We start from the raw sequence: 50,921 nt of genomic DNA on the forward strand, positions 1-50,921 counted from the left end.
TCCGGCGGGGCGGGGTGAGGGCGTGGCCAATGCCTCCGGCCCGCTGAGCGCGGAATGCCCGCCAGCGTCTCCGAGCGCCTCGGTGAGCTGGGCGCCGGGGAGTCCAGCCCGAGGGCCCCTGGAGCTCTGCTCCCTTATTCCCAAATCCCTCCGGTTTCCCCAGCGCCGGCTCCAGGCCGTCCAGGAACGGCACTGAGCGAGACTGACCGGATCCTCGCTCTCAGGTCTCTAGCCAAGGCCCGAGCCTAGAGCAGAGCTACGGGAGGGAGGGACCCCGGAGGCGGCGTCTGCCAGGAGCCCCACGTGGAAGTGGGGAGGCGAATTGGCCCTGCTGCCCAAGTCCAGGTTAAAGATGAGATGAGGATGTCAGCACTGTCGGTGGAAAGATGACAACTGGAGAGTGGATTTAGAAGTAGAGCTCATGGGGTGCCTGGGGGGCGCAATCGGTTGGGTGCCCGACTCTTGGTTTGGGCTCAGGCCGTGATCTCAGGTTGTGATCTCGGGTGGGATCAATCCCTTTGTGGGACTCTGCGCTCAGCGGGGAGTCTGCTTGGGACTTTCCTCTCCCTCTGCCCCTCCCGTTCGTGCTCTCTCTCAATAAATACATAAATCTTAAAAAAAAAAAAAAGTATAGCTCATGCACTTGATTGGCTGAAGGTGAGATGACAGGCGAAGAAAGAGTGTGGCTTCTATAGATTTTTTTGCCTAATCAGTGGGGTGCCATGAACGGGCAGTGAGTGGGGTAGTGACAGTGCATCGGCTGTGAGAGTCAGTGGCGCTTGGGCTGTGGTTTGTGATGCCCATCAGACGTCGGAGTGGAGATACTAAGCAAACAGGAGAGTATAGGGGCCCACAAGGATGGAGATGGGCTTTGGATCAAGGGCGCACGATGGGACAAAACAAATGGACCGAGTGGGGTCTGGGCAGGGTGACAGGGAAGGACACAGAGCCTCAAGTGTGCATCTAGGAGAGGCGAATCTAGCAAAGGAGATTGGGATGGCCAGTGACAACCCAGGACACTGGGTGTTTTAGAGTTCGAGAGAAGAGAGAGTTTCAGGAGGGAGGGGCTGATAACCCAGGAGTGCTTCACTGGCAGAAGGTTGAGCAAGAAACTTAAGACAGGACCGCTGGACTTGGCAACTTGGCAGTCACTTGGAGATTTTGACCAGGGCAGGGTCACTGGAGGGAGGGAACAATGGCCTGACTGGAAAGGCATGAAGGGAGGTGAGAGGTGCGCAAGTGGAGACAGCTCGTGTAAACGGCGCTTTTACGCTTTGACGGAATGTTGCTTTCGAGCAGAGCAATGAGGCAGAGGCTAATAGGGTACGGCAAAGTCCAAGGAGGTCTTATCTCCGCTTTCTCCAGAAGGAGACATTTCAGCTTCTTTGCAGAATGAGGCAGAGGGAGGAGAGGATTAGTGATGCAGCAGAGTCACTGAGAGGTCGAGGGGACCAAATCCGATGCCTGCGTGGAAGGCTGGCACCATACTGCATCATGATGGAAGGCAGGATGCCTGGGCAGAGGCCCACGTGGATGGTTGGCAGATTAGTGGTCCCCCAGAGATGTCCACATCATCATTCCTGGAACTTGTGAGTGTGTTACCTTACATGAGTCCCGCAAAAGAGGTTTTGCAGATCTGATTGAGGATTAAGGGCCTGGGGACAGGGAGATTATCCTGGATTATCCAGGTGGGCCCAGTCTCATCATGAGGGTCCTTAAAAGTAGAAGGAAGAGGGAGGCACAAGGGTCAGAAGGAGATGTGACTATGGAAGAAGGGTGTGATAGATGCATTGTTGCTGGCTTCGAAGGTGGAGGAAGGGGGCCACCAGCCAAAGAATGTGGGTGACCTCTGAAGCAGGAAAAGGAAAGGAAATGAATTCACTCTCAAGCCTCCATGAAGGAATGTAGCTGTTCTGAAAGCTCTAGGTTCTTGTTTAGCCTAGTGAATCCTGTGTCAGACTTCTACAGAAATGCAAGATAATAATGTTACTTTAAGCCACCAAGTTTGTGGCGATTTATGGTAGCCACAGAAGACTAATACAGTGGGCCAGGGACTTGAAGTGGGAGGAGGCTCATCTCAGGGAATGACGAAGCAATGCTACCAAAGTCAAGAGCAAGGCCTGTGAGGGAGCCTTGGGGGTTTCCGAGAGGGGAGGTGGTATGAAATAGTTGTCTGGCAGAGTGGGAAATTTGCAAAGAGCTTTTGAAGGAATGAAGGCAGGAAGCTGGTGGTCCAGGCTCCAAGAGGCGAGAGCAGCTCTCACTCACAGAGGCTGACTGTGGTCGCCACTCTGGGGACCACTTACATGTCTGGTAAAGAGGCTGCTCCTGAGGCACACCGTACAAACTGGCTGAATCAGAGGTGGCAGGAGCGTAGGACCACTGCTTTGGCTTTAGTGGCTTCTGACCTGAGGCGGGTCCTGGTCCCAGCGACACCCTTCCCCCCAGGTCAGCCTCCTGCACCTTGCATCCCGAGTCCTGGGTCCCCTTGGCCCTCTTCCAGGGTCTCTGGGAGAATGTGACAAAGTGTGGGCATGAGAGGAAGGAGTTGATGCTTCAAAACAGTCCCTGGCAGATGCCCCCCAAATGGCTTTGGGACTCATCACAGTGGCCTTTGGGTGCTGTCGGAAGCCACAGGCAACTGAGACCTGCATGGGCACCTGTGCTCCATCCGTGTCCCCATGGACACATCCTACATCAGTCTGTCTGGGGCAGCTAAAATAATCCCAGGAATAACGTTTCCATCCCTCTTGAGCCCTCCCTTGTGGAGCTGCCTCTTCCACCCCGTCCCAACCTCTCCCCAGTCGCTAAAAATAAATTGCATCTGGTTAGAGCCTAGTGGCTGAGGTCTGAGACTGAACCACAGGGGGCCAATGTGAAACACCCCTGGTGGCCAGGACCCGCCGGGAGGCTTTTGTCAAAGGGCTGCTGGGAAAGATGTTCTTGAAGCCAAGGCGCCCAACCAGAGAAGAGATCCACGTGTCAATCCTGAGTTGTCACACCGCAGCCCCAGTCTGGGCACTGGCAACTCAAGTTGCTTTGGGGTCCTGGAGTAGGAGTGACCGGGCCGGGCTCCCTGTGGCAGTGACCGCTGTCAACTGACCACCTGCTGTCTGCGGGCCCTGGCCTAGCCCAGGAGGGAACCTCCCTCCACCCCCGCTGCCCGTCCCCTCCCCCTCCTTCCAAGGTCTCTGACCTCTTGGGCAGCCCACTGTGACCTCTAGTCCAAGCTGAGTAGAGCAACAGGGCTTGCACTTCAAGCCATGAAGGGGAGGCTCTCCATGTCCCTGAACTCACTGGTACTGGGGGAAGATCCCTCTTCTGCCAGGAAAAGTGACCACCTCACACAAGTAGACTGACATCTGCATCACGCTCGTGGATCCTAAAACAGGTCTTTGAGAGAAACTTCCAAACCACATGGCTGGGGAGTAGGCATTAGTTTTGTTCCTAGAAGGTCACGAACCAGAGAATGGTTGGGGGGACGGGCTGTTCCCCTGTTGCTTTGTTACTTGGGAGACAAACCCCATGGGCAATGGTATCCATCTCCAGGATGCCGTGACACAGTTCCTGGGGAGGTGGAAGCAGTGTCCACCGTGAGACGCGCCGCAGGGTGTCTCCTCTCCATCACCACTGTGCTCCTCATGCTGCTGACAAAGGGTGAGAGCTTTTAGAAACATTTGCCAGCATCAGATACAAGAAAAACGCCCCTCGAGTAGTATTTACACATTAGACACATCAATGACGCGACATCGTTCAGTCCCACTCCAGAAGGGTAGCTAACTCTCCAAGATGCTTTATTTAAGAAAACTGGAACACGTGGTGGTAACCTAACACACAGACTCAAGACGTCCAGGGAGCTTTGCTTCTCTCTGGCAGGTGGAGGAAGCACCCGCCTCTCCTGTGTCCTGACTCAAGTGGCGAGTTCAAGCTTCTGCTCAGGCCAGGGCTGTCAGGGTCTGAGGTGTCCCTCTGTCCCGTCACTAGTGCCCAGGCCCGAGAAGGACTTCGGCACCATTCTGGTCACCCCTGCCCCCAGATCCACACGGTACCTGAGAAGGCTGGGACAGTGAAACCCTGGAAAGCCCTGGTTCCCTAAGATTCCTCCTGTAGCTCCTGCCCTCCACCCACGGGCGGGGGGGGGGGCGGGGGGGGGGACGGGACTGTGGGGTCCGTAAGAGATACTTCCTGAAGAAACAGGGCTAGGGGCCTGACTGGGCTGGTCATCCCAGACTGCCCGGCAACCCAGCCACTGGAGGAAGAGAGCAGGCAGCCCTGGGAGACAGCCAGGCCCCCTTGCCCCACCACATCTGGACCGCAGGGAGGAGGGAACAGAGCAAGGGAAGGCCACGCCCACCCTCGCAAACCTCGGGCTGGTGTTAGTCACCAAGGCCTCCAGACGCTCTGAGCTATGCGGGCAGCGGTCAGGCTGCCCAGGCCCACTGGCACCAAGTCTGGCCCTTCAGCAGGCGCTCGGGTCAGTTCAGCCTCGGGGGCCTCCTCCAGGTCGGAGCACAGGTCGTCCCCGGGGCCTGGGGTACTGGGCTGAGGGGACCCCAGGACCCCTCCCGTGGGCCAGCCGCTTCGCCCAGGGGCTCCCGGAGGCCCGGCCAGGGCGTCCCCCAGCAGATCCCGGAAGCTGCTGCCCTCGCGCAGAGGCATGGACTCGAGCAGGTGGTTCAGGAGTTCTGCGGCGACGGTGGCATCGATGGCCTGGCACGTGGACACGAACGTGTGCACCTCGTGCATGCACTGGATGTAGCCAGCCGCGAAGCGCTCGCTTGCTTCCGCCTGCAGCTGCTCGCGCTCTGCGCCAGGAGTGGGAGGGAGAGAGCGGCGCCCCGTCCGGTAAGCAGCCACTGCGGTGGCCCGGCCCGCCCAGCCCGCGGGGACAGGGCTCACCCACGAGACCCGGAGGTCGCCCTCGCCGCCGACAGTGCAGGGGGGCGCCGGGCGGGGAAGTCCCCAGTCCGCGGCCGGGCACAGGCTGGGCGAACGCGCCCCGCGCCCCGCCCGCGCGCCCCACCGCCACTCACCGCGCGCCCGGCCCCGCAGCGTGCCCTGCACACGCCGCACCGTCAGCTCCAGCACCTCGGCGTTCTCCAGCTTGGCCTGCACCTGCGCCGGCGGGAGCGCCGGGGGCGTGTGGGGGGTCGGTGAGGCCGGGCGGCGCCGCGAACCCCGCTCTCCGGCCCAGCGGCCCCAGGGCGCCCGCCAGCTCGCCCGGCGACCCCGTCTCACCTCGGCGCCCGCCAGCAGCAGCCGCAGCTCCTGAAGGCTCTCGTTGATCCGCGCGCGCCTCTTCTTCTCCACCAGGGGCTTCCGGGCCTGCGGGAAGCGGGCGACTGAGCTCAGGTCCCGGGCCTCCCGCCCGCCTGCCCCCCTGAGGCCCCGGCCCGCACCTTGCGGTCCCCCCGAGTCTCCCAGCCGTCCTCATTCTCCCGGCTCTCACGGTCCCGGCCGGGCGCCGGGGGCGGAGCCATGACCCGCACCGCCCAGAGCGGGGCGAGCGCGACTAGCGCCCGCGCCCCTTGCCTTGCTCCGGTGGGGCCGCCGCAGCCCTCGCTCCTTCGCGTCTTCCGCCCGCCGCGGCCCCTCCCCTTTTATAGCATCTTATTTGCATCTCAATGCACGGATTGGCCGCGCGGGCCCCGAGCCGCGGGCTTCGAGGTGCGCCGCGGCCAATGGGAGCGGCGCGCATTGTCCGGCCCCGCCGCCCGGGTCGGCGGGCAGCTGGTGGGGCGTGGTCGGCGGGCGGGGCCCCCAGCCCGGCCTCCTCGCAACCCCAGCGGCTTGGGCACCCGAGGGGGCGGTGACCCGGAGAGCGGCGGCCAGGGCTGCGTCTGTTGCTCTCCCTACCTGAGCAAGGCCCCCAGGTCTGCTGTGCGTGGGAGCAGCATTCATTCAGTCACACTTGTCCTAGTTCGTGCAAGGTGCCTCCCGGGAGGAGCGCTCCCGCGCGACTGTCGGGGTGCTGGATTCTGTAGGGCAGAGCCACAGTCAACGCCGCGGTCTCTGGACCTGGAAAGGTCTACGGGTCCGGCTGGGGATAGCTGCGGAGCCCCGGGGAGATGGGGGCCCACCGGGTAGCGGCGGTGGCAGCGGCCCTATGGCTCCGTTGAGTTTCTTGCGCATCTGTGGGTCCCGACACCGGACTCGACCCTCGACACCGCCCTCCGCCCGCGCGGGGATCCTCGTGGGGCGGGGTCCGCCGGCCAGCCGGCACCGCCCCTCCTCCTGGCGCTCCTTCTCAGGTCACCCTTCCCCCCCCGCCGCTTCCTCCCTGGTACCACCCACCACCGCCCCTCACCAGCCGCCCATTCTCTTCTAATCATCATCGCTGTCTCCCCTGAGCTCCCCATGTCCCCCTAACCCCCTTCGCGCCCTTGTCCCCCTGTGACCTCCCTTTCCCTCCCAGCCACACCCCCCGCCCCCGCTGTACATCCCTGACCCCCCTCCCCACCCTTCACTGTTCCTCCTCCCGCCCACTCTTCCCGGTCCTCCCTGCTCCCCGCCCGTCCTTCTGTGGTCCCCACTCCTGTTCGTTCGCCCTGGCCAGTCTCCTTCGTCCCCGGTCCCCCGCCCCGTCCCCCCTCGGCTCCGTTTCCCTCCCAGCCCTCCCCTCACCAGATTCGCGTAGGCCGCCGTCTGGTCCCCGTAACTTGATGCCCATGACAGTTGGCAGCTGCAGCCGCTTCGGTGGAGAAAAGCGGGGGCCGCGCCAAGAGCGACAGGTGTTGGCCGCGCCTTTGTCTAGGCCCGCTTTGTCCGGCGGCGGATGGCGGGTGAGCCTGTGTCCGCCAGACGACCGCCACCCCCACCGCAGGCCGCCCATCTGCCAGACTGGCCTCCCTGTGGGTGGGGTGAGTGGGCGGGGGGGGGGCCGCGACCTTGGGCAGCACCCTGGGGACCGCCGCCTGTTCCCTGCTCCACTGGCTTAGGTCCACTTCACGGCGCACCCAGGTTGGAATGGGAAAATGGGCTGTGGCCGCCAGGCCTTCACAAAGACTGAGCCTGCCACCTGGAACACTCTTCAACACTCCCCCAAATATCTATTTCCTCACTGTTTAGGTCTCAGCTTCCCTATTCCTCTTCCTCTTTCTGGTGGGAGTGCACCTGCCCCACAGTAGCACTGCACCCTTACCCAGTCCCATACTACTCACCAGGGATTGGGATTGTCAGGGTCTGGTCCACATCCCTCCAGACAATAAGCATCCCTTTGTCAAGGTACCTACCTAGAACCTCCTATCTACCTCCAGCACAGAGCCTGGCCTCAGCAGAAGCCTGGGTGGGTAGGGAAGGTGAGGGGATGTCCCAAGCCTGGCTGGAAAGCAGCAGGGGAAGGAAACATCCAGGGACTGCAGTGCAGTGAGTGGTAGTACTAGGCCACAAATATGCCCCACCCCAGCCACCTAAGATGGATCTTACTCCCTGTGACTATTTCACTTTGGGGTCTCCACTAGAAGGACCTTTACAAACAGGGTGAGTTTGGTAAGAGGTTTGACGTTTCCCAAAGTCACCTCACTGACGTCTATCTATAGCTACCTGAGAGTCTCTTCTGTCGATTTTCACCTCTCATCACTCAGCCTCTTGTTTGCTTCTCTGTGAGCAGGCTTCTAAGACCTTCCCAGCCTAGCATTGATCATCCAGGTAGAAACCTACCCCTTTACTTCAGTCATCCCCTGCTGTTTTCAGTCCCCCCTGCATGCCAGAAAGCTCAGGTCTCTCCCTTCCCCCTCACCTGGCTGCTCAGAGACCCAAATGCCCTTCTCCCCTTACCCCTAGTGGTGGGGCTGACAGGGGAGGGGGCTCAGTGTGGACCCCATGAGAGCCCATAACTGGTCTGTGACTTTACTCTTCTTCACCACTTAGACATCACTCCGGGGAAGGAGACCCCTAAGTAAGTACAATTAAGTTTCCACTACTTTGAGAATCTGAAATATGGAAAAAGAAACTCAGTGGTATTTCTTGTAGTCTGATGCATATGCCTCCCTTTACCCATTGTATTATTTGAACAAAGCCAAACAAGTATTTTAGAATGCTCTCCACGAAAGGCAGTTCCTGTTGGAACATGATGGTCAGTGCCCCAGGGGAGGCCTCTGGGAAAAGATCAATAGAACACTTGGTTGGATGGGGCATGGGTGTAGGGAGGAAGGCATGGTAGAGGTGGATAGTGCAAGCAAAAAATGAGAGGCAACTAGGAACTCCAGGAAAAACAAAAAACTCCCCCCAAAGAGAAATGTAATCTCAGCACATTGACTGACCTAGGAGCTAACAGTTCCTTCACAGTCAAAACAATGTAACACTGTTCATGAGGTTTCAACATTTAGAATCAATCTATAGAGAAGGGAAGGAGGACTTATTATGGTTATGGAATATGATATAAAGTTGACTTCGTAAAAACAAAAGGATAGGTAACAGTTGTCAGGAGAAGGGAGGAGGCTGAAGGGAGGGAGAGGGACCTTAAGACTCTCATCTTACATGGGAAAGTGGGGTTTGAGGAATGTTGTCCATAGAGTTGAAGGAAGGAGAAATTAAGTGCTGGGATAAGCCTCGTTGTGACCAAGTACCCCGAGGTAAAAAAGCACGAGGATAGAGCAGGATATTAGGAATCGATAAGATCTTTGGATGGACCAGAAGTTGCCCAAGGCCCCATCTTTGAAGTTCGCCTCAATTTCCCTTAGTGCATCCGTTGGCTGGCTGGCTTGGCCTTTTCCTCCCAGAAGCCTGGTTGTTCCATCTCAGGGCCACCAAGCCCCCTCTCCCCCCTTTGCACAACCTCCCCTAGTGGACCCATTTCCTGCCATTTGTCTCTTGGACTGATCCTACCTTCAAAGGTTGCTTGAGCACAGACTTCCTGAGCATTTGGGCCCTTTGATCCCCCCAGATCCAGGAACAGAGGCCCGCAGAGGCTGGGCAGGTCTGTGGTGGCCACAGGGGGACCAGTTAGCGGCAGGGGTGGCAGGCCATAAATCCCCAGGGAACAAAGGCAGCAGCCAGCCTATGGATGTTCAGGGCCCTCGTAGGCAATCAGCCCAGAAAGCTTGGATAAGCTCCTTTTGGTCTGGAAATAAAGTGGGGGGGGGGTGCCTTTGGGGTTATATGGTAAATAAAAACAGAATTAAGAGTCCCCAGTGGCATTCAGTTTGGTGAAACAGCCATATCTGGCCATTTAAGGCCAGTTTGCAGAGGCTTCTATACTCACTGGGAGAACTTTTTTCTTTGTCTCCCCACCCACACCCCGTCTCCCCATCACCACTAGGTCAGGAGGCAGGGGGTCAAGCCCCTGCTTGACCTCAGGGAGCTTCTGGGAGGCTGGGCACTGGATCCAGGATCCATTCATCTCTTTGCTCGGGTCCCCATGGTGCTGGCACGAAAAGTGGGAGGGGGCTGGAAGCAGGACTCCCCTGTTTGGACCAGCCCCGCAAGGCTTCATCAATGTGGCAAGAGCTGGGAGTGTGGGGCGGGGGGATGGTGCGGAGCCGCCTCTGCGGTCTCCGATGGGGACATGAGGCCTTTCTGGCTGCCATCCTCCTGACCTCTGCCTTCAGCCCCGTGACCAGCACGCTGCCAGCTAGCCCAGGAGGCATAGACAACCTTGGGCAGGGCACAAAGGGAACAGAGTAGGTGCCTGGGGCCACCTCAGAGTGGACGGAGCTGGGAGCTGAGTCAGGCAGCCCCACCCCTGCATCTGCAAGTGAAATGCCCGTGGGAGCGCTGGATCACAGGATTAGTTTACATTTTGTGACTTTCTACATCCTAAGACTTCACTGGGCAGCTCTGGCAGCGTGTGGTGAGGCGGCACGGAAGAGAGATGCCCACGCGCCCGCCAGGGAGGGGCTCACTGTGCAATGGAAGAGATGAGGGAGCCCTTGGTGACAGACGTGTCCCTCACACAGCATTTCTGGAGTTCTTTTTTCTTTTCTTTTTTTTAATCTTTTGGTAATCTTTGATCTCTCTTATTCTTGCTCTGTGCTACATTAAAAATACATACAATTAACAACAAAAATATACTTGCTTTATTTACCAATTTTCTAAAAAGCAAAAACAGTCATAAAAAGACACAAGCAGTAAACAAACATATTGCACTGGGTGAAGAAAGTTTGTTTGTGCATGAACAAACCACTTGTCCGGCAAGGCTTACCAAGTCATTACACAGACTCTGAGAGCTTATTTACATGTCTTTTTAGGAATAGATTAAAAAGAAGGCTCAGTTTAAAATCGAGAAAAAAAGGTTTTATAACCCCTGTGTAAGCACACATACTAAAGAAAACACGTCTCGATGCGTGGCACCGTGTAAACAATTTCACAAAATGCTCCTACTGTCAACTTCTGAGCACGGGTTTAAAGCTATGCACTTAACAATCAATGAGCACAAATCATGTAAATAAAATAATGCTGATGGTAAACATTCATAACACTGGAAAACGTTTTGACAGTTGTATGTTCAGGTAACATACATGTGACCTTGACTAGCATCTAATCCCTTAATGATCGGACTTCAGAGGGAGGAGGCAGGTTCGGAGGCATCTATTCTCCACAACAGACGCAGAGGTTATTACCTCATTTTGGGCATCTGAAGGTGCTGTTTCTTTACACATAGTTAAAAAAAAAACCCCCACCAGTATTCTTATACTTGAGCTTATGAGAAATCGGATTACTATCCAAACGTAAGACGGAAAACCAAGCCATTCCAAGGAGGCTCCATTTACTCTAGCAGCCGCTTCTCTCTCAGAGGACAGGGGGAAGCCCGCTTTCTTTTCGGTTTCTGCAAACTCGACCCGATTTTAAGTCAATTGTTTCACCTGTGGTAACTTTCCATTCACTCCAGGGACCAATATAGCTTTTCCCCAATCTTTAGGATACATGATGCAACGTGAGGTTTTCTAAGGAGATGGGCAGACTGGCCTCACTCTTCCCCAGGGGTCCCAGTGATGCTAGGACCGTCACTGCAAAGACTGGAAACTGCCCCAAGTGAGGTCAGGCTCATGAAAAGAACGAGGGCTGGCGTCCCAGCCCAGGGTGCAGGGAGAGGTGAGCTCACGGCACCCAGGAAAACACAGACGGGGTCACCAGCTCACAGTGTCAGAGCTCATGTCCGGGAGGCTCCAACTGAAGGACAAACACCAACAGGTCCCAGATGTGGCGGTCAGAGCCTGGTCTGCAAAGGGAAGTCACCACAGAGACAGTCAACACCGTATTTTGTCTACATATGGGTCATGTCTGAAAAGGATACAAGAATGATGTAGAAATATGCAGAAGGTTCTGGGTGTGTGCTAGTCTGATGGAGTTGGCCACACAAACCACGGGGGCCTCTTGTGTCCAGAGTGAGCATCTCTCCTTTGTTCGCCCCAAACACAAGCTACATCAGATTGAAACGTTTGCCACTGTAGTAGCCGAAGCAGAAGGTGCTGGTTTGCTGAGTACACTTCACGCCGATCCACGTGAAACACTTTGACAGAAAATTAGGAGAGGCTGTGATCTCCATTTGATGTTTCAAAAACTAGTTGGACTAAATGATGACTTAGATGAAGAGCAGCCCCCAGAGCACAGGATCTGATCTAATCCAAACACACCCAGGGCAGCTCCGGAAGGACCGGGGGCATCCCGGCTGTTTGCCACAGCCTGGAAGATGCCTCTGGACACCCCCGGAGGCCAGTGAGAAGCTTCCTCAAGTCCACGGACCTCCGAGAGCCCTAGGGAAACCTCCCTGCTGCGTGCACAGGGGATTCAGTCTTTCTCAAGTTAAATAATCATGAAATCTGTCCCAAACTCTGTATTTACGTTTTAAATAGAAATGTCTATTTCCTCCTAATCCCTTCCCACCCTCAACCATTTTAAATCATTCCTTCAGAAAATTATGCGTTTTTTTCCTAAAACAAAAAAAAAAGCAACATAAGTTTATCTGTCCATTTCATTACAAACAGATGTGAAAATCTTTCATCGCTTCTGAGCACCATCTAATGTAGATCACGGGCTGTCGGGTGCAGGGAGGAGAGTTAGGTCCGTTCTTCAAATCTGTGACTCAAGGGGGCTCCATTTTCCTCCTCTTTGGCGTCTGTGGCTTCACTGAGACCCAGGGTTGGAGCATCTTCCTCATACGGTACACAGATGTCGTCTTGTCCCTTATTCTCACAGTAAACACATTCCTTAAAGGGAAAAGTATAAAGTCAGTAACAAAAATGACATCTTCATTACCAAAAAGTGGTTTCTACCTGCGGGGGGTGCAGGTGACCTGGGGTTCAGCCCTGTGAGGCTGCTGGAGAGCGGCGGGGCTGGGAAGGCTCTGAGGGGCCGCTGGGACCTCGCCTGCTCTTGACGGAGGTCAGTGCTGCCCCCCAGGCGCCCCAGTTCCCCAAGGCCAGGGGAGCATCCGGGCCCTTATCTGAGAGGCAGCTCTACATGGTGAGGGGACAGCAGAGCCAGCAGCTCGGGGTCTGTCCCAGCTCCTCCCTTCTTGCCTGTGGGGCCGCAGTCAAGGCCCAGTTTAACTGCCTTCTCCAACCTCAGTTTTCTAATCCAGAAAATGGAGCATCAAGAATGTACTGTCTCATTCCCTATCTGTTAAGCACCTATAATGCTCCAGGCAGGTCCTAAGCGCTGGGATTCACCAGTGAACAAAGACGAAAATCCCTGCCCTGGTAGGGGAGAGAGATCCTGGTAAGGGGAGGGACAATAATGTCCCCGGCGTATTCAAGATGAAAGCCTAGGTGGACATGGGACACGGCATACGGACGAGGCCTGCAGTCTTACTCTGGACCTTTAGAACAGGCCAGAGAAAGTTCCTGATGGAAGAGGGTTCTGTGACACCCTCCCCTCACAGGGTGGACCCTCACTCCCCTTCCCTGCGGCGTGGGCTGAACTTAGCGATCACCTCCCACACCAAGAGGAGGTGAAGATGTGCTGGAGGGCAGTATGGGACCCCCGAGGCTGGGTCCTAAGAGGCACTGTGGCTCCCTCCTGTCCTCTCTGTGGAGCAGGCTGCCATGCCACAAGGACACCAGGCAGCCCTGCAGAAAGAGGCCCATGTGGGGCACGTGAGGGAGCCTCCTGGGAAGTGTGTCTTCCAGCCTTCAGATGATCACACACGCCCCGGCCAACATCTTGCCTTCACCTTCAGGACAGACCCTGAGCCAGAACTGCCCGACCAAGCTGCTCTTAAATTCCCAGACCAAAGAAACACTGGGAGATCATAAGTGTTCACTGCTTTAGGCCACTAAGGTTTGGGGCTTTCTGCTATGAGGCAACAGACAATTCTGTGGCACGTGACGAGAACCCCTGAAGGAAGCCAGGAGGAGCCGCATGACTGAGCGAAGGGCTTCCAAGCCGAGGGGAGGGCAGGTGCAAAGGCCGGACGGCAGGGGCCTGCCCGCTGCGTTCAGGGACAGGCGGGAGGCCCGCGTGGCTGCAGAGAGCGAGGGAAGATAAACAGCAGATGGGGAGGCGTGTCAGATTTTTATGGCTTTGCAGCACTTTACTCCGACTGGGCTGGGGCTCGGCTGGCGGGGGACACGACTGTAGGGACAGGGGGAGGGACCTGCGGGGGGGGGACCCGCAAATATCCCCTGAAGGAGCACGGGCAGCTTGGGGCAGCCAGTGGTGCTGGAGGGCACGGGGGTCTTGTCCCAAAGGCGGAGGACAGACATGGCGGTGCGTTCGGCGGCTGAAGGACACGGGCACCCTGAAGCCAGCGGCTGCCAGGGTGTGGGGCTGGGCACAGACACGTCCCGGCAAGTCCCGAGCGGAGAAGGCGCAGCTGCTGGCCCCCGAGGCCGCTGGGCATGGTGTTGCCACCATTACGTCCACGTGGACACAGAGGGTCCACGATAGGACAGCTGCTTCCTGTTCTGTTTGCTTTTTCAATTGGAAACGGAATTGAAACAAAGAAACAGCATTCAAATTTCCGTCTGCAATTGAGAGGGAATATTCAGAAGACCTTTTTGGGGACAAGGTTGCAAAGTTCTTTAAAGTAGGCTCAATGGCATCCCCACATCGTTCGTCTTCATGAACCAAACTGTTTTTAGCTGGAGAATTTTGAGGCCTACAGGACAGCGGCAAGGGCAATAGGCAGTGGTCCCAGCACAGCGCAAACGAGGGCGCCGAGCTCACCGCGAGGTCCAGGGCGGCGGGCAGGCGGCAGGCCTGCAGCCACGGGTGTGCCTCCTGCAGTTCCCGCCTCTGCGCGCCGTGAAGCGGGGCTGGGAGCTCTGCAGCGCTCTCAGCTTCTCCCGGTCTTCCTTCAACACTGTTTCCAGAGCCCTTCACAGAACAGAAAGAGGTAAGCGGCACGGTGTCTTAAGGGGGTTCTGCGGATTTTAAAAAAACACACTCTTTTTCTAGCAACTCTTTCAGGATTAATTAATTTCAGGTGATTTTGTTTAAAGCAAGTTTCCTTTTTCTTTAAAATAAATTACCCTACTTAAGGCACCTTAATCTCCCTACCCAATAAACTGTAGTTTTTCTATTAAAATGATAATCCAAGTCACGATCTTGGTTTCATTTTCAATCAGGGGAGCTGGGTACCCACGCTTGGTTCCGCACAGGCTGCTTAACTCCATCAAGGCAGGAGATGGGGTAACCGTCCCTGGCCTCCTGCAAACGCTGGGCTGGCTTGAAGCTGCTCTGGAGATGGAGCCCCAGGGCCGCCCCCACCGCCAGGCCTGGGCCTCAGGGTTCATCCCCGGCTCCCCCACCCTGGGGGCTTTGAGCAGCAGGGACCGTGGCGGTCACTGGAACGGCGTGACACGGAGCCACAGCGGCGGAGGCACAGACCCCGTGGCCACACCACAGAGCAGCTGGTGGCCGGGGCTGCTCACCTCCCTTGGCCTTTGGCTCCTGCATCTCTAGGACAGACACGCCCTATTTCGCCCACAGGGTGAACAGGCAACCAAGCCAAAGGGAAACACTGGCACAAACGCTTCATGAGCACGGAGCGCAGCGTCCCGGGGGGCTGGCAGGGAGCCCGTCCTCCTCACAGCCTGCAGCAGGTCACTCTGCAGGGCTCCGGGGCACACCGTCCACACAGCAGGGCTCCGCGGGACCACAGAGCCGTCCAGAGTGACCGCTTCTCCGTCCACTGTGCTCCACTCAATCTGAGATGAGGCTCTCAGAGGGAAGTCCCCCTGACTGGGCGGCCTTGCTGCTCAGGGAGCCCCACGTCCCTAGGAGAAGGTGGGTGGTTACCGGGAAGGCATCTGGTAGGTCATCATGACGCTGTCATCTGTGTCGGCCATCAGTAGCCAGACGGGCTCCTGGAGGACATACTTGATGAAGTGCTCACTTTCCTCCATGTCCACCTTCGCTTTTGCTTTGTGGTTATTCTCCGAAGAGTCAACGCTTCCGAAATATTTGCTGGTATGACTTGTGTCACTGCTGCCTTTAAAAAACAAAACACGTGGCAAGTGAAAACCTTTCACATGAAATTAAACCTTGTGCAACGGCAGTTTTAGGGAGCTGAACAGTTTTTACTTGGTCACGAGTGCCTAGATTGGCGGATTTTCCCTTCTCTTTCCAGGTCTCAAATTATCTGGATAATTCCAGCGAGCACCATGGAGATGATTCTCTCCCGGGTCAGCCCTGAGAAGTCCAGCTGGGGCTGCATCTTAGAAATCCTGCTCCTTTGGGACGCCTAGGGGGGGCTCCGTCAGTTAAGCGTCCAACTCTTGATTTTGGCTCAGGTCATGACCTCAGGGTCGTGGGATTGAGCCCCGCATCAGGCTCTGCGTGCTGGGCACGGAGCCTCCTTAAGATTCTCTCTCCCTCTCCCTCTGCCCCACCTCTGTCTCCCCGGTAGAAATCATGCTCCCTGCTCCTTGACTAGGCCAGGCCACAGAGAAGCTGGTTTGTAAGCGGGAGGCAGCTGGCCTGGCACACTCTGCCGTGAGCCTCCCGTGGGGAGGGAGCCCAGAGAACAGGTGAAGGCAGGGCTCTCAGTCGGCCGTCCCGGATCACACCCGAGGGATCCTCCCTGGTGAAGCGTGCCGTCCACGCCCTAGGTTCACATGAGGGAGCTACCTCAGCAAGGGGGACACTACTGGCCCTCCTTGCAGGCCCAGAGAGCCCAAGGGATGGTCCAAGATGGTCCCAAAGGGCCGGCGGGGTGGAGACCCACGATGACAGCAATGTCCGTAGCAAACGGGTGGAGGGAATGCGGACCGGCAGGGCGGGCGCAGGAGGAAGAAGCCCTCACCGGCCGGTCCCCACTGCAGCAGGCTCTGGGGAGCCACTTGGAGCACCAGCTGGACGCCCGTGGAGACCTGGTCTGCACCAGATACTGGGCCCTGAGCACACACAGGCCTGTGGCCTGGGGTGCAGGGAAACCTGGGGATGCTCAGGGACATTAGGGGACCATCGCGACCAAACAGACGTGAAATCCAGCAACTGAAACATGCCCACGCTCACAGGATTCGGGTGCTCCCAGCGCCACCTACATACCTGTCCCACTTCTGGATGTATCGCAGCCCAGCGAGGCTGAGCCCAGGAAATCAGAGGTTGCCGAGGCTCCACTCCCAGACGGGGCCGACCCTGTGGCTGAGCACAGGTCCTCATGCAGCAAGAGGTCAAGCAGGCCGCTGGACGTGGAGAGGGCATCACTGTTCCGGGCGTCTGTGGGTTCCTCACGCTTTGGGAACAGGGAGAAGACAGCACAGTCAGGGCTCTGCATACAGAGTGGGGCTTGGCCCACAGTCAGGTCTCAGTGCACAGAGAGAGGCTCTGCGCACAGTCAGGGCTTGGTGCACAGAGCGGGGCTCAGTGCACAGAGAGAGGCTCTGCACACAATCAGGGCTCAGTGCAAAGAGAGAGGCTCTGCGCACAGTCAGGGCTCAGTGCACGGAGAGAGGCTCTGCGCACAGTCAGGGCTCAGTGCACGGAGAGAGGCTCTGCGCACAGTCAGGGCTCAGTGCACGGAGAGAGGCTCTGCGCACAGTCAGGGCTCAGTGCACGGAGAGAGGCTCTGTGCAGTCAGGGCTCAGTGCACAGAGAGAGGTTCTGCACACAGTCAGGGCTTGGTGCACAGAGTGGGGCTCAGCGCATAGTCAGGGTTCTGCGTACAGAGAGGGGCTTGGTGCACAGAGAGAGGCTCAGCGCACAGGATGGGGTGCAGTGCACAGAGCAGGGCTGGGGGGAGCTGCACAGCGCTGTCCGCACAGGGCCGCTCAGGGACAGAGCCAAGTGTGGTCCTCCTTAGGTCACTGGCCCTCCCTTCAGGTGCCAACGAAGAAGGCCAAATGAACACATCCCGCGGTTACTGGGACTACAGCCAATAACACCCTTGCTAGTGGTGTGTAAGTGTCATCTAATAACTGATTTTAGGACAATCTAATAACTAATTTTGGGACAGTCACACCAAAGTCAGTGGTTTTTGGATCCCTGAAAGAAAAGCCTTCGTCCTGTTCCTGCACCCCAGCAGACAGGGAAGCAGGGAAGTGCGTCAGCAGCACCCCAGCGGCCGCTGCCCCAGGTGGGGTGGGGGTGGGGGGCTCTGGCTTCCCAGTGGGGTCAGCCTTGGTCTGGCGGCATCCTGACCCTCCAACCCTCAGAACCAGAACTGTAGGCCCAGGACCCCAGACACAGGAGTCGGGGGCACCCGGGGCACACGGAGGGTGTTCATCTGCGACCACGAGGTTGCGTTTCCCATCCCAGGAGCAAGGGCAGGGAGCGCCAACACACCTCAGCGCCATCACAACACACAAGTGGTTCATCGGAAGCACAATCACAGTTTCCTGAACTGAACGAGAACTGCACACGAGTGTCCCATAGGACTTGGGAGGAGGGGCGCCGATGGCCTGGTTTCAGAGCTCCGTCCTCCCCTCCACCCAGGGGGCCCCCGCTGCCCTCCAAGGGGCCTGCGTTCTGGCATTTAAGCTGACTCTGCTTATCCTTGGAGCTTCGGGTAAAATGTCGGAGCTCACAATGAGTCACGAAGTTGCGTGGGGGCATTTGGACCCCTGTATTCACCGTCAGACAACCTAGCCAGCTTCCTTCATCTGGATCCCTAAATAATAAAAAGCTCCCACAGGCCTACTCTGACGGGGTTGCTGAACTGGAAGACATTCACGTCCAGCCCGTGTATTTACGTCGTGACCAGAACCGTCTGGCAGGAGCCGCAAGAGTCTAAGCACCCGCACGAGAGAGAAGAGCGCGTTTGCCCTGCTGCCTCCTTCAGAGAAGGAACGGCAGGAATGCTTACGATTGGTGAGGCCTTCGGCTTCCGGTCCCAGGAGGTGGCAGGTCTGCAGTCAGGCCCCGCACACGCCGTCCCTGAGGCCCCTGGTGCTCCTGTGGCCGCGGCGCTGCCCTCAGGGGCCTCCTCCAGCTGCAGCAGGTTGAGCTGCAGAGGTGAGCTGCCCCGGGACTGGAAGAGCGGAGGAGAGGCTCTGCCCAGGGGCCCAGAGGCAGCCGGCGGGGAGGCCGGGGTGGCTGTGCGGGACGCTGCCGGCCCACGCTCCGCCTGAGGCCATGTGCATGGCACTTTGGGGGATGAGGTCCGACCAGGGAGCTCGGGCCGTGAGGCAGGGATCACCTCGGACAGAGAGTTACCCTGGCCTGGGAAGAAGGCCTGGGGCAGGCTGTGGGTCACCGAAGGGAAGGAGTGGTTGGGTAACACCAACGCCATGACTGGGGCCAAGGGGACAGCGAACGGCGGCTGCTGGACGGCAAACTCGTGCTGGGCATCCACGGGCGCGGCGGGCACTGCGAAGCTGGCCTGGGAGGCCAGGGGTGCCGCCACCACTGTCCCTGGTGTGGGCAGGATTCCTGGGGCTGGAAACACGGGCAGGGAGTAGGCAGGCACCGGGGCGGGGCCGGGCGTCCTGGGGCAGCTGCACTGGGATGTGTCCGACGGTGACCAGGCTGTGGCGTTCAGGCCCATCAGTGGGGGCCGGTGGGGCGCAGGCCCCCCAGACCCAGTGCTCTCGGAGGAATCTCGAGGCTTGGCCCGTTTGGACTTCAGTTTTCTGTTCTTCCCGGTTTTTTTTCCAAGATGAATCTATTCCAGAGGTATTTCTTAGTCCCGGCACGGCTAAAATAATGGGAAAACACCAGGGTTAAGATATAAACACTTAACGTGACTCCTGCTGTGTCAGTTTTCAGACTCGTAGGCTCCCGGAAACCCAAGGACACCTCCAAGTTCGGCAGTCCTGTGTTTCCAAACGTCAGCCTGTGGCCACTAGGACCACCATCAGGTGCTCCCTGGCCCTCGGTGAAGTGAGAACAGTCAGGGCAAAATGTTCATGAAACCAGAGTCAGCCAATTTTAGGGATTGCCATTAATTGCAAAATCATGTGCCCTGTTTTCTTCTGGTGTTAAAATATCCTTTTTCTTACAAAATAATAGTGATGGAAAGTGGTATTTAAAAGGTTTCATTCGTCCAAAAAGTAAAAAGGCTGGTAAGTCTCCGCTGTTCCCCAACACTGGTTTGTGAAATCTGAAGGGTTAGATCCCTGATCTCATCTAACCCTATTTTTGAATTTTAAGGGCTTCGTCACTACTGTTCCTTAAAGCGAGATGTTTCCTGCTTTGCCTGTCAGATGAAGCCTGGACTCCAGCCTGAGTGGAGGTCAGAGGGTGGAAGGAGCACATGCTCTTGGAGCCACCTTCCTTCTCTCTGGTGACCAGTCCTTCTTGACAAGGCTGGAGGTCTCCACAGGTAGCAGAAGGGACTCTGGGCTTGTCACCACACCTCCCCTGGGCCTGGGCCAGCATGAGCAGTACTTTGGGCTGGGGGGTCATGCCACACCTGGGATGGGTCCCAGGAACCTCAGTCTCTCCTCTCATGTCACACAGGGTAACTCGGGGCTTCTGCAGCAGGTATGTGGGGACACCTGTCAGCTATGCCAAGGGGTGCTCCTTACCTTTGCTCCATGCTGAAGACAAATGGGCCAGTCCAAGGCAAAGTGCTAAGTGGGCAGAGGCCTTGTGATTCGGACTCTGGTATTCTTTCTATAGGAAACCTGTCCCCTAGTGGGACTAGTGGCTGAAGCACTGGGCTCCTGGGATAGCACATCAGGGTCTAGACAGGGCTGCAGTGGACAGCTGCAGAGTCTGTGCACTGCAAAATCTGCTGGGCCAAAGGGGCAAGAGGGAGCCTGGAACTCTGCACTAAGCCAGGCCCACAGGGTGGGTCTGCCCAGGGTAGGAGATGACAACTTTTCCTAATTTCCAAAGAGATTCTCTGTGGCCTGGCGGGTCACCCTAAGTCTGGGGAAGAAGGAGAAAAGGAAAAGACTAGAAAAGACATAATCCTTGACAGCATCAGTCTCTTTCACTTCTTATGTATTCACTTCGTGGTGTATCTGCCTACAGATGCAGGAGAAGCTGGGTCCTTGTGGTGCCTGTGTCTCCTGGGCTCACTAACTCTGATCCCTGTGTCTGGCCTGGGGAGCCCTGGGAAGAGGTGGCGTCTCTGGTCAGACCTGCCCCGTCTATTTTTTTTCACCCCGTGCCCTTTGAGCACCTGCTGGCTCTCAGCCTGTAACACTACCAGGGTCTGTCCTTTCGCCCTGGGGCCGCCTGGCAGGAGGGCATGTCTCCTGGGGAGAAGAAGTAAGTCCTCAGGAGTCTGACGCCACATGCCCCGTCAGGACCGTGGGCAGGTAGGGTCCCCTGCCCCTCGCGGTCACCCAGTGAGAACCGTCTCACGTGGCGGCACTGCGTTCCGCGGGGGCCAGCCTGGGACTGTCGCTGCTCTTGATAGCACTGTTCCCCCGGGGACATGAGAGGACACCTGTTTCTACTGAAACAGACTGCACCACTGCTAAGTTCCAGCCTGTATCTAACTAGGGACATTTCACACATCCACAGGAGCACTGGACTCCGTTCCACCAAGAAGACCGTTTCTAAAATTGGGTTTCGCCACTTACTTCTCTCACTCAGCTGCCCCTTGGACTTTTCCTGTAAGTAATAATGGCACCGAGACTGGAAGACATTGAGTTTCCGCATCTCCTTGAACTTGAGCAGGAAGCTCTGCTCCTCCTTCTGGGTGTGGGCGGCCAGCACTTCCTTGGTGAGGCCCAGCGTCCTGAGGGGCTCCTTCTCCAGGCCCAGGATGCACGGCCAGCCGGCCGGAGACTCGGGCCCGCTCACAGCGTCTTCCACCAGCTCTGGAACAGAAGATAGGCCCCGGGGTTTAAAACAACGGAAAACCCACACCACGTCTCTGAAGAAGGTAGCCCCTCTAACACACGTGAGATGCTTCGTGCTGCCGCAGCTCGGGGCTGTAATCCGTGCGCATTCAGGTAGCCCTTTGAGAAAGTTAACAATCAAGGGCACAACACAAGGACAGAAAGCCCCACGGCCTGGGCGGCTCCAGGGTCAATCTTTGAAGCAAACTGAAATGTGGGGTGTCTGGGGTTTCAGCCCAACACTGAAGATGCTGCTCCTGGGCTGTCCCTAGCTTTGAGAGCGCGACACACTAAGCTGGCGCAGGGCCCCTGTCCTGGTTCAGGACCCACTGACTCTCTTCCGTGTACTTTCCCCTCACCTTCCCTCTCTTCTCGGCAAAGAACAAACCTGGGTTTCAATCCACTCGTGGGTGTTGTGAAGAACAAGGTAACTCAGGGATGGCACCCTTGGCTGCCCTGCAGGTACGACCTGTCCTGGCTCTTGTCCTCAAACGGGAGGGAGTGGGGACCCTCGGCCCCAAGGAAGGCGGATGCCTAAGACCCCCACTCAGTCGCCGACGCCTAGGACCCCCGCTCAGTCGCCAGGAGGCCTGGTTCAGCACCACCAGGGCTCCTGCCCCATTTATGCCCAAGCAGACAACTGCCACCAGGTGGCGCCAGAGCGCGGCGGGAAAGGAGACGGGTGCCCCTGCGCCCCGCCCTGCTTCTGCGCCCGATTTCTAATATTCATCGTTAAAACCAGGCTGCTCCCGACATCGTCTGAGAACAGCGGGCATACCGAGCTCAGGCTGTGGCTTCTTGTCGCCCACGTGGACAATGGTGCTGCTGTAGCTGCACAGGCTGGTGAGGGACGCCACGCTCTCCGCCTTGCCGGGCAGCACCAGTGGCGGCAGGGGCGCGCTAAGCTCCGCATGGCCGTTCACCCTGGAGGGTGACGCTGTCTCTTTATAGGAGAAAACGGACACAAACACGGAAATGCAGTAAAAGCAAACCGCTCGGATAAGAAACACCGCTGTCTGCACGGTGCGCCCATACCCAGGGGACCCGCACAGCCTGCACCCCCCGGGTGTGCGACGGCCCCAGGTGTTTATTCACAGGGTGAAGACGGAGAAGAGGGAGGTCTGAAATGGACACAAGCAGAGTCTCCCAGCCTGCGTCCTCCAAGAGGAGCTGGGCGGCTGCACAGCTACAGGTACCCGGGGTCAGCCGCCTCTGACTGGGGCCCGGAGCCCTTCGGCAGGCCTGTGGACAGAGGCCACGCAGGCAGCCGGGAGCCCACCCTCTGCTGGGAGCTGGCCAGTGGCTGGCGCTCTCTCCCCAAGGGCTATGGCAGGGACTGTCCACCACAGTGTCACTGCCCAACCCTAGTGCTCTGTCAACAATGGGATACCCGGTTTCCGAGCCTGCTAATGACCACCGGCAACACTCACAACACTGGAGGGGCCCAAGATGTAAGCTGACTCGGGGGGGTGTACTAACATTCAGAGGCCCATGCTCCTCCGAGAGACCGTGGAGACAAGACTGCCCAAGAATGACAATGTGAGATGCCCCCAGGCCTCCAGCAACCCCAGCAGGATCCTAGTGTCAAAAGTCCCAAATCCCCCTTACCTCTAGCTTGTAAGAAGATTGCTAACTTTTGAGCTACTTTGGTCATTTAAAAACAGCCTACACGCACATACTGTGTCCTTAACGACTGAGCCACCCAGGCGCGCGCACATACTGTGTCCTTGAAGCTGCTCAGACTTCCTATGGGAGGGAGCAGGGGGCTCCGGGCCTTTGATGACACCTGACCCCACAGCGGAGGACCCGCGTTATCGCACACACGCCGCACAGCTCAAAGCAACAAGACACCTGTGGAATGCAGCCCGGGGCTGGCCACTGCCTGTCGCTTATCGCTGGCCTTCTGTGTCGCCACGCTCACCGGGAACTCACACTTCCTCTTGAGGGTGACCGCCTCACTGCAGCTCTCCAGGTACCTGCGCGGAGGGTCGGAGAGGGCTTCATGGAACACGGGGGCCCCGAGAGGGCGTGAACGAGCCAGGCGGGGGCCAGAAGTGCCCGCACCTGATGACGCTGTCCAGGCAGCTGATCTGCTGGTAGGACCCAGCGGGCGGGTTCCTGCAGCCCAGCTCCTCGGGAGAGCCACCCGTGGGCAGGCTGGTGCCCGAGCTGTGCTGTTCCATGGGGACAGCTTTCATCTGAGCAGAGGAACCACTTGGCATTTCTGAAAGAAGGACAAAATAGTTCTTTCAGTTAATACCTGTTTCCCCCAAAGAGGACTCTCTATTCAGAAAGCATTTTAGTTCTACCTAAACATCAGGCTGTGATTCTTAGACACGGAAACCCAGCGCCAGCTGGCTCTTCAGGCAGCCCTGCTGGGGCGAGTGCCCCTGTGCTGCCCCCAGAGGGAAGCCAGAGGACGCTGTCACCAGGGCGGGGGCCTGCTTCCCCCGGGGCTGTCCCCAGGGTCAGGGACTCAGCCCCAGAAAAGGCCAGTTCTTACCGAACTCCTGAAACGTTCGGGGCCAGTAAGAGGGCAGATGCTTTACGGTTGATGGATATTCCGTGTCTCGGGGAGGAGAGGACCACTGGAAACGTGCACCGGCGGTACTAACAATCATGTGTCTCCGGGACAGCCTGCCGTGGCGCTTCTCTGCCCGCCCTCTGCACACGTGCTGCGTGCTATCTCCCGAGGGGCCCTCGGGGGCAGAGCTGTGTCCTGCTCCCCAGTGTGTCCCCAAAACCCACACAGACTGCAGCATGCAGCGTGGCCACTGGGGGCAAAGTGCACCCCCACATGTCCCGAAGGCCAAAATTCCTGGTGAAGAAGAGGCTTGGGGCAGCCACCGGAGGCTTCCCGGAGGAGGTAAGCCCTGAGCGCAAGGGGTGAGCCAGAGCGCACCAGGGGAAGAGGTCGCAGTGAGCCCAGGCACGAGGGTGGCAAGTCACAATGTTGTGAAGCAGGCTCAGGTGGTGGGGGGTTGCGGACCGCCCCCTGTGCCTTTGGCTCCCCGGGAGAGGTGGGCCCATGAGCAAAGCTGGTGCTATCCACCTGGGACACTTCATTCACGCGTATGAACGTTGTGGGTTGGCTGGGCAGCCCCCCGAGGTAAGCGTGTGCACGTGCTCTCAAGAGTGTAAGCACCAACCCTCTGGCCACTACGCAGAGCAAGAACAGGGGCCGTGGGGGCAGGCAGGCATGTCTTGGCCACACCTCAACAGGTGTAGAGGGCGCCAGATGCGCGCCCGGTCAGCGAGACTGACGGACTGAAGGCCCATGCTGCCCCACATTGTCACAGAGCCGGGCTGCCGAACAAGGGAGGGGATGCAGCGCGCTTCAGAGGTCAATTCCCTGCCATCCGGAGTGAAAGTCAAACCGGGTCCCTCTCGCCATCTTGCCACACTAACATTTTCTTACGGAAACGGAAAGTTTTTACCTGCCGCAGATTTTTCCTTTTGTTCTCCAGATTCCCCGGGATGACTTTTGTTTTTGACATTGCCACCATTTTTACAAATTTCCTTGAGAAGAAACAAAGGGACACGTTATTCCCTCTAGGAGGCCCTGCAGTGGTTCAGCCTGTCCCCGCAGTGAGGACAGCGGAGAGCCGCAGAAATCCCCGCGACACAGAAGCAAGCTCCGAAGGAGAAATCGGAGCGAGGCAGGGCTGGAGAAAACGCGTTTGGCCATGTCAAGAACGCAGAGCGACGTGGAAGGTAACGATTTTGTGACGTCTTCACTCTGGCTTGACTGCCTGCTTTACATCATCTTCACCCAAACTGTAGCCACAGCTTTTGGCTGCTCCCCACTTGGAGAGCAGAGGGTAAGGCCCGAGTGAGCAGGGTTCCGAGAGCGGGCGGCCGGGGCTCTACGGGGTCTGTGGCTCCCGGGCGTCCCCGTCTCCCCGGGACAGGGACAGACGGGGGCGGAAGGTGACTTACGGTCCTCCTCCGGCAGGAGTCCTCATGACCGTTGCTGTCGCTGGAGGAGGTCTGGCTCATGAGGTGCTCGTGGGACCCGTTGCTGCCCAGGCTCCCGTAGCCACTGGAGCCACTGTGGGGGACGGGCTGGGAGACAGCAGACAGGGAGGGTTGGATGCGGCTGGTGCTGCGGGGTTAGTGCAACACGCCCATCTCGCAGAGAGGCTGCCCCCTGCCTGGCAAGGACAAGGTGGGGCTGGGCTGGCACCAGGGTCAGGCTGTGGGGCACGCCCCGGTCCCAGTCACGGGAGACCCCCTGCGAGAGGATTCATTCAACGCTCTCCCTCAGCTCACACGGCGTGGCCAGTCCGGGGTCTATCCAGGGGTTTTAGAAACACAAAAGGCGCACTGTGGTTTTGCTGCAGTCTAAGGGGGAGGAGCAGAGCTGCCCAGCCGGGGGGACTGGTGCTCACGCTAAGTCTGCTTGAGTGCTGCATCCCCAGGAACAGGAAGAAAGTATCCTCACGCCCCCCAGGTCCTGGCACAGTGACCCCCTCCCACCCAGCACACCTGTGGGGGCCACGAGCGGGCTGGAAGCAGGGCCTCGGGGGTGGACTCGGGGGCTGGGTGTGGCTTTCAGTCACTTGCTCAGGGCTACAATTCAGACACAGGCACCCCAAATATGCAAGGGGGGCACTGCCCCCAACTGTGCAAGCCGCAGGTGTGCCCGACTGTCCGGGCCCAGGCCATGGGCACCAGGGGTGCGGGGCGGAGCTGGACGGAGATGGCCCCCCCGGCTCTCTGGGCAGCTCCGGGCCACTTACATGAGGGGGGGCAGGGGGGCGTGTAGACAGTGTATACCCACCTGTAGCAGCAGCCGGTGGATCTGCTCCGTGAGCCCCTGAATGCTGGGGTGCAGGTCCTTCTCCTCCACAGGCGACTGAGCCGAGAACACGTCCTCATTCAAAGGGCCCCTGCGTGGTTTTAACTGGTCTGTTAGTTGGGCCCCATGCTGCACAGCCTGGCCAGGCTTGCCTCCTCCCTGCAGACCCCTGGGCTGCTACCTGCCCACTCACTATCTCCTCCCTTCCCCTCACTGCTCTGCTGCATGAGGTCCCTCCCACCTGGGGGTACAGGTATGCGGCATGAGCTGGCTTGGGTCCTGGTCACCCTGTCCTGCTCCATGCCACCTGCTGGTGGGGAAGCAAGGGTCCCCGAGCTGTGCCGGGCACTGGGAGCACTCACACCCTGACTCTGTGTCTGCCGATGATGAAGGAGATCTTTCTGCTCCACGGGTTGATGAAGCTGGACCAGCTGGTGTCCAGAGTGACGTACTCGCCATTCCGTGCACGGAACCGAATAGGAGAATAGTTGAAAGGCTGCCCGCCGGACCGCACAACTGCGAGAGTGGGAGCCACGTGGGCATGAGCACAAGTGGCTGGTGCTCTTGGCAAGAGGAGAGCTGAGGTGCACTCCGTTCTGGAATCAGCTCAGAACTTTCAGAGATGCCAACCTCCTCAACACTATGGCTTTCAACCCCCTGCTTTGCTTTAAATTGCAACAGTGGGCTGTTTCCAGAAGTGCCACCACATATTTCAGGACACACATCTCTGTTAGCCTTGACTGGTCTTCTCCAGGGGATGCTCAGTGTCCCCTGTGTCTGCGAGGCCTGGGCTTGGTGGGGACATGGGTCATCCACTCCCCTGGCCTGGTCAGCACCTCTGCCGCCACAGCTGAACCCCTCCCCACCTGCCAGGGAAGCCAACAGTAAAAGCAGGGTGCCAAAGATTCAGGTCCCACAAAGGGACCCACAGGAGATGACTACTCTTGACTGATGGAGCTAGGGCTCAGGCACAGAGCCAGGGCACCCATCCCCACATGCTGGTAACCGATGTGACCTGTCTACATTGGGTGCTGACCTCAGTATTTACCATGAAAAGGGGACCTACTCTTTTTGTGGATGGTGAGCATCAAAGGCCTGTCACTGGGGTGAAGCTGCACGAGCATGGGGGTCTCGATCAGGTCCTGAGGTAGGTAGCCCAGGAGGGGGACCGCCCTGCAAGGCAAGCACACACACAGGTGCTCAGCTGTAGCTCCTGCCCAGCCTCAGCCCCATGGCTGCCCTTCAGGACACACTCCAGAACACTGCCTCCTCCAGGCTGGGCAGCAGACCATCTCCAAGAGCCCTCTTGCTCATTGGGAAAAAGAGACAGACTCCAAATTCTCCAAAGATCAAGGTTTGGGAATTAGGCTAACAGAACAGTCTTTCAATTAATTAGCAAACGAAAGTCCCCCCATGGGTCTGTGATAGAAAACTAGGCCCTATCAGGCCCGGCCCAGTACAGGCTTGGGGCTTAGCTCCTGAAGGTATAAGTCATGATCATGTTTTTGCTGCTCCTCTTTTCAGATCTTTTCTTTCTTCGTGTCATTTGTAAGTTCGGCCAGACGTGGCTGGCATGTTTTTTTTTTTTTTTTTAAGTGTTGCCTGGATTCTGGAAAACTCTGTGTGCCTCCTTTCTAGTTGCAGAGGGTTCCCTTCTCCTATTACTTTGGCCACTGGGTCTAGTCCCGCGGGGTCAATGCAGGCTGGGTGCCTTTGCTCTTCTCCCGCAGCTGCTGGGAGAAGGTTTGGGGGTGAACTTTTGGGTGCCCCTTCTGCCTCCGTGTCAGGCGTCCTCTGCCCACTCGGCCACTGTTCCTCCTCTGAGCTGCGTCTCAGCCTCCCCCTGGTGGCCAGTCTTCCTGCATCTGAACTGATGCTCCCTCAAACTCTTCTGCTCAAGTGCAAGGACATTCTCCAAGTCTCTAGAGTGAAGCTTGCTCGTTCCCAGTAGAATGGAACTGTCTTGTGGGCCCAGTGTTATTATTTGATTTTTTCTTCCTGGTCCAAAATACACTCTCTCCAGGCCCGTGTTTTCCTTTGACAGGACGTACGAAATGTTCCGGGCGCCCTTTCAGGTCCAGGCTTGGCAAGGGGGGGGGGGGAGGAGGGGGAAGAGGGAGAGAGGAAGGGAAGGTGCGGAGGGGAGGGGAGGAGGAAGGGAGGGAGAGGGGAGGAAGGAGTCCTGGCCACCTGCCCAGCTGTCCTGTGCTCCGTGGGCTGGGCCACCTACAGGGCTTCGCTAAGGAAGGCTGTGCAGACCGTGGGCCCCACACCACGTGTGCCGGCTCACTAACTCCTGAACACGAGTGACGTCTGTGGTGGCTTGCAGGCAGGCGTTCTCAGACTTGTGGAGGAATAAAAAATTATCCTGGGTTTGCTTTAAGAATGCAGCTCCCCTGGGGCGCCTGGGTGGCTCAGTCCTTAAGCATCTGCCTTCAGCTCAGGTCATGGTCCCAGGGTCCTGGGATCGAGCCCCGTGTCGGGCTCCCTGCTCCGTGGGGAGCCTGCTTCTCCCTCTCCCACTCCCCCTGCTTGTGTTCCCTCTCTCGCTCTCTCTCTCTCTGTCAAATAAATAAATAAAATCTTAAAAAAAAAAAAAGGATGCAGCTCCCCGGGCCCACCCTCCAAGACCCTGCTGGAGAGGGCTGGGTGGGGCCCAGGAACCTGCACCTTGAAACCCCATCTCTGGCGGTTCTGCCACAGGTGGTGAGCGGAACACCCCTGAGCAGCCGGAGCAGGAGGCTGATGCTTCCCTGGCTGCCTGGGAGCAACTCTTTCCCAGGAAGCTCCGTGGCCTGTGTCCAGGGTGGGTACCTGGTGGCCCCGGGCCAGGTGTAGGCAGTGGGGTGGACTGGATCCTCGATAGTATCTGTGGAGGCCACCCTGGCCCATCTGAGAAAGGCCAGAGTGCTAGTACGTCTAGGTCCACTTCCAGTGGGTCTTCTGAGGAAAGCTCTTCCCCACCCCTGCCCACAGCCAGCAGCATTTCCTGTTGCATGCTGGGGTAGCTGGGGGAAGGTGCTCCACGGGACTTGGCCCAAAGCCGGCCAACCCAGAATGCTCTCAGGATGGCAGTGCTCCCAACTCCAGCAAGCACCATCTGCACCAGCTAGAGCGCCTTGGGCAGGAGACTGAGCGACGCTCTGGGCAGGAACAAGGTGACCCCCGCCCCCAGCCGTGGGAGCAGTCTGTGGTACACAGGCTGGCAGACACATCTCTGCTGGGATCCTGCCAATGGTGTCTCCAGCTTCAGTCCTAACTGTCCCAAGCACACTGTCCCTGGCTGTACCATCCTTTGCTCATGTGCGATTTTGAAATGGGTTTCAATAGGATAATACAGACAGACTCAATGAGAACAATTACCAGCTCCCCAGAATGCCCCATTTACACAACATTCACATCTCAGGAGATTTTTAGTGCAATTCCAGAATTATTTCATTGCCTACAGTTCAACATTGTTGTGGATTATCACCTAAGTAAAACCAACGCACAGGCTTCACTTTAGCTGCGTAGCTTCAATGTCAAAATCACAAACATTCATGGAGCTTTACTTAATGGCCACCAAGTAACCACTAAGATCATGATGAAACGCTAAGCAGCATGTGACTGAGTCTGCTGAAACGAAGGTTACGGTACTGACTCCAAGACAAGCCCCATGCAAGAGTGGGGGCCGGCGGACGGGCCAGCGCCACAGCGTGCTTACCGTTCGTCCACGTCCTGGAACAGACAATTTGGTGTATGTGTGGTCGTAAAAATTCTCTTTTCAGGAGGAATTCTAGGGGCTGAAAGAATAGAATTTTATACAAGTTTCTGATTCTAAGAAATGCACACTTAGCACAGTTCTATTATAGCTACTAGAAAATACCACGTAGATTCAGATGGATGGGCAGTGAAGGAAGAAAATTAACAAGTGGACCCTTTACAACAGAGCCCACTGCACGGGAAGCAGACCCTACGCTAGATGACCGCCAGCCAGCCTTCTCAACTTCCTTCTGGGTGGGTTTGGTCTAGAAAGCTGAGGATTGCCACATTCACAGAACTGTGTGGTGATGCATAAGCTTCTCTCAGCAAAATCATGCTGGAAGGCCAACTTCATGATATTTTTAAGATCCAACGAGAGTGAGCTGAACAAATTGTTTTTAAAAAATGAGTTAAGTATTTAGATTCAAAATTCTCAGCAAATGTCATTGCACTGGGACTTCACAGTTTCTAGGGTGGGCAAAGGTGGTAGAGTAATTTGCATTAAGGAAATCATCTACCCAGAATTTCCCTCAACCACCAAATTCATGGACAAAACACTCAAAATTCCAAAGCTTCGTCCTTGAAGGAGACTCAGATCATACTGAGGAGTAACTTGTTGAAATCTAAGTAACCCCTCTAAATCTTTATTGAATATTTGGAAGAGACTATGCTATATGAACGAACTCACCAAAAATTTCCATCAGTTTTAAGAAATGACCTCGTTAACCACTGAGACAAGGTTAGGAATACAATGAAACATGGACAGAACTGGGTCCCTGTGGTTCAGTAGCTACAGACAGTGCCTGCCCTCTGAGAATTCTGAAGTCAGCGTGGCCGAGTTGCCAGGATGAGGAAGGTTCCATGCCAGGTACAGTGGCCAGTACCGCAGGAGGACCATGTCACAGTGCCATTCAGTGGGAGGGGTCGCCAGAAGGACAGAATCAGGGTGGCTGAGTGCCTTGGGGCTCCTTGGGCTTCAGGGGAAGTCCAGATTTGGTGAGGTTTTTGGGAGGGGGTGGCCTGAGAAGCTGGTAGGACCGGGGACGGACACGTGGTGGGGTGAACCTGCGGGGATGAGCGGCTTTCTACACACGGAGGAGGGGAGGAGCGAGCGGGAGCGAAGACTGCGAGTCGGGGGGCCAGCCTGCCGGCAGGAGCCAGACCGTGTGGAGAGGACGGGGAAAGCAGTGGAAGGTCGATGGGCCGAGGTGGGGCGGGAGGGGCATGGTTTGGGTTCTGAGCAGGTGGGGGTGCCCCTGCACTCTTCCAGGCATGGGGGTGCATGGGGGTGGGAGGGGCTTGGGGACCTGGTGGTGAGGGCCATTCTCACCAACAGATGGGAAGCAGTGGCTGGGGAAGGGGGCAGGGCACCCAGGTCACGGCAACGGGCTGGTCACGGGTGGGAGATGCCAGCACCCGGACCCGGTAACAGACGCGGGGCGGTGGTTTGGCAGCAGCTGTGGGGAGGGCCAGGTGACAGAGGTCGGTGTGCGTCTAGAGGGAGACGGAGACTCTGGCCAAGGCTGGGGGTTGAGGCCAGGGCCGGCAGCCTTACTGACATGAGGTGTAAAGCAGGGGCGTCACCGAGGGACCAGATGGAGCCTGTGCCCACCTGGGCGGGCAGTTACCTTCGTAGCCCGAGTGCACTCTCTCGGCCAGCAGCACGCAGCACAGCTGGCCCCCGGCTCCCTGCGGGTCCCGCACCTTGACCAGGTAAGGCGTCATGCGGAACGGGCGGTAGTGAATCTCGCTCTCGTGGTTCTTCCCAACACTGCGGAGGAAGGCCCGGTCAGAGGTTTGCAATTATGACACAAGGAATTGTCCTTTTTTGCTAGTCACCTCTCCCTCAGTAGTGGCTGTTCCCAAAGCAGTACAGAGGCCTGCGACACAAAGCCAGGCTCCTCGCTCGGGGACCCGGACCAAGCTGGGTGTGCTGGCCTGGGCCTGCGAACCGGGCTTCCGCCCTGGTCACTCAGATCGCCACGGCATTCAGGGCAGACCAAAGAGTGAACAGCCTTGGGCAGTGGGAGGTCTTCCAGGAGCCCTTCTCTAGAGCATTTCAATCGGGAAAAGGACATTGCTTCACCGGTGAGGCCCCAGCTTCTGAGAGCGCCAGGACCTGGCCAGGGGTCACTCCTGACCCTGCAGCTGGACGCTCAGTCACCTTGTTTCAGGCAAAAAGCCTGCTGCTGGGGAAGCTGTGGGCTCTCCCTGGGAAAATGCACACTTGAACAAAGCTGCATGTGCCTGTTGGGTCCTCCCTGGGGGAGATGCCTTCCCAGGGAGTGGCCCTCGGGCAGCTTCCTGGGTGACAGACACCAAGTCTAGGCTCCCCAGGCTCTTCTTGAGGAGCAGTGAAATCACCCCACTGCTGACCAGGCTGTCTTAAGGCCTTGTGCACATTTTAAATCAGCTTATGGAAATGGTGTTTTCACACAGACTTTTTAGGAATATGCCCACTGCGTGGTAGGGGGTGCTCCTGCAGAGCCTCTACCCTGAAGAGCAGAGGTGCAGAGGGGCACAGGGGGTCACAGCCCAGAAGGAACTGGTCGGGGGGGGCCACTCCTACATCTCCTCACCCTCACAAGAGGTGCTCAGGAGAAAATGTTTGTGCCTGTCCCAGGCTTACCTCACGCGGCAGAAGAAAGATTTCTCCTCCATGCATTCTTGAGTAAACGAATCTAAGAGAGAGAGCCCAAAGTCAGCCATCCGAGTGCACAACACAGTACAGAGCGCACTCTATTTCCCCCAAGCTACAGAGAAGCAGCAGAATCCAGAGTCAGGGCATGAATGCATATTTACGCAAACACAAAGCAAAGCCCTTAGCATTTATTACAGTTCTGACTAAAATCAAGCCTATTTCACGAATGCAGCACGTACCAAATTACGGAATGCTAAAAGCTTAGTGCCAGAAGTTTACCAGTTTTGAAATGGTTCACAGGCCGCCACAAACACACCAACTAATTAACAATTTAACTCTGGGAGACGTACTGCTGGGCAGAATTTTTGCATGTAAAGCCCTAAACATTTCAACCTATGTATTTTGGGGGATATTCAGTTCTAATAGAAGCAGCTCAGGTAATTTCAAAGCTTACATCAAACTTTTTGCTAAAATATTAACCTACTTAGAAATCTGAAACACCTAGCAAAAGTACGAGGTCACTCGGGAGGCATCATCAGAGATGAGGAAATGGTGTTTTCACAATATAGGATTTTTTTAAAAAGAAATCTTAGACGTTGATCTTTCACATAAAGTTTCCTCTATTCAAAAGAAGGAAGAGAAGTAGGAAATCACTAGTTAGGGAAAATGGTATAAAATTGCCGGCCTGGAAAGGCCCCGAAGAAGTCACCTGGTCCTTCTTTTTCATTCAGACAAAAATTCAGTGGCAACCATCCCAGGCAGACGGTGCTGGCCTGTCCGTGCTGTGAACCCACGTGCGGAGTGATGGCCCTTCCACGCAGTGACCTACGGGTTCTCGTGACATGCACTGCAAGCTTTAGTGACCTGACTGTGGACAGTCCTTGGCTAGGAATTCTGGGAGAAGGCGGGCGGCTCTACATCCAAAACCAAAAGCGAGCATCTCTTTTTGTGAGTCAGCCCTAAAGCAAACGCCCAGGCTGTTTGCTGTCAGGAAGCTACAGTCAGGGAACCGTGGTGGTGGCGGTGGGCGGTGGCTGAGTGGTGGCCCAGCCGGCTGCCGACTACGAGCAGGAGGATGTGGGGAGCACGCGGCGGAGAGGGACCCACGATCCAGGAGGCGGTGGGAGCGGGGGTGAGGTGCATCTGATGTGAGCAGAGATGTGGACCCCTGAGCCAAGGGCAAAACAGGGACTAGTTCTGGGTGATGTGGCCTCATGACTGAGGTCACGCCTGTCTGGGGTGACTCCCAGGCCCACTGTTTCCCGTCACCTCTCCTGGCTGCTGAGCGTTTCTGCTCACTCGTTCACCTTCAGCTCCGAGTGACCAGAGCCCAGTGAGGGGCAGGCAGACAGACGCTGCCAGACTCACACGTCAAGAGCGGGCTTCTGCTGGCCTCCCTGCTCACTGAAAGCGTGGGGCGGGGGGTGGGGGGGTGGCTGCAGGGAAGGCCTGAGCTGGTCTGGTACCTTCCGCCAGGATCCTGTGCCACGTTTCTGCTGAGACTCATCTGATCAACCATCCCTCCTGCACCCACTTATGGGCAAGGCCTGCACTGGCCACGGTAAGAGCTTCCAGCCTTCCGGACCCCAAGTCTCCTGGTCATGGGGGTGGAGGGGGCCGAGGACACGCTGCGGAGAACTGCAAGAGGCCGGCTGCTGCAGCAGGGCAGGCCGGGCCGGGCCCAGGAGCCGGACGCGAGGCGGAGCTCGCAGTGGACACACCGCACGCCCTGCGGCCCCGAAGCAGCGGCCGCCGTGCAGACAGGAACCTGACGCGCCTGGAAAGCTGCTGGTTTGAGCACAGGCACAGGAGGACGTCGCCGCCCACCTGCACCAAGCTGCGCCCGGCCAGGGGGAGGAGCGCTTTCCCGGTCACCCCGACGTAAGCGCAGAGGAAGCAGGGCCTGGCCTCCGTCCGCCCGCCGTCCCCGCGCTCCGCGGGCTCACGCCCAATGCCAGCATCTCACAACAGCCTCGTTTCTAAAACGCCTAACGTTTCTTAAAGTCTTCTGAAACGGGTTTCCCTCTCCGGAATTTGTGAAAAGACTACTCTTCTCAGTTTATCCTGAACAAGCAGCTTTCCATCTCTGGGCTGGGACAGCCGTGGGGCAGGGGCGCCGGCCGGGCTCCAGGCTCCGGCAGAGGGCAGCTGGGCTGCGCCCCTGCACCGGGCCAGCCCAGCCCCCGCCCTGGGAAGGCAGCAGCCCCCACGTTCCCCATGCCGCGGGCCCACAAGGCAGGCAGCCGTGCTCGGCCACGGCCCCAGGCCCTCACCTGCTCCGCCGCACGCGCTCCAGGGCGGGAGCCTGTAAGGCGTGGTGGAGGCGTGGAACACGCGGACGTCGTGGGGCGCCAGGAACTCCACGAACCTGGCGCCATAGAAGACATCCCTTTTACAGTGAAACACGGAGGCAACTTGGTCAGAGATGTACAGGATTTTCCCGGTGACCAGGGACACGGCGGCCGCAAACATACCCTGGAAGGAAGCAGCAGCTGCGTGAGGACAGCCTGCCCCTCCCTGAGGGGCACAGATTTTGGGGGAGGCCTGTGGGCCCCCTCCTCCAGCCCCCGCCCCTCACCCGGGCCGGCAGCCACAAACCTCTCTCCCAGGGTGCGCGGGGCGGGGGTGGAGGTGGGGGGGCTGCCACCCGGGTCCTGCCCTGCTGGCTAGTGGCCTGAGCCCTGGCCCAGAGCTCCCAGGGGGTTCAGCTGCAGCAGGGGTGCTGGAGGAAGGAGATGGGAGGGATCAGGGCGCCCCACTCTCCAGATCAGTTTTGCCACGATTCCAGTAGGTCTGGGTCCCCACCTGCCCTGTGCTCTCTGAGAAGTAGGAACACAGGGGAAGGGACAACTCGCTTCCCTTCCCCTAGAACTCCAAGGGCGCCCCACCCTTATGGGGTACTTAAAAATGCACAAGCTTTGGAGTCTTCATGAGTTGAGTTCAAATCCCAGCCTCCCCCCCAAAGTGAGCCTAAGGTCCCCTGGTCACTGCTCGGTCAAGGTGAGGCTCGCTCCTACACATGCAAAGTTTGGGGGTGGATCGGCCATGAGAGAAGGAAGTCTCATGGAAAACAGCAGGAGTCTGCAACACAACTGCTCCATGTGAATCACAGACTTTATGCTGTTGTTTTAAGGTAGGAGCTTATTTCCAGAAATTCCAAACTCTGTTGCTATAAAGCCACTGGCTGAAGGTGAGCCTTCTGGGGGAAGATGTCACTCATGTCAGACACTCACTGCGTTCTTCACAATGAACTCGGACGTGACACTCTCAATCTCTTCTATGGTGTAGGAGGGCACATTGGCTCTGCAGGGGTGGTTCTCACTGGACATGAGCAGCTGGTAATACTCCTCGTTGGCTGCAGGAGAGACCAAGGCAGCGCATGAAAACGGCCCCACCTCCCTGTGCTGGGGGCTCTACTCTTCTCATGAGAAAGGGGGCTATGCACACTATCCTCCTGCGACGCCCAGAGAACGGAACAGAGAAATGTGAAGGCAAAGCAAACAGAAATGTTTTAGTTTTCCTCAAAAATCCGAAGACCTTTGATTACAGAACTTTTTTAAATGGTAAGTGCACATTATTTTAAATAATATGGACACACAGTTCCACCTAACCCTCACTTTGCCCACAAGATCTTTAATCATGACACAACGCTGACGTTTCCTCTTGGGAAACCTGCTCCTCGGCGGTGTGGCAGACACTCCCATCCAGACAGAATCCCCTGCTCAAAAACACAAGGCGCGAGAAACCACACTGCAGCAGACTGCTCCCAACAGAGCCTGCGACCAGTGCCCCTCATCCCTGGATATAGCTTTTGAGGGCACACTATCATGGGGCTGCCCACCCAGCACCCAAGGCAGTCCCCAGGGAGGGGTGCTGGCAGACCTGTCCCTCAGAGAACCTCCTCCCCCTGCAGTTTGTGAGCGTCCTTGGGTGGGCTGGCCGGGCACGGTGTCTGTTTTTACTGTTTTAACCCTCACCAAACAGATACAGCCTTAAACAAGAGCCTGCAGAGAAACTTGGGGCTGCAGAGGGCACCCAGAAGGCCACTGCACGCCAGCACACAGCAGAGCCCAGCCCTCCATGCTTGGCACAAGCTCTCCCCACCAGAATACACCAGGCAGGCAAAGTCGCCCTTTTGACAAACGTTGCCCAAACATTAGAAGATACGAAGGCTATTTGAAATATGGCTTTGTATCCATCATTATTAGTGAGAAGCCCTGCCCTGCTGGTAAGCTTGAGAGTAACTGATGATCACAGAATAAAGCCCACTGTTTGACCTTTATCTCAGCCTTCACAACTTTCCTGCCTTTACCCATGTTTCCAATGTGTGGAGTCCACTGGGACCTCAGCGTGCGTGTAACGCATACCCCCTGGTAAAGCAGGTAGAGCAGGGGTGGGGTTCCCACACCTGCTGGGAAAGGACAGCTCCCTCGTCTGTCCTAATGAGATGCTGGCCTGGCTTCTGTCTCTGCTTGCTGGTCAGAAGGGACCGAAACAGCTAAGAAATTCCTCAAAGTGCAGGAGGGGGTGGACTCATTACACTCCTTCCCGTGTAATGAGAAAGGATTCACCTGAGTGTTTGCGGCTGTAAGATCAGGAATGCACATGGGGATACTCCCTCCAAGCTTCCTGCTGCTTCCTCTGACACACTGGAGGAAACTTAAAAACTCTCAAAGCTCACATCCCCATTCCCAGCAACAGACCGAAAGGCAAGGCTGCACGGAACTTTCTGACCGCCTAGAGCTAAAGCATCCTGAGATGACCCCAAATGCAGGGGTCACGACCCAAGCCCCCAGGGATGGGTGTCTGCAGAAGAGTTCACCCAGGAGTCAAGTTCTTGGTTCACTAGAAATGCTGGTACCACCTCCACGGCAGTGTGTTCCTACCTGTCCTAGAGTCAGAGGCACCTGCAGTTACCTGAAACCCAGGAGATAGGGAGGGGGGGCACAGAGCACCTGCTCAGCGGGGGTCCAGCTGCAGCAGCAAGTGAAGGAAGACTCGGTGCTGTTGGAAATTATTTAAGGGGCTTGGAGTTTATTGAAATGTCAAGCGTCTGAGCTTGATGATGCAAATACGTTGGACACTGCAGTGTTTGTTCATAGATTTCTGCACTGCATCTACGAAGACTTTTGCACACGTGTTCTCAGGTGAAAGCCTTAGTCTAGAACACGGACAGTCCTAAAAGCTCTTACATATTCTGTCACCTAATAATAAGGTCCAAGCATGCCCACAAACGGGAACGGAATGTGGCTCGTGGAGGTCTTGCGACTGTGCACCAGGGATGGAAGAAGGCGCTCTGCATGGCTTCCTGAGTGGAAGAAAACCTCGATGGAAATTCACGCCTTTCTAGACAAACAAGAAACAGACTGCCCAAGGTCTTAAATGTAGGAGCGCTAAAGTATTGTCCTGTAAGGAAGGATAAGGTCTGGCAACAGCCTCCTTGGTATCTCCTCTTGTTATTTTTCAAAGGAGCGACCAGCCCTCAGCTCAACACTGTGGGATGTTTTGCTTAAATTCCGAGCCGAGCTGCTCACACATTTCAGTGAACTCCAGCTCAACTCCGGCCTGAGCCTGGAGGATGCTGGGCTCTCCTGACCATGACCTGATCCCAGCCCAGAGCACAAAACCTTTACGCCATAAATACATTCCTTTTTATCAGCTGGTTTTCTACCTGTTTCTTTTTTTTTTTTTTCTCCAGAAGTCAAGTACAATAGAAAAGCTGTAAAGAATTAAGCCTTCTAGAATTTCCTTCTGCAATTTCTGGGTTGGGTTTTAGAAAGTTGACATAATCCAAGTTATCTCTACAAGTCCGGAACAAATACGTAGGCTGACGTACCTTTCACCTGCTTCACACTCCTTAGCGCGTCCTTCAAGGTGGCCAGCACGCTGGCTCTCCCCTTGGCCTTCTTGTCTACTGGCAGGTGCACCTTCAGCTCCTTCAGTGTTTTTATCAGCTCCTTGTGCGCATCTGCTTTGGTGGACCACTCACTGTTAGAGCATTAAAGAAAGAGGCGATCACACGTTAGCTTCCTGACTCTGCCTTCCTGCGCCTCTAGTCCTGCTTCTCAACCAGGCCACTAGGATGTCTCGGTCTGTGTGGTTCTCTGTGGAGCACTGCGGGACGTGTAGCATCCTTGGCCTTCTCCCCACCAGAGGCCAGAAGCACCCTCGCCAAGTGTGGCAACCAAAGATGTCTCGTGATGCTGCTACACATCTCCTGTGGGGAGACGGAATGCTCCAGCTGAGAACCACTGCGCTCGCCCAGCTGAGGGCTGCAGAAGTCCCTCCCCTGGGCTCTCTGCACCCCCAGGCTGGAGCTGGGCTTTGCCCCTTAGGACTGTGCCTTCCTGCCCTGTGTCCGACAGAAAAGGATCGAGTGATGGAAATGACAGAGGACAGCAAACTGGTTTCCTGTGGCAGGAATGCGAATGAGGAACACAGCAAGACCTCAGACACGAAAGACTTATAAGAAGGACCTCTCTACTTAAGGGTACAGAGATGGGAAGAAGACAAAACAGGTGGGCCCTTCCTGTTTAGAGCAGAGGGTGCAGAAAGAATGCTAGAAATCAGGTGTCAGGATGAGACAGCCAGGTGCCCACGCACCCAGGCCTCAGAGCTGGAGTTTGCCCCTGTAGTGATACGAAAATGTCTGTGGGGGGTGCCTGCGTGCCTTAGTCGGTTAAGCATCTGCTTTGGCTCAGGTCATGATCCCGGGGTCCTGGGATCGAGCCCCGAGTCAGGCTCCCTGGGAGCCTGCTTCTCCCTCTGCCTCTGGCCCTCCCCCTGCTCATGCTCTCTCTCTCCCTCGCAAATAAATAAAACCTTTTAAAAAAAAGAGAGAGAGAGGAAATGTCTGTGGACGTGAAATTAAGGATACCTTTGTTACCAACACCTAAAAAGGGGGAGGAATGTTCCAGATGAACATGTCTAGGATGCAGACAAGACCTGTGCAGACGGGGCTGGAGGGGCTCCAGATCCCGGCATCGTAAGGGGCCCTGAGCAGCTGGTGTCTGAGAGGGCACGGCCGGCTCACAACCAAGACAGGTGCACAGACCAACAGGTTCTAGCGGAGGCTTGCAAAACGTCACATTACCCCGAAACTAACCTCTAGTAACAAATCTCCATTTCTCTGAGGCCGTAAATCAAGGGACATGTGACTGGCCTTACCTGCAGCTGCTTGCAGACGTGCTGTGTTTGGACTTGGCCATCATGAGGCCAAAGGCATCGGGACTGTGAGCACGAGAAATAAAGGCCAGACTCAGAGGACTGCATGCTCCAACCATCCCCTCATCCAACCAGGGACAACAATCCAGATTATCCCACACGTAGTAAGACAATTACGAAAAATACAAGGTTAAGATAAAGCCGGAGCATAAAACTTTCAAGTTTTAGGTACCGGTTGAAGGACTGACAGAGCAGGTTCATTTTCTATAGACCCCGGCTGCTAGCAGGGCCACAGGCTTGTCTGCTCCCGAGATCTTGCTATACTCATTCGGTATCTATCTATCGGCAATCAGAGAGTCAACGTCAACAGCAGCATCACTATAGTAAATTTTAGTTCTCAGTTAATGAGATTTTTTTTAAGTGTTGAAAAACAGGGGAATCATGATTTAAAGACCGCAAAAGCTATCAAACAACAGGATGAGATGCTGAGAAAACAGACAAGCGGCCGGCCTCAGCGTTCCGAGGGCCCCACCTACCCCGGGGGGACGATGGGCGGCCCCACCAGCATCCCCAGCTGCTCGCCGCCCCGCGAGTCCGGCCCCGGAGAGCGGTTCTCGTTGGTTTCATTTCCGCTAGAGCCGCTGCTCATGTGCACATCTTCCTGGAGTGGGGCTCCCCGGGGCTCCTCGGGCTCCTGGGTGGGGTGACCGCGGCTGGGCGGGTACTTGGCATATCTGTTCATGTTGGCTCCACAACGAAGCTGGGAAAGAGAGAAGTGTCGTCAGGCCTTGGCGAGTGCAGGGGGTCCCACAGCCACTGCATGGAATGTGTGCTGGAACCTGTTTTCACGTCAGGGTCTGTACCAGTCAGGGCCAATCATGGTATTCTTTCTTCCTCCTCATGAGCTCTTAGCTGCCATGAATTAGGAAGGCAGATGAATCCCGTGGCCACAGCCCCCAGGCATCAAACCGCTGATGGCCTAGTCGGAGGTGACAAGAGCATCAGTGAGCACCTCCCAGCACGTGGGGAGCCTTGGGGAAAACGCAGATTCCCACTGAATGGCTGGCAGGGCCTAGGAACCTGCATTTTACAAATCTCCCCAGCTGATGGGGAGGTCTTCTCCCCAAGAAGTCTGGGCCATCACGAGCTGCAGGAGACCCCAAGCGCAGGCTGTATGCAGGGGGAACCCCAAGACCAGGCTGTGGGCAGGGGAGACTTCAGGGAGAGAGGAGGCTGTGAAGCAGGCATTGCCCTATGAGGAGGGCCGAGTGGGTGGGAGCCCTGACAGCAGCACGGGAGGGGGGGTGTGCTAGTGGGGAGCAGGGGTGGGGGCAGCACCAGGCCAGTACCAGATGAACGAACTTGGTTGCATCTGGACAGGTCCTCACCACTGTGCTACGTAGAAACTTTAACTTTGGCGTTTAGGGGCAAGAGGGTGGAGAGGGGCTGAAGTCAGAGCCAGACCAGCCCCAAGGCTTCTGCAGTAATTCCGGGAGACAGCCATGGGGACAAGCAGACGGGGCGTAGGCAAGGTGGGAGGGGTTTACCCAGGAGCCAAGGATGGGGAGAGAGATGTCCCCAGGAGAGGAGGACCCAGGATGGTGTCTCCTCAGGGTCCCAGCTCGAAGCAAAAGATGTCTGAGCCTGGAAGCTAGGCAGGTATAGGAGGGGGGAAGCTGTTATTACCCTGGTCCTGGAGGGCAGGAAGAAGGGTTACTGAAACCAAATGAACCCAGACAACCTGCAATTTGGGGGAACAGAGCTGGGGGGGGGTGTAAACCCTTGGCTTCTCTCTCCTCCTGACCTCAGTGGTCAGGAAGCCAGAAAGCAAGGGGACCCACTGGCTCCGTTCCAGAAAGCCAGCCTGGGGCACTGAGCAGGGGATGGAAGATCGGAGGGCCCAGCAGCAGTGCCCTGACTGAGCTGAGTCTCCAGGGGCAGAATGTGCTCCACAGCTTCCACGTGCTCTGAGAAACAGACCAGACACCTGGTTGACCGTGACAACCACACGCACTCACTGTTCCACGTAACCCTGTGATCACTGACCACTGGATACGACATAGCATACCGTTGTCTGTTCTAGCCTGTGGATGAGGAAACAGGTCAGTGGCCACACAAGGCAGGTGACAGCCCTGGATCCCGCGCCCCTACCTGCTCCTGAAGATGGGGACCCCCGGAGAATCCAACCACACTACTCTCTGGAAAACAACAGGTCTCAGTAGGCCTTGTCTTGTTCATGAACCAACCAATGGGAAAAAGCTAACATGAGTCCCCTGAAAAGATGCGCAGCAAAGACCAGAGGGATGCACCTGCATGGCATGGGGAACCAGCAGACTTAGGACGGCACTTACTCTTGTAGCACAAATAAAAATCGAGAAATGGTGGATTCCAGGAAATAAGTAATGAAGGATGAGCAGAAGCCACAGAGTGAGATGAATATGCCACCTTCGAGCAGAGAATCAGAAAGACCAAGTCCAGAGTCGGAAACGAAGAAGATGGCCTCAGAAATGCAGAGCATGAGCGCAGGGAACTTTGAAAAGCACCAAGGTAAAGAGCAACAACATCAGAGCCGTGTTTTTACCCACGGGTAATAGCTCTTTCTGGAAGAGACACCACACCAGTCAAACAGAGACTCTCATGAAAGATACACACCAAGAAGACCATCCCGGCCGAAGACAGATTAGCAACCGCCGGTCGAAGGACTCCTTGAACACCACGCAAAGGTACGTGAAAATCCAAGCCTAGAGATGTCCCGATGTAAAATGATATTTTCAAGGGGAAAAAGAACTCTACCCACATCCAAACAGGAAAAACAAACAGGTTACCTACAAAGGATGGGAAGTCACCGAGTCCTGAGCAGAAGATACAGTCCACAGAGTTGATACGCAGAAGATAGTCTCCACAGCTGTCACCTGCTCATCATGGCTTTAGACAGCAGCAGGTAGCCAGGGTCCTGACTCACAGAGAAGCCAAAGCCCCAGGAAAGCAAAATACCTGACCAAAGTCAGGAACAAAACAAGCAAGTCTACTCCCCAGTCTTCATTTTGTTGGATTGCTTGTTTGTTTTTTTAACGTTTCAGGGATGTTCTAGCTGACTGCGTGAGAGCACGGAAAGTGCTCACTTTTAGAAAGAAAGAGACCAAAGACTAACAATGGGCTGTCCCCACAAAGGAAAACACCAGAGATCCATAAACCTGGAGAGGTGCTCAACCTCGTTACTCGTGAGTAAAACGCAAAGAATGAGGTCACCAAAAATTAACAGGACTGATGGCATCCAGTGTCCACAAGGTGGGGAACTTTGTGTGTTGTGGTCACTAACGGTCTTTCTGGACGGGACTCTGGGCATGTTCAGGACCATTTATAAGCTTCACCCTTCCCCCTGCTAGGAGGCCCCTCCACTCCCCAGGAATGCCTGTACGCGCGCACAAAGGCCCATGAGCATGGTGTACGGAGTGACAGAACTGCCAGTGGACCATCTGCAGGGAGGCTACTGGCATCCCATCTCAGGCACCGTATCCACCATGGGCACCCTGGCCAGTGCCAGCCTCGACTTCCAAACGGGGGCTGTGCCTCACCTGGCCCCACCCCAGTCCTCTGCTCCCCCTGGCTCAGAACACAGCCCCGGTCTGTACGAGGGTCTGCAGCTCTACAAGGCCTCCCTGGCTGCCTCCTGAGAATCTCCTGCTGTGGCCTGCCTCCTCGGCCCTGACACTGAGCTCCAACCCCAGGGACTTTGCACTTGCTGCTCCCTGGTGCCCACGGGACTCATCCCGCAGACAGCTTGTCCATCCTGCACAAACAGCACTGACTTCTCCCCTACCTGCCCCCACACCCCTTGCCTGGCTTCCCGTCCTCCATGGTGCTGACCGCTGGACTCCACCCTGATGTGCTGGAGCTTTAGTTGTCCTGTGCTGCATCCCCAGAGCCCAGCACCCCAGTGTGGTTAACAACATAAAGCCTGGGACATCTGTGCTAGGGGATACTAAGTACCTACTAAAGACAGGGAGACAAGACACACTGATAGAAGGAGATTCTAGGACACAAACGAACAAGTTACAGAATAATAAAGAACAACAACAGTGGGAGAGACAGCACATAGGCAGGGCTGGACACTGTCTTCCGTTGATTAGCTCACTGCTTCAGCACATGGCGCTTCGGGCTGGTGGACGTCAGAGAATGGGAAGGACATCCTTCCGGCCCTCCTGAGCTTACGTTCCAGTGGGGAAAACAGATCGTCCACAAGGGAATGGCACAGACAGCAGAAGAATGCTAAGCGCTACGGAGAAAGCAACAGAGCAGGGGATGAGGCGGTGTTGCGCGGGAGAGGCCGAGAGTGCCACCAGAGAAGGCGAGTGTACCGGCAACATCCGACCTTGTGCCTGAGCCCCCGAGTGTGGTGCTGATTCACAGCCCCTGGACCTTATTCTCTCGCAGGCCTGCAGCCACGGCTGGGTATCCACTCACCTGCTCCTCACGGCTTCACACCCGAGGCAGCCCAGGGGCTCTGGCCGTGCTGGCCACGCATGGCCTTGGATGAAGCCCCACACGATGGGGGTGGGCCCCTGCCGCCCCAGCTGCTGCCAAAAGGCCCGGTGAAGCAACTGGCCCGGAGGGGGAACACACTGTCCCGGGGTGAACGCTGGCCGTGGGGGATGGGAGAGGGGACAGGTCAGCAGGTAAACCCGCTCCTCCGTCCCTCCCTTGGATGGAGTTCAAAGCTCTTTGTATCCTTCTTTGTCGTCGTCCTTTCTGATGAGGCCCCCATGCGCTGAGAGACCAGCCTGCACCCCAGCCTTCTCTACTTGCCTATTCCCTCACTCTTGCTGCCTGAGACTGTACCTCCCAGTGAAATTCCAGCCTTAAGTGCCAGCCCAGATTCTGCTTTTAAGAGAACCCAAGTGAAGACAGACTGAAGAGAATGAGAGTGGGCCAGGAAGGTGCTGGACAAAGAATATTCTAGGCCGGGGTGGGGGCAAGAACAAAGGTCCTGAGGCAGGGGCATCTGAGGACGATGGAGCAGTCTGGGGCAGAGTGGGCAAGGCAGAGGAGGGTGATATGGGGCACCCCACGGGGCAGAGCCAGGACTCTGGCTTTATTCTGAGTGAGATGGGAAACTGAGTTCTGCGCAACAAGATCTGACTTAAACTCTAGCAGGGTTATGGGGTGGACACAAGGTGGGAGCAAGGAGACCTCTCGGGGTCTCCAGTTCAGGAGAGCTGCCAAGGGGCTGCCCCGAGGGGGTGAGGGCATTCTCTCCCTCCCCAGGACCCTGCACACCATCCGTCTCATCCCACAGCCCTCCCCACACAAGCAGCCTCTGTGAGTGAGATGTGAAGGCTGAGGGGTTACGTGAGCCGCCCTGGATGGTAAGGGCATCAGCGGGTTCCGCTGCTTCCTGGCCCTGTGATCTCAGGCAAGTCCCTGAGCCTCCTGTGCCTTGCTTTCTCCTCTGTAGCCAGGTGGCAGCACCCCTGCCTCTCGGGGGTTGCTGGGAGAGTTCAGTGACACAATCTGTGCCAAGTGTCTGGAATGCAGTTGTGGCCAACAAAGGCTTAGCTTTTATCATCACTGCCAATCACTACAGGAAAACAGATGGGGTAACAAAATAATTTTTTTAAAGAAGATATTTCACTGCCACCAGAGCTGTCTCTGGCTTGTATTTAAAGGACAAGGAGCTCAGCTAGCCACCCCCAACTCAGGCAATAAAGACATTTCCTGGGAGGAGGCATCACACGCTTTGCTTCCACGCACACCCCAGGGGCTTGTCTCTCAGCTCCTCAGAGGACTCCCGGCTTTGCCACCTCCCAGACCCTGGGAGCAAGTCTGAGTAGGAGTCATTGAATAGAAGTCACAAGATTACCTTAGGCAGAAGATAAATCTTTGCAAAGAGGGCCAGACAAGCATGGCAGAAATGTGAAACAACCAACCAACCAAACCACCTGAAACTTCATCATTCCAGAAACTGCATCGCTCAGCACCACTGGCTCCAATGGACTGACCTTATTTTGCCAAGTTGACAAAACCAACTTGCTCATCAAAGCAGGCTTTGCCTCCTGCCTTCCACAAAGGTTTACGGAGCAGCGGCTTGCGCCAGCACTGCCAGGACCCCGGGGACCCCTGGGCAAACCTGTTTCCACCCCCGGGGTGAGGTGCTCATAGTCTGGGGCGCCAGGGGCCCCAGAAAGGAAAGGACAGCCAGGCTGAAAAGGGGGCTGCTGGGGAAGCTGGGGTGCACCTGTCCCTAGACTCCGCTGGCTGCCCCCTGTGCGGACGTCCGCCCACTGGCTCTGCCCCAGAGAATGCACAGAATGAAGGGAAGGAGCTAAGCTTGGACCCTGCTGCTGGTCATGTGACCACGCCTTGCCAGTGAGGGTTGCCTTGACTGGACAGAGGAACATTTAGAAAGTACAGTCCACAATGAGATCATAGTCTGGGGCGGGCCTCCCAATGATACAGGAGGGGGAGGAAGTGGGAAGGGACATGGAAGGAGCGGGGCTGAGAGCCAGCTCGTTAAAGCCGGCCGATGAGTTCATGAGGACTCATTACGCCATGCTCTCTACTTTCTCATGTATTCATAATTTCCGTGATCAATAGTGGAAAACACTGGGAATGAAAAGCACAGCCTGGTCCTCGGTTCCACCCTACACTACCACCGCCAGGACTCCGGGACAGGTGAGGGCTTCTCACGCTCAACTGCCTGTGACCGCATTTCTTTGTGGAAATCAGAAGTCAGTGTATGTGTGGTTCAGTTGCTTGAGGGGATCAATTTTTTGAAACAGAAGTATAAGATCCAGAGAAGTCTTCAATTGATCTATGTCCACAAACTGAGTACACTGGTGTATCTAGCACCCAGCTCTGGAGGCAGAACCCTACCAGTCCCCCCGAGGCTGCTGGCGGCCCTCCAGCCATCATGCACCCCCAGGGTTACCACCAGCCTGACTTCTGACAGGCTGGTGAATTCTGTCTGTTTTCACACTTTACAGAACAGGGCTCCATAGTCTGGACTCTGTGTCTCAGACCCCACGGTATTTTATAGCCCCAAATATTGTAACATGTTTGCTCCTTCCTCGTAGGAGCCAATTCCCTGAGGCCAGCCTGCTGTAATCTGGAGAAAATGTTTGTCCTGCTAAATAAACACCCGCGCTCTCCATGGCAACAGCTGGGTAACCGAGGAAAACGCCATCCAAATATGGGAGGGGAGAAGGCAGGAGAGATGCATGTCTCGGCCTCACTAAGACTCCTTTGGATTCTCTCAACTCTGTTTCCAAAGCCTCAAATACGCATAAGCGTGAGATTTCAAACAGCGATAAGGCAAAAACGTCAGCTTCCTGGCCTCAGTATCTAGGGAAGGAGCTACTCTGGGTGCCCGTGAACACCTGAGCTGTTCCCACTGTTCCCTGTCGCCCAGCAGGAGCCCCCGGAGGCTGCAGGGCCACTCAGGACTGGCACCCCCTCCACCGCTGCCCGCCTCTGATAATGCCCGTGACCGGTCCTTGCTGCCCGCTCACCTATTGCTTCTGATTCCATCTAGACTAGGAAGCACAGTAACAAGCTTGTTACAGACGTGGGGCTTAGAGAGTTCAAACCACAGGCTAAAAACGTAGCTCAGGGGGCGGAGGCTCCTGTCCAGAACCCCCTGACTCTCTGCTGGGTCTGCAGGTGGGCCAGCTTCCCAGGGGGCGGGGGTGGTGGGGGCGCAGAGCAGATGCACTGTGGAGGGTTATGTGTCTCCTCTTAGTTTTGCCCAAGAAGGCAGTTTTCAGTGTCCCTCTCTTCTTTTGACTAAATGCCAAGAGGTCCTGCCAGCCACTCAGTGACCCGACAGAGCCTGTGGTTGCTGAGGCCCGGTGAAGTTACATCACCATTTAAAAAAAGAGCCGTGCCCACCAGTATTTTTCTGAAAGTTGAGTGTGTGCATGAGAAACAGCGCAAATGAGGGGAACCTTTCCTACTTCCTTCGAAGCATGGCAGACGCACCTCCCAGGGGAACGTTATGTGATCTAAAGGCACATCAGACACCTCTGTCCCCTGCGCAGGGGCCTGAGGAAATCATCCATAGAGTAACCAGAATCCAAAAACCTGGGCGTGGACACAGGCCCGGGAGATTGCCCAATCTGAGCCCTGCCGTGCAGACGAGGAAACTGAGGCCCAGAGCAGTGGCTGAGTCACCCCTCTCTGCCCAGCACCCCAGCCTCCACAGAAAGCCAGGCTGCATTAGTTCTGTACCAGTGAATCACACCAAGATGCTGGTGACAGATAACTGTGGACACCCACAGTGCCATCCCGGTGCTGGCATATCACATAGCTTCCACTTAAGAAAAGAGGAGCCCCTTTCCTCATTTTACTCATACACCTTACAAGAAGTGATTAACCTTGTATGTATGAACTCAAATTTCCAATTAAAGCCCTCAGATAGAGCCCTGTTCATTCTCAGCCAAACCCAGCCCGGGGAAGAAACCCCAAATGGGGCTAGAGGGTGGGGTGTCTCCCCTTTGCAGCCAGGGAGAAGGCAGTGGCCCCCAGTGTCAGACACAGGAGGTGAGCAGGATTCATTGAGGAGCTTCTGCCATGGTGCTGGGGTTCTTGACATTTGGGGGACCTGGGGCTCCCTCCCCAAATTCTAGCCCACTCAGATTCAGCACCCAGTTGCAGGCTTTCGCAGAACCTCTGAAGCTCATCCTGACCCAGAGCAAGACCCACGGGATGATGGAAGGACCTTGGAGACAACCAGGGCCTGGGCCCGGTCCTGCCATAGTGTGTGCCCAGCAGGTATCAAGGCCTCAGTTTCCTAATCTGTCAAGCCAAGGTATTACCTTGGATGATTTCCAGGGTACCTTCTGGCTCTGTTGTATGAATCAGCTTTCCAAACTGCTTTCTTCTGTGTAGGTTACAGAAACTCTGGCAACCGGGTTCTCATCCCTTACCTGGCCTTCCTGGAGCACTTAAGCAGGCCACTACCCGCCCCTGGTCCATGTCTGGGCCTTGGCAGCCAAGGTACACCCTCAAAAGATGGTGTGATTACTGCATCACAAAGTGGGACCCCCTTCTACTCAGTCTGGGGTGAGGGAATAAATACAGGGAGGTCCAGGGGAGGCAAAGGGGGTGAACCTTGGGTGGGACCTCCCTGCCCACAGGGTTCTAGGCCTGGCTTGGAACAGGAACTTTCTTGTCTCTCTGCTCACCCAGTCCACAGGACTGTCCAGGTAACGCTCCTAGACCAGTGCCCATCAGTGGCCCTTCCCCAGCCTGAGACTTGGCTCTCTGGCCTCAGAGCAGGAAACCGGCTCCCTCCGGGGGTCCTGCATCTTCCCTGGGACAGTTGCACTGATCCTCAGTTGCCTTAGCCTTCCTGGGCCCTCTCTCCATGGGGCGCAGGGAGGAGTGGGAGGGTCCAAAGAAAATCATCTAGAGAAGGACAGTCCCGTGTGGTAGTCACCCAGTAGCTCCATGACCTTACACAAGTTACCTAACCTCTCTGGACCTCGGTTTCTCCATCTGGAAAAGGGGGATAACAGCACTCACCCCACCGCCCCCCAGGCGGGTTTTAAGCGGAGAAGGAGTCACGTGGCAGAAAACCCTGGGATCACGCCTCCGTGGTCTGCAGGAGCCGCCGCCGCCCGCCGGGAGCCCGTCCGCCGGACCCCAGGCCCGGCGGTTACGTAACCAGCCAGCCAGGTTGCCGGACCGCTGCCCGCGCCCCAGCCTGGCGCCCGCCGGCCCGTCTGCCCACCCCGCCCGCCGCGCCGCGCCGCGCCCTCACCGAGTCGCGTCCCCTCCGGTCCGCGCGTCCGTCCGCGAGTCGGTCGGTCCACCGCGCCGCCGCCGCCGCCGCCGCCGCCGCCAGCCGCCCGTAGCCCGCAGCGCCGCCGCCGCTGTCACATAGTGGAAAACGTGACTGCGCGCGCCGCGCCCGCCCCCGGCTGCCGCCATTGGCCGAAGCGCAGCCTCATCTGCATACCGGGGGGGCCGGACCTGCGAGCACCGCGTGTCCATTGGCTGCAGCGCCCGTCGCTCTCTTTACATAAGACGCACATGGAATTCCATGTTCACCGCGTCGGTTCCTCAATGAAGACGCGAAGCGCTCGTACCCCCTCCTCGTCCTCCCGAGTGGTCCCTTCCACTTCCGGCCTCGGCACCTTCCATTCAAGACTGCCGGCGTCCGCGGGCTTCGGGAGCGCTGAGTGGCGCGTACCACCGCGGGCCCGGGGGAGCTGGGCGCGGGACGGGACCGGCTCCGGGGCACCTCGGTCCGGCCGGCCGGGCACCGAACGCTGGCTGAAGCCCAGGCCCTGGAAGGCTGCCGCCTTCGGCAACGGGCCCGAGGCGCGCCCCCGCGAGAAACTCCCTGCGGACCTCTTTCATTCACTCATTCCCATTCATTCATTTACTCACTCCCATTCATTCTCCACTGGGCGCTGAAGCTGCCCGGGGACCGAGCCGAGGCCGCGGGGCAGGAGCGCCCGGTGCAAGCCCAGCGGGCCTCCGAGCTCCACACTCGTTCCACATCTGCCGGGACGGTCAGCTTCCAAGTGGCCTTTCTTCTTTTTGAGATCACGTGTCGCAATTTTTGATTCAGCAAATAGGGTCATTTTTTACCAGGAGGAGGTATTAAAGAAATAAATGAGGTGCTCCCAACCACGTCATTAGGGAAAAAGGACCGGCTCCTTCCTGAAGAGGGAACGTAAATAGTCGTTTGGGCGGTGTGGATCATAAATTAATCAAGGCCAGAGTTATCCGCAGAGGGCCCGCGCAGGAGGCGGAACTTGAAGATGGGCAACGAAAGTCATTTGGAAAAGGAAGGTTTTCAGAAGGCACAAGCCCCAGGGACACACAGGCCAGGAGCGTAGGGCTCTGGGAGACGGTGCTAGATCTGGAGCACCCTGGCTGTGGCCATTTTTCTTTCAGTAAGCATGGCCCGGGGCCGGTCAAGCCTGAGGTTTCTGTTTAAGGTACCAGGAGACAGTGGAACTTACTCTCAGACCGGCTAGAGGCCTGAGACCTGCTTGTAGGACGTGAAACAGCACGCAGCCTCCAAGGCAGCTCAGCTGCAGCAGGCTCTGAAAATGCAGGGTCCCAGCAGGGAGGGTGGGCTGGCTGGGCTCTGAAGGGCTGAAGGGGCCTCTGGCATCTCCCTTGATTGGTCCCGTTCTTCCTACAGGCAAACCCACACTCAGGAATTCCTGTGTTGGAGCCACTTCTACCCTTCTCCTTGACAAGATGTGTATGCAACTTTGTCAGACCCAGATGCAAACTGGGGCAAATAGGGTTCATCAGGACAGCCCTTCCTACAGAAGCCCTGGGAGGCCTGCTGTGAGGCTCACACTCCAAGGTGATAAGTGGCCCTCCTCCTGTTTCTCTGACACTTGACACCTAGATACCCTGCCCTCCCACTCCTTAACACACACACACACACACACACACACACACACACACCCCAAGCAAATCCAGGCCCAGC

General features: G+C 56.8%; 2 protein-coding genes across 3 annotated transcripts; both read right to left on the reverse strand.

The window, feature by feature from the left end:
• Positions 1–3,762: 3,762 nt before the first annotated feature.
• On the reverse strand, positions 3,763–5,568 carry HES6 (hes family bHLH transcription factor 6). 2 transcript variants are annotated; one of them, XM_027590037.2, is made up of 4 exons: positions 5,400–5,568; positions 5,239–5,325; positions 5,034–5,115; positions 3,763–4,805 (listed from the first exon to the last, which is right to left on the reverse strand). In XM_027590037.2, the coding sequence occupies exons 1-4, from the start codon at positions 5,478–5,480 to the stop codon at positions 4,381–4,383; spliced, it is 675 nt and encodes a 224-aa protein (XP_027445838.2). In that variant the 5' UTR covers positions 5,481–5,568; the 3' UTR covers positions 3,763–4,380. The 2 variants fall into 2 exon arrangements, with proteins under 2 accessions (XP_027445838.2, XP_027445839.2); XM_027590038.2 differs by having other exon boundaries at positions 4,526–4,805; positions 5,074–5,115.
• A 4,433-nt stretch (positions 5,569–10,001) lies between these two features.
• PER2 (period circadian regulator 2) lies at positions 10,002–49,281 on the reverse strand. Its single transcript, XM_027591138.2, is given in 24 exon segments — positions 10,002–12,146; positions 14,107–14,183; positions 14,186–14,256; positions 15,181–15,373; positions 16,432–16,618; positions 18,188–18,973; positions 18,975–19,018; positions 20,859–21,098; positions 21,898–22,062; positions 22,971–23,095; positions 23,184–23,343; positions 24,557–24,638; positions 25,059–25,184; positions 25,903–26,011; positions 26,283–26,436; positions 26,987–27,093; positions 29,624–29,702; positions 31,290–31,432; positions 32,291–32,342; positions 34,576–34,777; positions 35,536–35,657; positions 38,139–38,290; positions 40,003–40,226; positions 49,227–49,281. Coding segments are annotated over 23 exon segments (3,732 nt in total). The 5' UTR covers positions 40,209–40,226; positions 49,227–49,281; the 3' UTR covers positions 10,002–11,996.
• Positions 49,282–50,921: the final 1,640 nt, after the last annotated feature.

The sequence above is a fragment of the Zalophus californianus genome, chromosome 3 (assembly GCF_009762305.2).
Source record: "Zalophus californianus isolate mZalCal1 chromosome 3, mZalCal1.pri.v2, whole genome shotgun sequence".
NCBI lineage: Eukaryota > Metazoa > Chordata > Mammalia > Carnivora > Otariidae > Zalophus > Zalophus californianus.

Excerpts from the sequence above, each read along its gene's own strand:
- HES6 (XM_027590037.2), bottom strand. The coding sequence starts at position 5,480 with ATGGCTCCGCCCCCGGCGCCCGGCCGGGACCGTGAGAGCCGGGAGAAT. Across the intron at positions 5,326-5,399 it reads AGACTCGGGGGGACCGCAAG|GCCCGGAAGCCCCTGGTGGA; the intron begins GTGCGGGCCGGG and ends CGCTTCCCGCAG. Across the intron at positions 4,806-5,033 it reads GCTGCGGGGCCGGGCGCGCG|AGCGCGAGCAGCTGCAGGCG; the intron begins GTGAGTGGCGGT and ends CTCCTGGCGCAG.